The sequence below is a fragment of the Chenopodium album genome, chromosome 26 (genome assembly GCF_948465745.1).
Source record: "Chenopodium album chromosome 26, dcCheAlbu1.1, whole genome shotgun sequence".
Classification (NCBI taxonomy): Eukaryota; Viridiplantae; Streptophyta; class Magnoliopsida; order Caryophyllales; family Amaranthaceae; genus Chenopodium; species Chenopodium album.
In genome coordinates, this window is record NC_137859.1 from 3828671 (window position 1) to 3900759 (window position 72089).

General features: G+C 35.6%; 4 protein-coding genes across 4 annotated transcripts; 3 read left to right on the forward strand and 1 right to left on the reverse strand.

Annotated features, from left to right (window-relative positions):
* The first annotated feature begins 5925 nt into the window (after positions 1-5925).
* Positions 5926-7927, forward strand: LOC145617786 (uncharacterized). The gene has a single exon (XM_081672537.1). It carries the CDS (start codon positions 6031-6033, stop codon positions 7678-7680), a length of 1650 nt encoding a protein of 549 aa, XP_081528663.1. The 5' UTR covers positions 5926-6030; the 3' UTR covers positions 7681-7927.
* A 5316-nt stretch (positions 7928-13243) lies between these two features.
* Positions 13244-24702, forward strand: LOC145616637 (clathrin heavy chain 1-like). The gene is made up of 30 exons (XM_081671393.1): positions 13244-13574; positions 14162-14366; positions 14783-14871; positions 14984-15062; positions 15152-15279; positions 15773-15871; positions 15973-16081; positions 16460-16539; positions 16625-16852; positions 16937-17002; positions 17741-17857; positions 18123-18320; positions 18443-18559; positions 19039-19098; positions 19185-19271; positions 19466-19549; positions 19678-19812; positions 19896-19958; positions 20032-20136; positions 20217-20329; positions 20416-20668; positions 20769-20905; positions 20988-21266; positions 21386-22388; positions 22488-22973; positions 23060-23230; positions 23317-23502; positions 23620-23742; positions 23839-23949; positions 24082-24702. The coding sequence occupies exons 1-30, from the start codon at positions 13527-13529 to the stop codon at positions 24241-24243; spliced, it is 5121 nt and encodes a 1706-aa protein (XP_081527519.1). The 5' UTR covers positions 13244-13526; the 3' UTR covers positions 24244-24702.
* Positions 24703-34267: 9565 nt separating this feature from the next.
* Positions 34268-37478, reverse strand: LOC145618389 (uncharacterized). Its single transcript, XM_081673162.1, has 6 exons — positions 37228-37478; positions 36928-37124; positions 36154-36234; positions 35423-35659; positions 34907-34984; positions 34268-34811 (listed from the first exon to the last, which is right to left on the reverse strand). The coding sequence occupies exons 1-6, from the start codon at positions 37340-37342 to the stop codon at positions 34590-34592; spliced, it is 930 nt and encodes a 309-aa protein (XP_081529288.1). The 5' UTR covers positions 37343-37478; the 3' UTR covers positions 34268-34589.
* Positions 37479-38442: 964 nt separating this feature from the next.
* On the forward strand, positions 38443-43195 carry LOC145618107 (uncharacterized). Its single transcript, XM_081672898.1, has 3 exons — positions 38443-38788; positions 41845-42172; positions 42841-43195. The coding sequence occupies exons 1-3, from the start codon at positions 38635-38637 to the stop codon at positions 43049-43051; spliced, it is 693 nt and encodes a 230-aa protein (XP_081529024.1). The 5' UTR covers positions 38443-38634; the 3' UTR covers positions 43052-43195.
* Positions 43196-72089: the final 28894 nt, after the last annotated feature.

The window sequence follows — 72089 nt, forward strand, 5'->3', positions numbered from 1 at the left end:
CTTTTTGGTTGGCGTACGAGCTCACCCTTTTGGTATTATTCAAGATAAAATAAACGTATGTACCATATAAATTCTTTCATGATAAATTGGAGGAAAAACAAAAACAAAAAAGAGGAAATTTCTTGTATGCTAAGGTTTATTATTTAGTTTTTGTTAGGTACGGAAAATTAGATACGGTATATAGTGTATGTCAATATTAATGGTCCATTTTTTGTATAAGAAAGTAACAATAGGAGAATATCTTTGCTTCCTTTTTCCTTATTGTAGTGATTTCAAAAACAAAATAATTGTCCTAATTGTACATAATAGTTTGTTTAGCTAACAAGTGTCACAACGTCTTGAGTGACAACTAGGACAACACGCGGATACTTGTTCAAGTATAAGTTTGATGATTTTGACTACGAGTTTTGTATGAGCACTCATTAGAAGAAATTCATAAGAAACTAACACATATATAGTAATTGTTGCCGACTGTCATACCACTAGCTTTATTTCTTTCGATATATTCATGTGGTGTTAATAGCTAAGAGCACCATCAACTATGACTTCCTATTTTTGTCAACTACAAGTTGGTTCTTTCAAAACTCTTCAATGTTGACAAAAGTATGAAGTCTATTTGTTGCTTCAATTTCCTTAAGTCACATACGTGTCCAATGTCTTGCCTTGGGGAAATATTGATTTGTCCGTGTGGGAAATAGGAACCCTAGAATAGATCACGACCTTTTAATTAAGGATGTGCAAAATTAGTCCAAGTTGGAATTAAAATGAGATTCAGACTAAAATTAGATTGAGGGAATTATTTAGATCTAATCTCCAATCTTTGAAAAACATTTGATTCCGAGTTTCCAATCTAGTTTGAAATGAGTTTTTTAATTTTCGTTTTAGGCCATCACTTACTTACACCAGAATTATGTACTTTTGACCTTTTGTTTATTACATTTGTTTTTACTTATTGAAATTGAATTCTTTCTCCTAAGCTAATTGAAACATGTTTATAACTAATCTTTTTGTTTTTTCACAAAGCGAATTGATCAAACAGTGCCTAATCCTTCGATGACATACCAAATATTGCATCATTATTCATACAAATTATGACGCAATTAAGTATGCTATCATGAAAGGTATGGTAGTCCTTTAAACAGTTCGGTATTTGCAAAATCATAAGTTGAACAAACATCAGTATAATAAATTCAATTATCCTGAAAAAAAAGCTAAGCCTCAAAAACAATACAAATTTGGTAAGCTTCACCATAGTGTGATCCTTCACATGCCTTATCCACATAAGTAGTGGGCAATTAGGCAAAGGTCCTGCCAATTGCCACCACCAAGTGTCACGGTTCCCTAGGCTTACACTAAAAAACAAATCATATAAATTAGTGTTCTCGTAAATAAAAAAAAAAAATTGATTTTTATTTGCAAACTTCTAATGATTAATTATACTTGGTCCATTTAAATTTAAATAATTGACACATTTTGAACAGGTATATAACAATATTTTACTTAATTATAAATATATCAATAAAATAATTAATGTATGTTCATATTTACTGAACTGAACTAAACTGATTGGAGCTGAACTAATTATAGCTGAAATGAATATTTTATGAGAGAAGGAAATTAAAAACTGAATTGAACTTAAATTAAGCTGAAGTGAACAAACCCTTAGTTAAGGAACACGGTTATAATTAAAAGAAAAATAGATCAATGATATAAAAATTCCATGGAATTTTAGGACATGTCATGAACCCGCATGTTTACGACAAGGTAAGCCACATCCACGCAACCAAACACCCAAGCACATAACATTTGATTTTGACATTAATTATTACTTTGTATTTGTATTGCTTCTGGTTGGTGTTAATCTTAATACTTAATTAGTTAATTAGGTTTAGTGGCCAAGTACTTTGAACAGTGACTTAATTTTTTTTGTTTACTACCTGAGCTTAATTTGTCGTGCATGCATACATACATTCATGCTTTATTCGTATGGACTATATAATTTATCCTTCAAGTTTAATTGTTTAATTAATAATCTAATATAAATGTTATGTTATGGTACAAGATATAAGATTTTTTTATATATACCTCCAAATAATTGGTACAACCGTACTAGGGAGGGGAGAAGTGTTTGAGCAATAATTATAGTAAGGTGATCAAGATGTCCTATTTTATGAAAGTAGAAAAGGAAAACTTTCTTTCTAATATAAGCAATATCGAAACCAATAATGTTGCTCAAAACTTTTCACCATCGGCTACTTTTAATTTGTATTCTCTAAATTCTCAATAGTCGTATTCACTCGGTCTAAGTGATCGTACCGTAACTTATTAGAATTTACGTAAATATTCTTAGTTCAATGTATATGGTACTCCGTATGGTATAGATAAGTTTGAGTTATGGAGTAATTTAAACGAAGTACAAGTTGAGATAAGAAAAAAAAAATAAAAAAATCATATAAACAACATATTCTGTTTTAGATGTTTTAACTTCTTTTTTTCTAGTATGTCACACATCGGTTCATCAGAATTTAGCTGCGATTACATCTGAATTCGATCCAGATCACACACCTATCTTACAATAGGTGAGTCTTATAACAAGAGGTTTCTACATCCGGTTAAGCTCGAGCTCGAAACATCCTTAAGTGACATCAAGTTGCTTAACACCACCTGAGATTTGATGTTTTTAAGTCGAGTATGTTTTACTCCGTATTGGTTAACGAGAATATAAATTGACAGATATCAGATAAGTATATTAAACAAATGTATTAAGCCAGAGTGTAAAAATGTCAGTATGACAAATGTTATTCTGAAATTTAAAATTTAGGCAGGGTGGAAGGGATTATGTGGTAGTATAAGGAAGTGACAAATGGCAAAAGGATAAAAAAGAGTAAAAAAGAAATAAGGTAATGAAGTGGTGCACGTCAACGGCAGCGTAGAAGTACTCACTACTCACTTCCCAACCAATCACATTTTTCAGATACTTTCTCTCTCCTCTTCTTAGCCTCGTATTCTGTGCTACTCCTCTTCATCCAATCATATTCTTCCACCTCATCTATTTTTCTACCCTTAAAATTAAAAAAATAAAATGACCTTTGCTTGAGTATAATTTGCCCCTATGTTGTGGTTTATGTCAACCCATTTTTGTGGACCCCATAATTTAGTTTTATGAGCAGCTGGTTTTTTTTTTTTTTAAATTTTTTTTCCCAGATCAGATTAAACTTGTTAGATCTACTTGCCGTTTATTTTTAATTTTCCAGCCAAAAAGATAAATTAAAGTAGAATTGACAAGTGGCTTACTTGCTTATTTACTGCGTAATGGATGAACTCATCCTAAACTTTAAGGTTCCAATTTCTACTTACTTGAACGGTTGAACCCCTTCCCAATTTTCAATAAAATCCCGTGTCATTCAACTCGGGGCATGTTTATTTCAGCTTAATTTCAGTTCAATTCAGCTACAATCAGTTCTGTTCAGCTCTTAATTTCCTTCTCTCATAAAATATTTATTTAAATTCAGTTCAGTTCAGCTCCAATCAGTTTAGTTCAGCTTAGTTTAGAAGTGGTCAAATACTGATCCGATCTTATTAATTTCAGACTAATAAAAAAGTAAAGATTCGATTTTTGACTTACATGAGTGCAATAATTTCATGACTAATATCTGAACTAGATCCGATCAAACCCGACTTAGTGACTCTAATTGATGCTTATGTTGTACTCGTCTCAATATCGTTTGTTACTATTAAAGAGTTGTATAAAATGAGTAAGTGATGTTGTCTCTTGTAATGGAACGATATTAAAACAAAAATGGGACAATGTTTTAGAGACGGGGGATAATGGTTGACAACTTTAAAAGAGTTAATAGTAAACCGGCCTGTTACTACATGCCATCTTTTTGTGTTTAATTCTTGGGGAATTGGACTACTGTTGTTGAGCGCTGTAGATTTGTATGTGGCGTAATGGGTGACAAATTCAAGTAATCTAAGTACTCATATAGTCATATGTGATAAACTTCAATTATGCATGGTTATCACCATTCTGTTCCTAGTTTTGATTCCTTGACGCATTTGTAATGCATGCATCTTCAGGTTATAGTGTTTGTTATGATCTTGTCTTGCTACCTAGTACTACTACTACGTATAGATTATTGGTTGGCCAATAAAGCTTATGACTTTTTCTTGTAAAAATTATGTTAATGGTCATGGACGAATCTGGTCTATAATTGAATCGGTTACATAGGTCAGATCGTGACTTAAATTTTTTACTCTATTTATGTCAAAGGTAGACCGTGGTTAGGGATCAAAGATCAAAGTTCAGACTACACGAACAAAATAGGCATCCTTTAATTTCTATTTTGAGCTACCTGGTCAAGTTTAAATGCTTTATCGAATTGGCTTATGGTAAGTGATTGGCTAATAGGCTATACATTAAATAAAAATGCTGAGAGGAATTCTATTCGCTCCATTGGGTTAATTATGAAATATTTATTTACTAATTGAAAAGCCTATGGTTTCAAACTTAAGATCAAGATCCATTTTGATAAAAAAAAAAATTCTTTATTGACTTATCTAGAGATAGATTAAAAATGCAAACAAATCTTATGGACAATAGTTTAGCAAAATATTCTAACCAAAAGGACAAAAATAGAGGAGTAGTGACATGTAGTGTATAACATATCATACACCATAATTTCACGTTTCAAAACTACTAATAGAAATCCAAACCTTATAATTGCGATTTATAATTCAATGTTTTAGAAGATATGCGATCTCTTTCGTGCTTGTAGTAAATCTTTTATATTACAACCCTCAAGATCATATTCTTGTTGCTTCTCAACAAGCAATAACATGATCTAATATTATATTCGAAAATATGATTACATGCATTCAATATTTAATAGTACTCGTAGACTTAGTATTAGTATTCAAATTATAATAATCAGATATTGTTAAATTAAAACTTTAGTTTAAATTTTAATTGTACGGTATTGATGAGAAACAGGGGATGAACAGAGCAAAGATTTATAATTATGTCACTCAAAATATTCATAAAATCCCAAAAAAATTGTTTGCAAACAAAAAAAAATATCTTCTAGTAAATCCGAAGTGATTTTGCTAGCCTAGTTGTTTGTTCGAGAACCTATCTAACTTTCCTAGAACCATCCCCTTTCAACCCACGTGTCCAAATATATTCAAGAAATGTTAACTAAAGCTTACCAACCAACCAATTTTGACTTCCTCTAATTCTCCTTATACTTCCGGTAAAAACCCTCATTTACATACTCTAGAAACAAATCTAATAATGTTCATACAATTCTACTAGTTAATTATAGAGTAGTCCGTAATATCTAATGCAATCGTTACATATCTGATGTAGATATCATATGAGATATTAGAGATTAGGAAAAGATACTCCATAAATCCCATAAGATAATATGAGCACTTTATATAAGATATCCTTAATTTATACGGGTTCTTTTTTTTTTTTTATTTTTTTTATTTTTTTGAAAATTAACTAAGTGATTTTTATTGGTGACACTTTGCTTGTCCGAAAAATTTAGTTGAGTATATCTTCGGTGAATTAGGAAATTTATTTCATCTAAAGTTAAGTAAAATATCTAATCGAGCTGAAAATAGGGTTACATCGCTAATGTGGTGTAGTCGTAGTCCAAGTGTACAACAGTTATTTGACAAGTAGGCAGATGCAACTAAATGAAACAAGAATAGAAATACTGAGTCGGTAAATAATAAGGGGTTTACGAGTATGATTTTCCTTCTACGTCAACGAAAGTTCTTAACCAACTTTGGTGAGAAATTTCCTTACGTCATATCTCAATAAACTTTCCTTTTTTTTTTTTATTTCCTTAATTTTCACACCTCTATATATACCACACGCCTTTCTCTCTCTTTTTGGTCCATGTCAATAATCCACAACTTTCAAGAAACAAAAAAAAAACCCTTGAAAAAAACAGAGCAAATTAAATCAATTCAAAATTACATAAAATTAAAAAATCAAGAAAGCTTGAGATCGAAGCTAATATGGAAGTCGAAAACACGAAGTGGGTTCGAGGCAAGATGATTGGAAAAGGGAGCTACGGTTTAGTTAGCGTCGGTATAAGGGAATCCGACGGCAGTCGTTTCGCGGTGAAATCAGCTTCAAAACAATCTCTTCAAAGCTTGGAATGTTTAGAGAACGAGATTAAAATCCTCCGTTCTCTTTCCCCATCTTCACCGTTTATTATCGAGTATTACGGCGATGACGAAACGACGTCGCACAGGAATCTACACTTGGAGTATCTCCCCGGAGGTGACGTGGCGAGGCTCGGCGGTGTTGACGTGGAGTTAATCCGATCGTACACGTGGTGCTTGGTGAAGGCGTTGAAGGAGGTTCATTCAAAAGGTGTTGTTCATTGTGACATCAAGGGTAGTAACGTTCTTGTGGGGTCCACTCATGGTGTCGTGAAACTCGCTGATTTTGGGTCGTCAAAGTTTGTCAATGATCAAGAATCTCAAGATCAAAGGGGTAAGATTGTGCCACGTGGGAGTCCGCTCTGGATGGCACCCGAAGCCGTCCGCGGAGAAGCGCAGGGGTTCGAGTCTGACATATGGTCTGTAGGATGTACTGTGATTGAGATGTTCACCGGAGTGCCAGCGTGGCAAGATAATGGCGCCCGTACTTTGTTTAAAATCGGGTATTCGAATGAATTACCCGAATACCCGAGTAATGTCTCCGAACTCGGAAGGGATTTCTTGGATAAGTGCTTGAATCGCAACCCGGTACAACGCTGGAGCTGTGATGAGCTACTTCAACACCCGTTTTTAGTCCCTGTAACTGTTTCCAAGGTTACAGAGTCTACTCCTAGAAGTATCCTTGATTGGAACAATCTTGATTTCTCTTCTGATGATGAAGAATCAACACCTTCGTCATCAACACCTTCGTCGTCGTCGTCGTTGTCGTTGTCTTCGTGGTGTGATGGATTACTCGAAGGGGTGTCATCGGCGAGGGATAGGGTGGGTAAATTAGTGAGCACGGTGAGGGTAAATTGGGAAAGTGACGGTTGGGAGGAGGTAAGATGTTTAAGGAACAAGAAAGAGGAGGAGGTTGTTTCGGAAGGGACAAGTTCGGAATATTCTGATTTTGGAGGGGCAAATTGGACAATTCCCACGTGGATAAATTTAAGTTCAAGTAGTTCTGATAATGATGAGAGAAGTAGTAGTGTTAGCGGTGCGGACGGCGGCTGTGGACGGTGCGGTCACGGTGATTCATGTGGTGGTGGGGATACAATTGAGAATAATAATCATAATAATATTGATGAAAGAGTAGAAATATTGTTATTTTTAAAATCAGTATTATTTTTATTAGTTGTATTGTACTCTTTTACAAGAAATAATAAAAGTATGAGTAAATATGATTACTTGTTTGTTATTTTAATTTTCTTGTCAAGTTGGAATAATGGAGCAAGTAGTAGTAATATTTTTCGTTATAATTTTAATGTTGTTTACTTTGAATGCTTAAATGAGTTTACTAATCATCCCCTCAAAAAAAAAAAAAAAAAAAGGAAAAAAAAAAAGAGTTTACTAATCAGAAAGTCAATACCAAGTCAAAGTCTATCATATTGGTGTGCTGCATATTGCCTCATTTGGATAATTCCTACCTTCTATTTACAACGTGTTGATTTTCTTTGTTAAAGAGAAAAAAAAGACTTATGTGTTTAAATAGTCAATTTCGTATAATTGGGTATTCAACGAACACTTGTTGTATGGGAATGTGAACGACATGTTAAAGTAGTGTAGTCTTATTTCGATACTCATCTTAAAGGGTTACGTTGTTTGGATATTCTATATACATTGACTAGCTGATGATTACATATTTTACTAACGACCTGAAAAAAAATATGTAAAACAAAGAATTATCAATTTTGAGGTGAATTAAGGATGAGGTAAGTGTCATGATTTAATTAGTTGTATTATGTGTAAATTTGAAATCAAGTGATGATTAGAGAAGCTCAAACCCAATAACTTCTAATGACACGACACATTTGTTGAGTTAGCTTTGAGTTAGTTCATTGCATTAAAAAAGTAAAGTGTAAGTTTTAAGTTGGCAGTAATCAAAATAAAAAAGATAACAGTTATTTGATTAAGATGGCATCAATTAGGTGTGCATGTATAAGATGTGGGTTGCTACTAATATGGACATTAGGTATGCTACAACTCTAAAAGAAGCCATGTAGTTTGATTTCTAATTATTTATCTTTTAATAAAATGGAATTAAGAAAGTGAATGGTACAACGAACCTACCTAAGCCAAGTCAAACAACAATGAACTTGACCAAGTTGGATATTTATCTAGTTGCCCAAATTGCATATAATCAAATACTTGGTACTAGGTTAATTAGGAATATATTTATAAGTGACAAAGAAAGCAACGAGTAGCCACTTATGACCATTAATTAAGATAAGCTCAAGAGAAAGTCGAAAAAAACAATTCTCTAGAAATATGGCCAAGGGTGTATGTACATATAATATCATCTTCGTCCCTATTTAACTTTTGATTTTTCTGATTTTTTACACTAATCATGTATATTATATGTTCATAAGTAATTCTTTTATTTTTTTACTAGTTTACTATGTAACAAGATGAAACGAATTTTAGCTAAGTCATAGTTTTAGGTCAAAAAACCAGATAAGTTAATTATTCTGAAATGGATGGAGTATTCAGGTAGGGATAAAATATACTATACTATAATTTTTTATTTATATTTTAAGGAATAAGTTTTTAATCTTGCTTGAAATAAATTGTATGGTAGACAAATATTAAAATAAATAATATAAAAAAAAAATGGATAATGTAAAAATAAAAAAAGAAAACTTTAGGAGCGAAGTAAAGGCGTTCGGCTATTGGGAGCAACGAGAAGGTCCGAGGCAACGACGCCAAGTGCACAGGGCAAAGAGCACAAGTAGGCATGAAAAAGACGGGTTCAAAAAACAACCACACAATAAGAAATTGCTATGACTTGGATTTTATCTCTTATTTACACTTTGAATTCTATTCAATTCGATTTTATCTCATTTTAATGGCTAAATCACGTGTAGTGTAGTCAAGTGTAGATAATAGTTACGATATACTCGGTTGTCTTACAGGGATATATGGTTCATCAACAGCTAGCCACTTTAATATGGGAGTTTTTTGCTTCTTTGATTTCACATGCTTTTGGTTCCCTTCTAATTCCTTATCTCACATGCTTTGCTTTCTTTTCATCTTTTGTCAAACCCAATTCCATTTTTTTTGTTACCTTTAAAGAATTATGATTTATGAATGATGAGATTTTTTTATATAGGTTTTGTTCTTTCCAACTGAATTTAACTTTATTGAAACCACTAAACAGATTGTTATTGTAATAACCTCGTATGATCATGGCCTCATGGGTGGGGTTGAGTAACACTGTTTAGAGTATAAGAGGTTCGTAAGCTATTATTTGGATTGCGAAACCGATTTAATGTTAAAACTTAGTAAAAGTGGGCCGAAATGAGCCCGAGGCTAATTTATTATATATAGCTAGATTATTGATATTTGGGTCGAGTTGATCGAGCAAAAGTATTGTCTATAAACCATGGGTTAAACTATGATTTCAAAGAGGTCTAATATGATTTACAGAGGAGGATATTATCATTTTAGATCAGATGGTAATAAAGAAAAAAGTTGATCACACATAATGTTTTACGAATGAACTTATTAGAGAATAGGTACACTCGTAGAGACAACGAATTCGGACAATCTTTGCCATGCCTTAAAGTGGGTATGTTTTTCCAATTGGGGTCTCAACAATTCCATCACAACCCTAATTGATGAACAACATAGTTTGAAGAAACAAAGGGTTATTGCTTGATTTGGATGGTTGCTTCTTTGTTGGGGTATAGTCAAGAAACAAAGGAACACTTGGTTGGTCGCATCTTCGGCTGGTTTCCTAAGCATACACATATTCTTATCCTATATCTAAGTCTATACTAATTCTTTGCATACCTCCTTAATTACTTATGCAAATTGCAACTTAGGTTATAAATATATTCCATTCATATCAAAAACTTTAGCAAATGGCGTCTTTATATTAATGTGCATTATTTCATTAAGAAGATATTTGTTTTAGGCGGATATAAAGGTTCTTGTAAAAGTAAATTACATCATGGTGGTTGATCTGTTGGATTATAACTTATAATGCTTGTGAAAAGATAAAAGTTAGATTAGAAAAGTGGTTAGTCCTAGTACTCTAGCAGTAGTTTGAATACTTTAATTTATGTAATGAGGATTAATAATATAATTAACTTTTACTTTGTCATGTTGTCTAAAATAATAGATCCCTATATGCATGAGAATATGCCATATTTGATCTATTTGGATTTGAAAGTATCTTGATCAACTTGATTGACTATTATTGTTCACATAAATGATAAACAGCTTGAATCTATATCCTAGTATGCAATCTTGTCTAATACATGGGTAGCATCTTGGGATGATAACAAATACAGTACATGTGATTCATTTTGAAAATAATTACATTTCCCTTTGTGACCTTCTTTGTACCTAATAATTTCAATAAATAAAATACCAGTATATGTTACAACTAACAATTTAACCGAGTTCATATATTGTGTATACATGTGAGTACTTTTTCAAGGTGGATAAATCAATGTCATTATTTCCTTTTCACTGCGTTTTTTATGAATGTATTGAGAAATTATATTAAGACTCTTTTAATTTTCATGTAGGTTATAGTCATTGTATTCAAAATTGATTACAGAGTATATGTTTAAGACTATTGTATTTGACCTACTAGACTACTTGACAATTTGACAACCACTCGAAAGGTTATTTCTTGAATATCTCTATAAGTTTAGGATCGAGAAAAGTTTAACACTACTATAGACCTATAATGATGAATTTACTATGTACGTACGTACGTCTAATATGAGCACAAGCACCTTAATATACTTGACAATTAACTCTCGACATTTCGATAAATAGGAGATTTACCATATATACAAGTAAGTTAATGAAGCGCAACGCCCGCAAATAAAATAGCAAATGTAGGCCATCTAGTGACATTAGCATTTTGAGCCTTGTAATACTGTAATAGCTTGCAACTATTCTCGTTAGGTGTAGCTCCTCGAGAGGAGTACATCATTCTAGTTCTAAGCTCAAATATGTTGGGCACTTGGGCTGCATGGCATTTGACGGATTTGGACACTTGGTGTTTGTGTTGAAACATTTTGGGCTGATTTCCTTGTTAATTTTCTAGGCTTATGTAGCAAAACATGGATAGTACAAGCCACATATGGTTATGGGCATGTTTACGATTGCGTTCGCCTTGTTATGGGCAGCAAGCCTGCAATGATTTTGAGCTGGTAGCTTGACCGAAGGAAGGCAAAATTTGTTAGCTAGACCCATTGACATACTCACATACAACAATAAAATGAACATTGTTGCAACATATTGAACATTGTGGAAAATATATCTTCATGTTCTTATTAATCCATATTATGATTTACGAACTACTATAACAAAGCTTTGGGGAACTCAACTTGTTGTGAAATTGAGGTTAAATTACGATTTCGAGCCTCACCGACTACATTTGCTTGGGAGTAGGGGGATTTCCTTACCTCCCCAATCAACTCTCAAACACTGACTTGTGGAGTTAGGCTGACTTAACCTGTAAGAGGTGCCACTTCAATAGGGTCTTCCATCTTATCTTTAAAGAAAATAGTAAATAAAAATACTATGAACTACTATGTAGTATACTAGTATTGTTCATTAGAATACCGTGTGATCGTATATATCTAGATAATATTTGTAATAATACATTCGCTCTATATTAAGGGCCTGTTCATATTTACTGAATTGAGCTGAACTGAACTGAACTGATTGGAGCTGAACTGAACTGAACTGAATTGAGCTGAAATGAATATTTTATGTGAGAGAGAAATTAAGAGCTGAACTGAACTGAACTGAACTGAACTGATTGGAACTGAACTGAACTGAACTGAAATTAAGTAAATATGAACAGGCCCTAAATGTCCCATTTTTTTTAATTATTTACTTATTTATATTTTTTGCATTATTCACACACATGTCTCTATACATGTCTATAGATAATTAAATACAAAGTATATTATTGGTTAAAGTTTCGCGAATATACCGACATTTAATTTGCAATAGAGTAAGTACACTGTGTTTTTTCAATATAGAATACTTTGATTTATGTTAGCAACTTGGATTTTTTATTTGGTAGCTTCGAAATTGAACCATAAACTTTCTTAAGCTAATCCGTAACTTAGTAACTTATTTTGTGCAATCTAGATACTTTGGAAAATTTGTTAAAAAAAAAATATGTATGTGAGATTTAACCTTGCTTATTTATTGGCCAAAAGTGGAAGGCCTTTCCATTTCTATGGAGTATGAACTTTATTTCATTTCCAACAAATATTGCAAATACACTATTTAAAATTTTGTTAGGCATAAAGATCAAATACTTCCTTGTCTAACAAAAAACTGCAATTGCATAAAAACTACAAAGTAATACTTCGTATAAAGCAAAATACACTTTACAAATATAAAAACCGAGAAACACTGTTTTCAACGATGAAGATTGTAAATAGAGAAGTAAAAAAGGTATTCCAACAACGAAGATTGTAAATAAAGAATTAAAACCATTATATGAAAAGAAAAGGAAAACAAATGGAAAGTTTTTTTCACGAAGAAGATTCTTAATGCATTTGATAACAGAATCATAAATTAAAGTTATCACAACTTCACAAGGAGTAATATCTGTATTATCGCTGACTAAATGACCCATACACCAATCTGTTGCTCTGTTCGCTTATGGTAAATGCTTCAAATGTAAATAATATCCAATTATCCATGCAGGTTACAATATTAGTATTATATACGGAGTACCATTTAAGAGCATATTTTGGTATAAAATATGCGCAAAACTTCAATTTTCATTTACATCTTATTGAGTAGTTAAGTATCAGAGCACAGACATTAATAATTTCAATCAACAAACGATCATGTTGTAAATTTCTAAATTAATACCCGTGCTTCATATCATAATTGACATTGATATTGAGTACTCATACTTTATACGGAGTATATTGTTTTGCATTTTAGTCGCAACAATTTGATTTTCACATAACACCAGTTACACCACTCATTAAAACATCAAGAGATAGATAGTCCCTAGAATTTACTCGCTCACATTCTTAGGCAGTCACAAAAACGAGACTAGTACACACTCGTATTTTTATCAACAGATCTCCTCAATTTTTTCTTCTTTCTTTCACCTCTCTTCTTCACTTTCTCTCTCTAAAACACACACAGATCTTTCTCTCTCCTCTGGTTTCTCATCATCCAAGAACCCTCGCTTTCACAAGGGAGGGTTCGCACTTCCATTCTTCGCAACTCTCAACAATCAAATCAAAATCATATCAAATCAAATCCCTAATTTTCGATTCACTCTGAGATCTACTTAATCTTCAGCCATGGCTGCCGCCGCTAATGCTCCTATTGTCATGAAGGAAGTTCTTACGGTAAACTCTATTCCTTCATCATTTTCAAATTCACCTTTCTTTTTCAGATTTTTTGGTGTTTTTTTTTTGTTGATTGAGGTATTTCAGTTGAAAACCCTAGTGATTTTGGTGTTGTTGGGATGTTTGCTTGTTTTATCGGATCTGCTCAGATCTTTGTCGTGATTGAGCTTTTTAGTTGATTTGGACTTTGATTGATGTGCTTTCTTATAGATTTGATTGGGAATTCTGTATAATTCAGTCGATGTAATTGAGTGAAGTTGAGTTTGGTTGATTCACTGGAAATATGCGATTTTTAGGGTTGCTAATTATGCTTGGTTATTGATTTTGATTTGTAGTTAAGTTGAGTTGGTGGAATTTATTGGAGTTTGCGAATTCGAAGTAGTTTAGTTTGATTGCTACTAAATTATGTAAAATTAGGACGAATTTTACCTTGTCTGAGGTTAGACTGAAGTTGAGCTAGTGCAATTCATTTGAACTTTAGTTACCACTTTTGATTCTTAATTAATTTAGTAAAATTAAGATGTTTTGTTGGATTTTATAAGTCTGGAGTGAAGCTGAGTTTGTTTGTTATTTACTGGGATTTGCAGCTTCCAAGCGTAGGAATTGGTTCACAGTTCATTACTTTCACTCATGTAACGATGGAGTCAGACAAGTACATTTGTGTGAGAGAGACCTCACCTCAGAACAGCGTTGTTATTATTGACATGAACATGCCTAATCAACCTTTGAGGCGTCCCATCACGGCTGATTCTGCTTTGATGAACCCTAACTCGAGAATTCTTGCTCTTAAAGGTAGGATTACATTTCTCATGCTCTCTCTCGAGAGTACTTGCATGGTTAGATGTTATTGACCATTTTCTTTGAATTTGGTGCTGTTATTTTGTCATATTTGCTTATGAAAATTTTCACTTTTTGTGGTAGCTGTTGCTGCTATTTAAGACACATTTTGTATTTGGCTTTGTGTTGTACTGTTAAAGTGTTAGGTTTAATTTTCAGGTTGTAGTTTTTTAACCTGTGCTAAAAGATGTTATTATGATTTTACATCAACCCAAGTTCTAGTCATCTGCTCTAGAATTTTGTTATTTCTTTGGTACAGAGTATGATTGCATAAGCTACTAGTGCTAAGTTTAATAACAGTTCTATTGGCGCATTGGGGGGAGTAGGGCAGGGGTTTGGATGTTGTCTGATTTGTGCTCTTTGATATGAAGCTCAACTTCCGGGGACTACTCAGGATCACCTTCAGATTTTCAATATTGAAGCCAAAGCAAAGATAAAGTCCCACCAAATGCCTGAGATGGTATGCTGCATATTGGACTTTCATTGAGCAGAATTTGGTCATGCTGTTGGTCGCTTGCTTTCCTGATCTGGAAATTTACGTAAGTCTATTGTTTTTTTTGGCCCCCCTGTAGGTTGTCTTCTGGAAATGGATTACCCCTAAAATGTTGGGCCTTGTAACACAGACATCAGTATACCACTGGTCAATTGAAGGCAAGTCTCTTTGCCCACAATAATTTTTTCTTCTTTTGATCGTCTTCCCCTGAATTCAAGTTTTAAGAAACTATGCTTACCGTGTTTAGGTGACACTGAGCCTGTGAAAATGTTTGAGCGGACTGCAAATCTGGCACACAATCAAATAATCAACTACCGTTGTGATCCTTCAGAGAAATGGTTGGTTTTGATCGGAATTGCTCCTGGCGCTCCTGAGGTTTGACTTTACATAATTTATATAGTCTCGGTTACTGGTGGTTATTAAATGGTCACTTTAGGGGTTGGTGGAGCTTGATAAATTCACATTTTACTTTCCTACCGCTTATTCTTTGAATATGTATGATGTGCTGTTTATAAACCTTAATCAGGAAATTTATATATGTTTTTAGATTTTACTAAAGTCAGTGTAATAATTTTGCCAATGTTGTCAAATTTAGTCATTGAGGTTATACAATCCAATTATCATTCCAGGCATATCCGTTTTAAAGATCATTTTGAAAAGACTGAGCTGTTGTGAAAACATTAGTCATATATTATTAATGATCTCCAAGAGTTAGGTCATTGGGATATACCTTTTCTTAATTATTATGAAGTAATTTCAGAGTATGTCATTCAATACTTAACATTTAGGTTTAAAGAAAAATATGGTATGGACTATCTCTCCTCTTCGCCTGATGATATAACTCAGGATTTTTCTTATCACATTGCAGAGACCACAATTGGTCAAGGGAAACATGCAGCTGTTTTCAGTGGATCAACAACGTAGTCAAGCTCTTGAAGCTCATGCAGCTTCATTTGCTCAATTTAAGGTTCACATCCCAAAAATGCTCCTACCCATATTTGTAGTTTGTTACTTATAATGATGTTTTCTCCCTACTTATTAATCACTGGTGATTTTATTTGTGTGTAGGTTCCTGGAAATGAAAATCCTTCGACTCTTATCGCCTTTGCCAGCAAGACCTCCAATGCTGGTCAAGTTACTTCAAAGTTGCACGTCATTGAACTTGGTGCTCAGGCTGGTATGATATTTTGCAGTTTCTTTCATTTTATGACAAAAATTTTCATGCTGACAAGTATTAATTCTTGATCATGAATTTTACTGGATATATATGTTTTTTACCGTTTTATGGTCTGCATACTTTATGCATTGTGGGATTTTTTTCTTTTTATTATAGCAGAAGTTAGAAAAATAATTTTGCATTGTTGTATGGGCATTAGCCAAAAATCCTTGTTTCCTTTGCTGGCAGAATGCTATTTCTCTATTGTATGCTTTGTCGCATTACTCACTTATAATAGTTCTTATAACTGCCAGTCTTTGAAGAGCAATTCATGTACTACTTGTAGATTTGGAATATTCATTTTATTCTTACTGATAAATGTTCCACCAAATTTCTCAGGGAAACCTGGATTTAGTAAGAAACAAGCTGATCTATTCTTCCCACCTGATTTTGCGGACGATTTTCCTGTTGCAATGCAGGTTACTTCAGCGTTTCTCGTAATTTTGCCGCAACTTTGGAAGTCATTAAGTAAATTTATTAAACAATTGTGTTTGGATTTTGCAGATATCCCAGAAGTATGGCCTGATATATGTTATCACAAAGCTTGGGCTTCTGTTTGTATATGATTTGGAAACAGCTAGTGCAGTTTACAGAAACAGAATTAGTCCCGATCCAATATTTTTGACATCTGAAGCTTCATCAGTTGGTGGATTTTATGCTATCAACAGACGGGGACAGGTGTTGTTAGCCACTGTTAACGAAGCTTCAATTGTGACATTTGTTAGTGGCCAGGTTAGAATTTGAAACTGAATACTTTATCCGTGTAATTAGCCAATACATGAATTTGTATATTGACGTTTTCCTGGTGTTTTGCAGCTTAACAATTTGGAGCTTGCAGTTAACCTCGCAAAACGAGGAAACCTTCCTGGTGCAGAAAACTTGGTTAGTGTTATATTTTAATTTTTTCACTACAACAAATGTTTTATTTATTTTTTATTTATTTATTTTAAAATTATAATTTATTTGCTAAGATACAGTTGATCAACTCTGATCACCAATTTGTTTTTATTTCCTTCATTTTTGGCTTTGGAAACATTTTGTTAGTCTGTTCCTTGATACTGTATTCATTTATAATAACCTTTCCTTTTAACTTTTTTTTGAGGTTATTCAGGCGACATTTAAATGATTCTGTTGATAATTCTGTAACGAAATGCAGCATACATAATTGCATTTACTATATTAATATCAGGAAGTAATTAATTGCTGCAACTTTGGCTTATGGGGTGGGATGGGAGAATAGGATGGGTTTTAATTCTTTGTCACTCCGTATTATTTCTATTAAACATTTAGCAAGTTTTTTGCTCGTCTATTATGGGAATTGGATACTTGAGCAATGGCTCTGAATTGTTGAATTATTTCCCCGATTTGAACAGTGACCTTAGATTTTTTTTTTTCCCCTTCTTGTGGACTGTCAAGAAATGACTATAAATCTATAAGATTCTGAAGTCTATATTAGTAATATTACATTGTGTTTTTCTGTTTTTGTTTATGTAATAAACTTCAAAGTTCATATTTATAGGGTAGAGAAATCTTCTCAGGTTGTAAATTATGCTCTTTCCCCCCCTTCCCACCCCCCCTATTTTGAAATAATCTAATCTATGTTTTCCCTTCTTTGTTTAGGTTGTCCAACGATTCCAGGAACTATTTGCCCAAACAAAGTACAAGGAGGCAGCTGAGCTTGCTGCTGAATCTCCACAAGGAATTTTGCGTACTCCTGATACTGTTGCCAAGTTCCAGGTATTCAATATATATTTCTTAGTTGCAGTCATTTGCTTTCCTTCACCATTGGCATTTTTTTTTCCAATTTGTTAGATTATATTATATGTTGGGTGGGGTGGAGCTATAATGCAGTCAATCATTTGTGGTTTCTCGCATTGGAATTTTTCATAGGTGCATGTCACTATTAAATTCCTCTGAGTGAGAGGCCTTATCTTTATGAGTTTGGCTTGATTGCTTGACATTTCATGATTCCTCATCTTCTTGCTATGATTACTTTTTGCAGAGTGTTCCTGTTCAATCTGGGCAAACACCTCCGTTATTGCAGTATTTTGGAACATTGCTAACTAGAGGAAAACTCAATGCCTTTGAATCATTGGAACTATCTAGACTGGTTGTTAATCAGAACAAAAAGAATCTGTTGGAGAATTGGTTGGCAGAGGACAAGCTTGAATGCAGCGAGGAGCTTGGAGATCTTGTGAAGGTTAGTTTGAGACTTTTATACTACTGTGTTAGGTCTTCAAGGTTGTCATCAGATGCCTGTTTGCTCTCTCTGAGGCAGCTTCATATGTCTTTCTGATTTCACATTTTTTTCTTTGTATGCAGACAGTCGATACTGACCTTGCTCTCAAAATATACATTAAAGCTAGGGCAACTCCAAAGGTTGTTGCAGCGTTTGCTGAGAGGAGGGAATTTGATAAGATTTTGATTTATTCCAAGCAGGTTGGTGCATTCTTGACCAATTAATTTTGGAAAAAGAGCAGTAATGATAGTTTCTGAACAACATTCTTGTAGGAGATCTGTTTCAGTTCTTTTATATTCTTTGTTCGGCTATCTCTTATCTTGTCACATTTTTGTAAGGGCTTTTGCCAGATTTAGACGGTTTGTAACCTGGAACTGAGGTTACAGGTTTAACTCACAAAGATGGTTACTTTACCTGCTTGCTATATGTAGAATAGATCTATATAAGTTGTGGACCTTTTGCATTTAGCCATTTACTCTGTATTACTACTATTTATAAGCTGAGTAGTTTTTGTTTTTGCGCTTCAAAATGTAATTTTTTGTGAACAGAACCTCTTATATCTTATTTGGTTCTCAATGTATGCTTTATTTTTTTTTTAATTCTTTTTTTTAAACCATGTACTTGTTAAAATAACTGGTATATTGTGTTTAGTTGCTGAATATCAGTTTCATCGGTGCAGGTTGGGTACACACCTGATTATTTGTTCCTCCTGCAAACTATTTTGCGAACTGACCCACAGGTAATTTCTACTTTCAGTTTGATTGCTGACTGTGTACGGAGTGAAGAAAGTTCAATGTGTGATCTAACATTTGAAATTTATTGCAGGGAGCTGTTAATTTTGCTTTGATGATGTCTCAAATGGAGGGAGGATGCCCTATTGATTACAATACAATCACAGACCTGTTTCTTCAGGTGCTGTATGTGTATTAATTATAGGACACATTAGTGGTTTATTCTGATTATCAGTTGACGATTTACACTTGTTTCAGAATGTGTTTAGACTTTTCTATCCGTGCGATAATTTATTAATTTGATCGTGTTATCTAATTGTCAAATCTATACTGCCAACTGCCAAGAATATGACAAGATTTTCTTTGTGTTATCAGAGAAATTTGATTAGGGAGGCAACAGCATTTTTGTTGGATGTGCTCAAGCCTAATTTACCAGAACATGGTCATCTCCAAACTAAAGTGAGACCTTGTTCTTTAAGCTTATTCTTGATATTTATTTAATTAAATTAATTAATTAATTTATTTTATCTATTTATTTATTTATTTTTTGCATCTATCACTTCCCTTACACAATCTGAATTACACAGGTTTTGGAAATTAATCTTGTGACATTTCCCAATGTTGCGGATGCAATCTTAGCTAATGGCATGTTTAGCCATTATGATCGTCCTCGAATTGCACAACTCTGTGAGAAGGCTGGCTTGTATTTGCAGGCTCTGAAGGTAATATCTGTTCTTATTTATGGGCAGTATTTTTCTGTATCTTTTGAAACTTTCTTGGACTAATTGTCTTCTCAAATATACAGCATTACACTGAATTGCCAGATGTGAAGCGTGTCATAGTCAACACGCATGCTATTGAGCCACAGGTTTGGTAGCCTTGTTTTCGAGTGACTTTCTTGATGGTTGTGACATTGCCTCTAAGTAATGTTTTTGATTCAGGCACTTGTAGAGTTCTTTGGAACCCTTTCTAAGGAGTGGGCCCTTGAATGCATGAAAGATCTTTTGATGGTTAATCTCAGAGGCAATCTGCAGATAATTGTGCAGGTACTGTTCAAGTGTTCATTTATTTCTCTATTTTGTATCCGTGGATTTTTAAAGGGTCTGACGTGTTGTTCACTGTGCAGGTTGCCAAAGAATATTGTGAGCAGTTGGGTATTGATGGCTGCATAAAGCTTTTTGAGCAGTTTAAATCTTATGAAGGACTATATTTCTTCTTGGGCTCATACTTGAGCTCCAGGTAAAGCATAGCTAAATTCTGGATTAATTCAATTTAGTACTATTTAATTAAACGTTATTTTCTAATGTTTTCGTTTGTTATGACAGTGAGGATCCAGAAATTCATTTCAAGTACATTGAAGCTGCTGCTAAAACCGGGCAAATTAAGGAAGTGGAGCGGGTTACTCGTGAATCGAATTTCTATGATCCTGAAAAAACCAAGAATTTCTTGATGGAAGCAAAGCTTCCCGATGCTAGACCTTTGATAAACGTGTGTGACCGGTTTGGATTTGTTCCGGATCTTACCCATTATCTCTACAGGAACAACATGCTTCGCTATATTGAAGGCTATGTTCAGAAGGTACTCTTTTGACTCAAAAGTTAAGGACACCTGCTTGTAATTAATTGCAATCTTTTTAAGCATGCTTGATCTATAATTACTTTTGCATTCTGCTCAATAGGTCAACCCTGCCAATGCTCCACTAGTTGTAGGGCAGCTTCTAGATGATGAATGTCCTGAAGATTTTATTAAAGGCCTCATTCTCTCTGTGCGATCTCTTCTTCCTGTTGAACCTCTCGTGGAGGAATGCGAAAAGAGGTGGGCATACCTTTTCTTATTTCTTAACCGTTTTCTTTGAAAGTATTTGTGTTAGGTCTGCTAATTTTATCTATTGAAACAGAAATCGGTTACGCTTGCTCACACAGTTCTTGGAGCACCTTGTCAGCGAGGGGAGCACTGATGTGCATGTTCACAATGCTCTTGGTAAAATCATCATTGACAGCAATAACAACCCAGAGCATTTTCTCACAACCAATCCCTACTACGATTCCCGTGTTGTGGGTAAATATTGTGAGAAAAGGGATCCTACTCTTGCTGTTGTTGCATATAGGCGGGGACAATGTGACGATGAGCTTATTAGTGTCACAGCTAAGAATTCCTTATTCAAATTGCAGGCTAGGTAAGTCCCAGCGTGAGACCTTGCAAGAATGATTATTCCTATCTCTGTGGAGAAGAATGTTTGTTGCTTCTTTTTTGTTGGTGTTTGTTTATTAATCTGCAAATAAATGTTGTATTCAGATATGTTGTGGAAAGAATGGACGGTGAACTCTGGGACAAGGTCTTAACTCCTGAAAATGAGTACAGAAGGCAATTGATAGATCAAGTTGTTTCAACTGCATTGCCAGAGAGTAAGAGCCCTGAGCAGGTTTCTGCTGCTGTTAAGGCCTTCATGACTGCTGATCTTCCCCATGAGCTGATTGAGCTTCTTGAAAAGATCGTCCTTCAAAACTCTGCATTCAGTGGAAACTTCAATCTGCAAAATCTACTTATCCTAACTGCAATTAAGGCAGATTCTTCTAGAGTTATGGATTACATCAATAGGTTGGACAACTTTGATGGACCTGCGGTTGGTGAAGTGGCGGTGGAAGCCCAGTTGTATGAGGAAGCTTTTGCAATCTTCAAAAAATTCAACCTAAATGTCCAGGCTGTGAATGTGTTGCTTGACAATATTCGCAACATTGACCGAGCTGTAGAGTTTGCATTCCGTGTTGAAGAGGATGCTGTGTGGAGCCAGGTTGCAAAGGCCCAACTCAGAGAAGGTCTAGTCAGCGATGCAATCGAGTCATTTATTCGGGCTGAGGATTCAACCCATTTCTTGGAAGTTATCAAAGCCTCTGAGGATGCAGATGTTTACCATGACTTGGTGAAGTATCTGCTGATGGTTAGGGAGAAGGTTAAGGAGCCCAAGGTTGACAGTGAGCTTATATATGCATACGCAAAGATTGATAGACTCAGTGAAATTGAAGAATTTATTCTAATGCCCAATGTTGCCAATCTGCAACTTGTTGGTGATCGCCTATATGATGAAGCCTTATATGAAGCAGCAAAGATCATATATGCATTCATTTCCAACTGGGCTAAGCTTGCTGTCACTCTTGTGAAATTGAAACAGTTCCAAGGTGCTGTTGACGCAGCTCGCAAGGCTAACAGTGCAAAGACTTGGAAGGAAGTTTGTTTTGCCTGTGTAGATGCTGAGGAATTCCGGTTGGCTCAGATATGTGGTCTTAATGTCATCATACAGGTAATTTAGCTGTTCTTGGTTCAGTGATGTTTTCATTGCCAGACTTTTCTATGTCATCTTTACATTTAATATCATCTCAATTGTGAATCTCTTCTATAGGTGGATGATCTGGAAGAGGTCAGTGAATACTATCAAAACAGGGGATGCTTTAACGAGCTCATTTCACTTATGGAAAGTGGTTTGGGACTGGAACGTGCACACATGGGTATCTTCACCGAGTTGGGAGTTCTTTATGCGAGATACCGCCCAGAGAAGCTCATGGAGCATATCAAATTGTTCTCTACCCGTCTCAACATACCCAAGCTGATTAGGGCTTGTGATGAGCAACAGCATTGGAAGGAACTTACTTATTTGTACATTCAATATGATGAGTATGACAATGCTGCCACTACTGTGATGAATCATTCTCCAGAAGCATGGGATCACATGCAGTTTAAAGACATTATTGTTAAGGTTGCAAATGTGGAGCATTACTATAAGGCAGTACACTTCTACTTGCAAGAGCATCCCGATCTGATTAATGATGTACTAAATGTCCTTGCACTTCGTGTGGACCATACACGTGTTGTGGACATCATGAGAAAGGTGCCTCTTGCTCTTGTCCTGTATTTCGTTCAAAATTCCCATTTGTGCTATATTAACTTAATATCATTTACTACCATATATATCAGGCTGGTCAACTTCCTCTTGTGAAACCATACATGGTTGCTGTCCAAAGCAACAATGTATCTGCTGTGAATGAAGCGTTGAATGAACTCTATCTTGAGGAAGAAGACTATGACAGGCTTCGTGAGTCCATTGACTTACACGATAACTTTGATCAGATTGGTCTTGCCCAGAAGGTAGAATGATTGACTTTTTCTTTACTTCTTATAATATCTTTATGCTGTAGATAATGCTTTAACAACTGGTTTGATCAATGTAACAGGTGGAGAAACACGAGTTGCTAGAAATGAGGCGTATTGCAGCTTATATATACAAGAAGGCTGGCAGATGGAAGCAATCCATCGCATTGTCAAAGAAAGACAATCTTTACAAAGATGCAATGGAAACTGCTTCTCAGTCAGGTGATCGTGAGCTTGCTGAGGAGTTGCTTGTGTACTTTATTGAGCAGGTATTGATCTTTTGCTGCTTTTTCAATGATGAGCCTTCCTGGAAAGAAATCTAAAGCGACTTTTTATTGAATTGTAATTGCTCTTTTGACGTGTTTGTGTTTCTTTTTTCTTTGTAGGGAAAGAAGGAATGTTTTGCATCATGTCTTTTTGTTTGTTACGATTTGATAAGAGCTGACGTAGCATTGGAGCTTGCTTGGCTAAACAACATGATCGACTTTGCCTTCCCATATCTCTTACAGGTTAATAAAAACTCCTGTTTTGTGTCTGCTTTAGTGATTAACGTCGACTTTGATTTCACTCCTTAAGTCTTGTGTCTTCCTATTTCTCTTCCACAGTTTATTCGAGAGTACACTGGCAAAGTGGATGAGTTGATTAAAGCTAAACTTGAAGCTCAAAAAGAGGTTAAAGCAAAAGAAGAAGAAGAGAAAGACATGGTCGCGCAGCAGGTAAGATACTTGAAGTTGCCCTTGATGTTTTAATGTATTCTCGATTTATGTCTGCTTCATTTTTCTCTTTTGTTTGTCTCAATTCCTTATCATTTATGTTTCTCTTTGTCATCCCCTTGAAATCTTTTGCAGAACATGTATGCACAATTACTCCCTCTTGCTCTACCAGCACCACCAATGCCAGGAATGGGAGGAGGTGCAATGGGTGGCGGATATGGTCCTCCACCTCCTATGGGCACCATGGGCATGCCTCCAATGCCTGCTTTTGGCATGCCGCCAATGGGTTCGTACTAAGAATGGTCAATTCAGACAAGTAATATGTGACATTAGGTGCTAGAAATTTTTGTAAAGTTGCTGTTAGAGTGTTGCGGCATTATCAAATTTTCTAGTAGCTGGGTTATTGAGGTAAAGTTTCAGGCGTCTTGCATTTGGATCTCTGCAGTTTGTGAATGCACCAAGTAGCTGTAGGAGTTGTGGATATGCCTTTAATTATTCTTTGTTAGCTGAGTCGAAATTTTCTCACTTTGGGTAGTCCGGGTTGGTCCTTAGGTTACCTCGTTGTAAGTTTATAGTGCTGGCTTGTTGAAATTTTCGAATCTTGTGGATTTTGAAGTGCAAGTGGCGGATTTGCCATTGTGTATAGGCTATAGGTTATGGAATTTAATGTCGAACAATTTATTTTATAACGTTGGACGTATTTGAAACTATTTGTAAGTTGAATACATAAGATAAGCAAATTTTCTGCACCTTGTATTTCCTTTTTTGAGTGATCAGAGGCAACAGTTTATTTCAATAACAAAGTATCAACTAATGGGGTCTAGTGCTCTACTAGCATTATAGCAAGCAAGATTACAATCAAAACAAAAAGCAATCAGACAACTCGTATTAAACAAACTTTTACATCATGTACTTGGATAGTTGGTACCATATACTTTGCTTATTTATCTATTTAGCTGATTACGAACATGACTCCCATCCTTGCCATTACAACCCTTTATTTTGCCTCGTGCTGACTGGTTGCTGTACATGGATTCAAACAACATTTTATGATTTGCGATGCAATATCCATTATTACTTGTATTTTGTCCAAAAATCTCCGAAAATGGTTCGAAATCGTATATTATAGCTGATAATAACATTATAGGACTTGCTAAAGTTGGACATTGAGATCCTTCCCATGACAGTTCTCCGAAAGAATAACATTGCACTCCTCATAATCATGTCTTAAGTCACCTCTGCTCATGCCATCCCTTGACGGCTTGACCCTTACCCTTGTATAAGTTTTTACTTTCGGATTAGTTTTAATAAAATATTATAATTTAGTCATTCTTGTTTAGCTTTTACTTATAAATAATCCTAGATGTAAATGATCAAAGTTATGCATTGTCAAACGTAGTTATATGTCAAATGATTACAAATACTTCTTGTGATTATCCTTCTCCATGACATCATTTGGTAATGAATCAAATCATGATTTCCTTCCTTTTTTTACATCAAAATTACTATACAAGTTTTTACAAGATTTAATATATATAGTAATAATAATAATTAAGAGATTAATTAACCATCATTATTCACATTATTTTCATACCAATCACAAACAAATGGCTAAGTTTTCCCTCTCTCATTTGAGTCATTTCACCCTTCTATTAGCCATCCTCTTAATCACCCCTCTGAATCACCTCAGCTTCATACAACCAGCAGTAGCTTCGCCTTCCACCAACGAAACACAACTCCTCGAAACGATTTGTAGCAAAACATTGGAGCCAGACGAGTGTTTTAACTGCTTAAGTGCAGACACAAGTAGAGATTCCGATGATTTTTCAGAGCTTATACATTCCCTTTTGTACTGCATGTATTCTGAAGCCAATTATGCTCATGTCAACGCTGACCTTTTATCTCAGAATGCAACAGATCCAAGCCTTAAAAATGCACTAACTCATTGTTCATCCCATTTGTTTGATGCTGCAAATCGTGCGGTGGATGCAATGATATCCATGGAGAGTAACAAGAACCTGCAAGCGTGGGATTACTCGAAAACAGCGAGAAGATCAGTGTATGAATGTGTAAAAGTGTTTTTTGCAGAGTCTAGTAACGACCTCACTATTCCATCTTCAGTGCTTGACAATATGATCCATGCTAAACGCCTATATGATTCTATGCATGTTTTGTTTCAGCTTATTGTTCGTTAAATTATCTTTTTGTAAACCTTCTGAATAAAAAGTAGTCAATGATTGTATTGTTTAATTGATACTTACTTTTTAACACAAAGGGGAAATATTAATATATTAGAAAATGGTAAATCTGATGATCGAAATCATCAGATATAATAGCTTAATTGATACTTACATATCCATGTGTTATTACTATTTTTTTCCCCCAAAGAGTCCCATTGTATCTCATGATAGACAAAATAAAAATAAAATAAAAAAAAAAAAAAAAAAAGCAAACCTAGTGGAAAACTTATAATTAAGTCAATAAAAGTTCTTAGTCAACTAGATATTTACGAATAAAATCAATAAGTGTAGGGCTTACTTTTAATTTAAAATTGTTGACTAAGTTACAAGTCGAACACTTAATTTGCAATCTTTGTTAATCACGGTGATTAACTTGGATATTCTCATATTTTCCCATTGTTTTTATATGTATTATTATTGATTATAAATATCCGTAAAAACGATTACCTGAAACAAATTATTAAAATTAACAATAGTTAACAATATTAATAGCAAAACTGATGGTGACATTATATGTCCATTTAAGGACTATTCGCCAATTTAACTCAATCATCCCCGAGGTCAAAGCCTCTAAGATGGCTGAACAACTTCACTCTCAGTAAAGTTTTCAAAGGCTGATCTGATGCTAATTGCTTCAGATAAGTTAAAAAGAATGGAGTATATACCATAAAACAGTGTTCATTTGTCCACAAAAATTTACAGAATTTACCAAAGTCTCCAATAAAAGCCTTCTGAAAACTTGAAACCGAGCTGTATGTTTAGTAACACAGTCTCAAATTGAATTACTCAAGAAATAACGAGGTACTTCATATATAATAGCCGAAAACAGAACAGTCACAATTTACATTACATAACAAGCTGTCTTAATGTAGTAGATGAGCATTAGTTCATAACTTCATGTAAACAATAGAAGATTCATACTTGTGTCCTAAACTATGGCAATCTTCATATCTTGAATCCACCAAAAACTGTCTCTAATACTATTCAGCAAAAGATGGTCATTCTTATACAACTGCTCCCAAAATCTTCATCAGCTAGTATCAGACTTGTCTAGAGCTGTAAGAAATAATACGGGTCAGATGACAATTATATGAAGACTACTTAAATCCAAAATTCTAATACTAGTATAATGTCTATAAACAAAAGAAAAATGTCAAGATTACTCTGAAATGATAGAAAACAGAGGTAAAACGCATCATTGTTCAACCAAAAAAAGAAACAAAGGGAGAACTTGATCTCAAATTGAAGGAATGAAAAACTAGGCTCTGCTTAATTGGCCAGAAATTGAAACATAAGCACAATATGTTTTCTCTCAAGATCTCTCTATCTAATCTCAGTTGAACTCAATATTGCAGAGAAAAATTTTATAATGAAGAGTTTACACCACTCAGTTTAAATTGGTACATGTACCTTCTCATGGATTCTCACAGATTATCTATCAGATAAACATATTAGTATAAAACAAGCGAAAGTATGAAACAAGGGAAAGAAGATAAGCCAACCTTACAACAGTGTAACATGATAAGACGACAACCACAGTGTAACAATAAGAAAAGATCCACCATTTGTAACATACAAAGCTTAAACAAACATTTTTCTGTAGGACGTTACGATCAATTTACACCATGATCATTCTCCCAATACAGGCACTCATAATATATTAGGTGGTGGTGAATATTGATCTGAGGAAGGGTAGACTGAAAAAGAAAGAACACTTGAATAGAAAAGCAAAACTCAGCGTAGATACATTTTTAGGTTAATGTCTGTGTGAATAGTTGAAAACAAAGCCTAACAAGCACATGGTATGAATTGAGTGCATGAGTATGAGCAAGGCATGATAGGAAAGGAGAGAACTTACTGTTGTAGTTCAAGAGCTTCTCAATCAAGTCGACATGGGTCATCAGCATTCTCCTGCAACAATAGCGAACTAATCCCAATGCATCAAGAGCATCCCTGTGAAAAAGCATTATGTATTCATGTCAGCAAAGAACAACATCCTAGGGGTCTTTAATGATGGAGCCATGCAAGTCTTCTTGAAATAAAACAGAGCTCTCATACAAGTTACATTGCCTACATAATACACATTACATTTTTAAGCCTTAGTCTTCCCATGACAACACAAACACACACAAGCAATAAGCCAACCCCAAAATTAAAAACTCGACAAAAAATGTTCCGAAGAAATGAAATGAGATGAGTATATTCATAAACACCCATATAATCCTACCCAATGAGCATCACCACCCCATTCCCCCCATTTCATTCTCTGACAGCTATGACCTCTTTGAAATATATTGTTGCTGCCCAATCTGGTAACATAAGAGCAAAGGAGTAGCAAAAAGAAATATCAAAGTCGAGATTATATGCAATCAAATCCAAGCACAGACAGCCATGTGAAAATGGAGATATCAGATGATCAAATGTATGCAGAAGTACTTCTAACCCTAAATCAAAATATCTGCAGCCAATTATTTGCAAACAGAAGTGATTAAACATTTAAACTAGAATCTTATGCCAACCTAATTTGATTCCAAAACATGCAAAATCTAACAACACTACCCAAACCCAATTCAAACACAAGAACCAAATAGTGTAAAACAGTAGGGATTGAAATTCCAACAGTCATTGAGATACTCCCAAAATTTCCAAAAAAAAAAAAAAAAGCAAGAAAACAAGAACATGAAATACATACAACGTTCAATTAGCAGGAAAAGTAACGAAATTTGCACTCTCTAGTCTCTAATCTTAACAATTCAAAAACTAAAATTACAAGAAACCCATTAAAACATGCACATAATTTCATCAAAGGGGTTGAAATTCAATCCCTAAACTAATTGTAAAGTGGGATTCATAGCAATAAAATTAGGCATAATGTACAAGAAGAAGAAGTTAAAGTGAAATTACCCTTCAGTGTAATCAGCTTGAAGAAGGTCAAGGTAAGTGTCCCATTTATTTCCGATGACCTGAAAATCATTCAAACGCCAAAATTAATTGAAAAAATTAATCAACAAATTGGTCAACAGATTAAACCCTAAACCCTAAAGACGGTTACCTTGCCGCAAGTGAAGCAACGAACTGGAATAATCATGTTTACAACGCCTTTGTTTCTGATTGCCCTCAATTTTACGCACTTATCAAAGGTTTTCAAGAGTGAAAGAGCAAAGAGGGGGGTGTTTGCGACAAACTTGCAAGATTTTTTTGTATATTCCACAAATATAATGGTTGAGTTGATCTAAAATCGAGTCAGGCTATAATACAAAATCTTGCATCCAAACCCGTACTTTTTTCGGGCCATTAGGCCGATTGTTGATCACCTCTATTGATATTTCGTTTTAAATCTCTAACTAGTGTGTGGCCCGAGCGATGCCTCGGGTTGCTAGTTTGTATTTATTTAATTTGCTAATTAAATTCGACTGTTTAGATAGTAAGACTCGTTGATTTTGAGTTTAAGTCTTGCTATAAACATTTTAAAGCTGTCAAACTCAATCATTACATAATGGAAACAAATAGTATAATAAGACACAAATTAACTTATCTAAGTTAACTATAATTTTGTTGGATAAAAAAACACTATTAATAAATGGCTAAGATGGTAAGATTCTTAACTTAAGACATTTTGGTCTTGAGTTCAAGTCTGCTGATATGTCGAACTTAAAAAAGGTGACACGTGGAACATATCCTGTTTTAGGAACGTTTTTTAATATATAAGTATAGAAGTGTAGATATAGATATATAACTAATTGTATATTTGTATTATTTAGTGACTTATAATTTTCTAGCATATTGGATGGTTCAACCCAATCAGACACCCGGAGGGTATTAGAGATCATGGTAAACATCTTGGCAATTTTTACTACGGGCGAAAAGGTCAAAAAAATTACAAAATCGAAAGCTATAATCCACGCTTTTTGAGAAAATTTTGAGGTTTCAGGGCCCGGTGGCGAAAAGTGTAGAGACTCTAGGGGATATATCTCGATGTCATATAATGTCATTTGAAACCATATATGATCATAATATGTTGTCATAAACGTCCGTGGTAGGCTTGAGTTTACGAAATCACTACAAGTTGTGAACGAATAAAATTGACCGTTTAAAGCCATATTGGATGATTCCACCGACCCAATTTGACTCTCGAAGGATATTAGGGACCATGGTAAACATCTCGGCAATTTTTATTTCCGGGCGAAAAAAGGTCAAAAAATTACAAAATTGAAGGCTATGATCCACGTTTTTTGAGGAATTTGAGGTTCGGGGTCCGGTAGCGAATAGCTTTGAAAACCTAAGGGATACATCTCGGGCTCATATAATGCCGTTTGAAACCTTATATGATCATTATATGTTGTCATAAACGTCCGTGGTAGGCTTGAGTTTACAAAATCGGTGCAAGTTGCGAACGGATAAAATGACCGTTTAAGGGCATATTGGTTGGTTCCACCAACCCAATTTGACTATTGGAGGTTATTAGAGACCATTGGTAAACATCTCAGCAATATTTATTTACGAGCGAAAAAAGTTCAAAAAATTACAATATTGAAGGCTATAATCCACGTTTTTGAGGAAAATTTGAGGTTTCGGGGCCCGGTGGCAAAAAGCCTTGAAACCCAAAGGGAATATATATCTCGGGGTCATATAATGTCGTTTGTAACCGTATATGATCATTATATGTTGTCATAAACGTCCGTGGTAGTCTTGAATTTACGAAATCGGTGCAAGTTATGAACGGGTAAAATGATCGTTTAAAGGCATGTTGGATGATTCTACCGACCCAATTTGACTCCAGGAGGATATTAGGGATCATGGTGAACATCTCGGCAATTTTTATTTCCAGGCAAAAAAGGTCAAAAAATTAAAAATTCAAAGACTGTAATCCACGTTTTTTGAAGAATTTGAGGTTTTGGGGTCCGATTGCGAAAAGCTTTGAAAACCTTAGAAATACATCTCGGGGTCATATTATGCCGTTTGAACCACATATGATCATTATATGTTGTCATAAACGTCCGTGGTAGGCTTGAGTTTACGAAGTTAGTGCAAATTGCGAACAGGTAAAATGATCGTTTCAAGACATATTGGATGGTTCTACCGACACAATTGGACTCCCGGAGGATATTGGGCACCATGGTAAACATCTCGGCAATTTTTATTTCCGGGCGAATTAAGGTAAAAAAACTACAAAATCGAAGGCTATAATCCACGCTTTTTGAGAAAATTTTGAGATTTAGGATCCCGAGGCGAAAAGCCTTGATATCCTAAGGGATACATCTCAGGCTCATCTAATACCGTTTGAAACCATATATGATCATTATATGTTGTCATAAATGTCTGTGGTAGGCTTGAGTTTACAAAATCACTACAAGTTGTGAACGGGTAAAATGACCGTTTAAGGGCATATTGGATGGTTCCATCGACCCTATTTGACTCCCAAAGAATATTAGAAACCATGGTAAACATCTCGGTAATTTTTATTTTCGGGCGAAAAAAGGTCAAAAAATTAGAAAACCGAAGGCTATAATCCACGCTTTTTGAGGAATTTTGAGGTTTCAGGAATCGGTGGCAAAAAGCCTTGAAACCCTAAGAGATACATCTCTGGGTCATATAATACCGTTTGAAACCACATATCATCATTATATGTTATCATAAACGGTTGTGGTAGGCTTGAGTTTACGAAATCGATCACTGCAAGTTGTGAACGGTTAAAATGACCGTTTAAAGGCATATTAGATGGTTCCACCGACCCAATTGGACTCTTGGAGGGTATTAGGGACCACGGTAAACATCTTGGTAATTTTTATTTTCGGGTGAAAAAAGGTCAAAAAATTACAAAATTGAAGGTTATAATTAGGGATGGCAACGGGTCGGATCTGGACTGGGTCTGGATGGACCCGGATCCAGATCCGTTTTTGTATCTAGGATCCAGATCCGACCCAGATCCGTCGGGTCTGGAAAATGAAGACCCGGATCCAGATCCGACGGGTCCAACGGATCCGGGTCCGGATTTGGGTCCAAAACGGGTCCAATATATTTTGCCTAATTTTTCGCAAAAATTTAATATTTGGGTCAAAAAATGCATTTAAAACTTCCGTCGGGGGTTATTAAGTTCAACCTAAATTTTAGTTATACAACAAATCTAAAAACACAAAGGTACCAACTTATACATTTATATTTTGAAATAAAAATTATAGATAATGATAAAAGTACGATTTTAGTAATAGCTAATGATTTTGATATGAGGCATCCAAAATTCATATCTTGAAAGGGCTTTATCAATACTAACATTGTCAACATATTTAATAATGAAACAAACAATTATTATTATTATTTTTTTTAAAAAAAAACGGGTAAACGGATCTGGATCCGGGTCTGGGGGCCAGACCCGGATCGGATCCAGATCCGTTTTTTTCAGCCGGACTCGAATCCGACCCGGATCCGTCGGGTCCAAAATTTGAAGACCCAGATCCGTGAAAAACGGATCTGGATCCACGGATCCGAGCCGGGTCCAGATCCACTGCCATCCCTAGTTATAATTCACGCAATTTTAGGAAATTTTGAGGTTTCGGGGCCCGGTGGCAAAAAGCCTTGAGACCCTAAGGGATACATCTCGAGGTTATTTAATTCTGTTTTAAACCACATATGATCATTATATGTTGTCATAAACGTCCGTGGTAGGCTTGAGTTTACGAAATCACTTCAAATTATGAACGGGTAAAATGACCGTTTTAAGGCATATTGAATTGTTTCACTGACCCAATTGGACTCTTGGAGGGTATAAGGGATCGGACCATGGTAAACATCTCGGCAATTTTTATTCCCGGGCGAAAAAAGGTCAAAAAATTATAAAATTGAAGACTATAATCGCTTTTTAAGGTTTTGGGGCCCGGGACCTTTACGTCGCCGGATTACGGTCATATATGGGTCCACACAATATTATATAATCCCGGGATTTATCCCGCAGTGTTCCGTGAAATTCCAACACCAGCTCCTGACACCTCCTAAATCGCTCTGATTTTCGTGTATTATAGTAGAGTTGTTGATTCGGGTATTCAAGTCGGATTTGGGTTGGGTCAAATCATGTCTCGGGTTAAATTAGGATCTGGTCATATGTCGAGTCAATATAGCCTCATATCAGGTTCAAGTTCGGGTTGGATCAATTTCAGTTGAGTTTATTCTGGGTCGTTCACCTTTTCGGATATATCTCGAGCTCAATTCGAGCCAAATTCAGATCGGGTTCAATTTCAGGTTTAAGTTGTGTGTGAGGCAGGTTTGAGTGGGTTAATAGATGGGACATTCGGGTTCAAGTTAGTGTTGAGTTGGGTTTTGGTTCAAGTTCAATTCCAATAAATATCGAGGTGCTCAAGTTGAACCTATATAATTACGCCTTCCATAATTTGATCAGCTTTATCAAGATTCTATTAGACCTATATATGAGTAATATAGAACTAAAGGTATACAAGCTGAATCGGATTGTGGGTTTACAGATTTGTACCAGTATATAAGTTGAACAAAATGCATATAAGTTTTATTAAACTTTCCATGATTCGGGTACAGGTTCTAATTGGGTCGGGTACTACTTCGGGTTCAAATTGTTGTTGGGTCGGATTAATGACAGTTACTCTCAGATCGGGAGCAGATTCGGGTTCAGGTCAAAAATATTGGATCAAATCGGTTGTCGGTCAACATATGGTCAGGTTTAGGCGGGGTTACAGGTCACTAGTTTCACCTCATTGTCCGGGTACAAGTTGGGTTCAGATCATTGCCGGTTCAGGTCGAGTTCTCGGGTCGGATCTGTTTTTAACAACTCTAATTGTAGCCTTGTAGGCAACCTTATGCAACATCAAATGCTACAATTTTAGGCCCCAAAACAAAAAATGGGTCGTGCTCCATACAACTATGCAACATTATTTTACGTGGTTACCGAGTACTCATATTTAAATTAAATAACTATGGAATAATTCTCATTCAATTTGTTAGAATAATTCTATTAACAGTTTGATTTTATATGTTAATAAACACTTACTGTAACACACAAAAATAAAAGGAATTAGATTTTCCAAGTAAATGGATTCTAGTTTTGCAAATTTGAAAGTGATACTAATATCAATGTGATAACTCAAACCATTCCTTTACAAAACGATGAAAACCCTAAGGAAAGATGTTGTAGATAGGTTAGCTAAGTGCACAACCATCATATATAGATGGAAGGTAACTAACCTCAACATTCTTGCCAAGAGGAAGCCACTGATCCCCAAAGTTCGATCTTCAGCTAAGTTTTCCTACCTTCTAAGACAATTTTGATTTAGACATTAGACAATGACACCTCTGAAGTTCCAAACAACTATTTATGACAAAAAAACTATGCATTAAGAACATCAAATCTCCAGAAGCGCATAACAGTTGACATCGGCAATGTTAGCCAATGCGGGAAGATCTCCTCAATTTAGTTGTCCGAGAGGAACCAGATCCTACATTATCTGCTTCCTGAGTCTGAGACTTTCTCCTCTTTCTCTGAGAAGGTCCATTTGAAGGTTGGCTTTCTGTTGGCTCGCTTGGTTCATCCTCATTGTCTACCATTTCTGCTTTGGTAACTGTATATGGCCAAGGATTATGACAACCAGGACAAACCTTTTCAGCCTGAAAATGATAATTATGAGCTGTTTATTTAACAAAAAGTTAATTGCCAAAAAAAAAAATGGGGAGGGGGGGCATCCTGAAAACTGAAGTGTTACCGTTCTTTGAGAAAACTTCTTAACAAGGCAGTACTTATGGATTCGGATGGGACAGCCTTCACTTGGACACAAATCCGCCTATTAGAAAGGAAAAAAAAAAAATAGCACCAACATATATTAGATTAGAGAAGTAGCAAAGACAAAGAATGGCAGCACCTAAAACGATGCAAAGCTCTTCAGTTCTGACATAAGCAATTGATGACTAAGATCAGAGGTGATCAACATAACCAAAACTAAAAGAATGCTGAAATCCCATTTGCATTTACATGGTAACTACATAATTTATCTTAATTTAGAGAAACAGTAACTAGTAGCAGAAGTGAGAGGTTTAATACAGATAATACATTAAAACAGCACACATCATCTCATGAACATATATAATCATTTTATAGAAAGAGATGCTTATTAACTTATTTTAAAAGAGTTTAAAAGTTCGAAAATTCACTTCCCTGTGAAACAAATTAAAGACGTACAATAAAACAAAAACAAAAAACTCAACATAGAGAAATAACCCACCTTCACCCCAGCCTCATTGCAAACTTCACATGAAGGAATCTCATTTAAGCGGAACCAACTTCGGAGATCAAGGAATGATCTAATACCAAGTCCGATATTACCATCTACATTGGAGAGCCATCCATCATGAACAAGCTCTTCAAGAGCCTTTTCTTTTTGGGACATTGAAAAATTCCTCAGAGCAGGAGGCACATCCTGGAATTGTGATTCGGACTGTGGTTGTGAGCCACCAGGGATCTGTCTAGCCACAACAATTGTCAGCCACCAAAATTAAGTTGCCTAAGAGTGGGGCTAGACTAAGAAAGATGCCATGATAAAATCTATCTAGTTGACTAAGAAAAAGGAGAGCTACAGAGTAAAGACAGAAGCAAGAACATCTGACTGGAAATATATGGAACATTAGCGAAAGGTTATTAATTTAACAAGGCTGGAAATATAGCAAATTGACCCCCATCCCTCTCCCCATAGCAAATTAAAGTTAGAAAATTAGGACTACTCTTATTTTTAAGGCCAATGATCACAGGTATATAGCAGATTGTGCAGTTGACACAAACATCTGCGTTTTGCAATCCTTGATTCCAGAAGTCACCCTCCATTAACCCGTCCCCATCTATTTCATGATATTATATATTATGATTATATCATTAAATAACAAAGAAATTCCTACAATAATCGCCTGATAAGTTTTCCAAAATTTGAAAACTGTTATCCACACAGAGAAGTTTACAAACCTGACTGTCCAATCTTATATGGAGGGCATCAATATTAGTGATGCAACCTTGGCCTGCAGCATCTTGTGCAATTGCTTCTATCTGCCATTTGAAAATGAAAGCAAATCTCAGCAATTCAACATAAAGTTTAGGAGTATCTACTCCAGTTTCCACCATACATTTCACAACAAGCAAAAATGCAGGTTTTATCTTGCACTGAACAGCCAATTTCAAAACCAAACCATCCAAATTATGTCTTCCCACACTACACGGAGCAGCCAACCCCAAATAATCAGCAAATTTCCCCCTCAAAACCATGCATTCCACGTTCAATGTACTATGAAAATTCACATTACAACATGAAATTCACAAAAGCATACTACCCCATCCATTTCCAAATATATAACACTCACACTTTTGACATTTTGCTTTGACAACATTTGTGCAACATTACATTCATTTTTAAAAATAATTCACGCATTTGTCCATTCATTGATCTAGTCACTAAACGTCTAAACTACCAAGGTCACTTATAATACAATGCATTATACTTTGTCAATTAAAATTGATACAAGCATACAACTAACGATTCCTTATAAATTAAGCATAACCTTTGACAACAACTAAACCCGCTCCACCCTCCTTCGGTCACTTTGTCACCAACACAAAAAACAAACATGTAATTACAGCAATTTGATTATTCAATCAATCTCCCAATACAAAAACATTGGCAAAGAACAGTAATCATAGAAATTGAAGACAAGCTACTGAAATTCACAAGGAAATGAAGCTTACAATGCCCTTATAAAAGGCAATTTGAGGAACTGAGTACTTAGACCCTAGCTTTGATTGCTCATCTTCAACGTTGTTGACGACGCCATAATAAACAGTACCATCGTACTGATTTCTACACGCTCGCAACTCAAATTGAACAAAGGAAAGCTCTTTATTAATCTTCAGTAAATAATCGTTAAACAATTTGTCATTAGAACCTGAAAAAACGGTTACAATTACAGATGAATTAGGGTTCACAATACTAATTTCATACCACAATAATTTCAGATTAAAAAATATTAAAGGGGGCAAAATTGAAACCTGGGTTTCTTCCAGTAACTCCCTCGAAAATTTTGTTGAATTCTTCGGCCTTAAGAGGGCCGCGAGAGAGTAGAGATTGAATTAGAGTGTGGTGCTTCCAGCTTAATTCCGGCATTTTAGCCCTATTTGTTCTCTCCTAGAACCCTAATTGATGACGAAGAGTGAAATTGGAGAGTAGAATTTTGCAAATTGGGTGAAATCAAATGTAGACGGAGGAACCCTAATTTTAGCGCTCCAATTTGGTGAGTATCTAAAAGACTAAAAGGTTTCTTTTTGGCGCCAAGCTCCCCAAACAAGCAAAATCTTAGTTGATTGTCTTGAACGCCGTGGCAAGTGTAGTACAAATCGCAAAATTGATCCGACTTGAATTTTTTTACCTCGGACTCACTTATAAAATCGATTAAACAAATTATGGTTCAATGTAGGTTTCTTTTTTGGTTGGTGAGGAGAAGAAGAGTCCTATCGAATCGAAATCTTTATTTCGAGGGTGGAAGGTAAGGGAGTCCATTCTCCAAAGTGCCTCTAATGAGGTTTGATCCCATTAGACTAAGTTTTGCTTGGTCGGTAGTTTTAATAGCTTAGTTGTCAAAAATAACTAAGAAGCATTGTGTACACCGGATACTTCTTACATTAAAGCTCTTTTTTATTTTAAATCACCGCAACAAAGTGAATCATTTTTTAATCATCACACATTAGGCCGTGAATATGACTAACCCAACATTGAATACACATTTAATGATACACATGCGGGTGGAGCTCCACCCGATCCATTTTCCATCCCGACATGAGACTACACATTTTCTCTCATAATCATCACATTAACCCACCACTTTTCTCTGTCATTTTTTTTTTCCAACAAAAAATAGTTGAAATTGTTATTGTTTTTGAAGTGAAATTAATTTTGCTAAACTGAATTTTTTTTTATTGAATTGAGATTATTTTTATTAAATTAAATTTATTTAAAGGTATGGTAAATCGGGCCTTTACATCTAGGAGTATTAATTAAGGGAGAAAGGGTTAGTAACTTGGAAGTAGTTGTCAAAAAAAAAACTAGGAAGTAATTTTTCTTTGAAAAAAAAAAATTAATAAAATCGTAGGAAGTAATTTTGTATGGTTAATTTTGTTAATCTACTGTAAATGTCTAGATTTGTTGGGTTTATCTTGTAAAATTCAGTATTTAATTTTGTAGGGTCTATTGCTAAAAAGTTTATTTCATCTACTCGTAAATGCTTCGATTATAAGCCAACAACCCAGAAATCAAAACCCAGGAAATGAAAGTTTAGTACACTCAATCAAAATTCAATGTCGATACAGTGAGCAACACTGAAAGAGAGAAAAAATCTGGGAATTGTTAAAGTTTGATTCTTGTAAAATTAGGGCAAGAAATTTTGTGGGGTGATCTCAAAAATGAAATTTGAAAGCATAGGACCTGAAGATTTATCAACAATCGGAGGGATCGCAACAGTTTCCCTTCTTCATTCCTTCATTCCTACTCATTGGTTGCCCTTTTCCATCGTTGGTCGCGCCCAAAAATGGACTCTTTCTCGCACCCTTTTAGTTAGTAAGTTCCTTTCTTTTTTCATCATCTTTCAATTAATCTGTAATTTTTGGTAATTGGGTTTCTATATTTCTTGCTAAATCAATCATAAATTGTTGTTAAATCTTTTGGGTTTGGTCTAATTTTTGTATTAATTTGCTCAATTTATGCGGATCTGTTACTTGTCATTTATGGTATCTATATAGTTTATTTATGTATAGTCTATGTATTGTTTTTGTTTGTGTAATTCTTTGTAAATTGCTTGTTTTTAATCATGTGATTTAGTTCTTCAAAAATTTGGAATTATAAAGTTTGAAATAGGTGGTTAGCATTAACACATAATGAAGGGTATATTGAGTTCCAAGCTTTAGATAAGTATAGGAGGTGGGAAGAAATATATAGAGATTTCTATTTTCTAGTGGATGATGTTCGGCATTAGATGAAATCAATGGTTGTTTCTTGAGGCTTCTTCGGTAGGTAAAGGTATCCTCGATAGTGTAGTGGACTAGTGGTTCATTGTTATTTTTTGTTATGGAGTGGGTATGGAGCCATGGACTATGAAAGAAGAAGTTGTATTGAGGGGTTTTGATGATCATTATTCCTAATGTGAGTGATCTAAGATGTTCAATGACTTCAATCATTCTCTGAAATCCACATTGAAGTCCAACATTTTGAGATAATAACTTTCTAATAAAGTGATTGATCAGATTTGGTTGTAGACTTTTTCTCCTTAGGCAAGATGATCGTCTTAATTTTTGTTTTTTCAGCTCTATTTACCAGATGGAAAATGTTGTTAATGTTTATGATGGTGCATAGCAAAAGTTATATTTTTTTTTAAATGATTCTAAAATGTGAAAGATTTTGGGTTGAAGGTCCATAGTAATTCTGAGCATTGGAACTGGCAAAAGAAAGCTGTTCAACTATAAAGAAGTTGACCCTCATGTCTCAAAGAAGAGTGACCATGGATTGTTTGTACTTAAGGGAATTTAAAGTGTTAAAGAATTTGTATTGTTGGTTGGTTCAGGTTGAGAATGGATGCTAGTGTTTATATATGGGGTTTAAATATAGATTTGCAGATTTAGTTTTGCTCTTTATCAATAATTTAGATGTTTTTAGGGGGAATGGTGTATATTGTTCTATTCTATTACTATTTGGAGCAAGTGGTTTGCTTGAAATGATATTATATTTAGGGTGAGAAAAGTAATCCAGAGGCAATCCTTACAGTGATTGATAATTTGATAAGTGGTGCTGTGGTGGTCAACACGACTTTTACTAATCCATAGACTGAGAGATGTCACCGAGAAGGAAGAAGTGGAACTACATATTCATATTTGCTAAATCCTTTAGCTGCATGAGATTCTGTATCTTTGGTATGATCTTATATGCTTATTCAGAGTGATGGAGCTTCAAAGAAGGCTGACTAATACTAGACTAACTAGAGTCTTTACTTGGTTATATATGAGTAGGATGATTTTTTACCTACCATCACTCTTTTATGATATACCTTTAAGTAGGACAGCTACATGTTTAATCATAAGGCAACCCTTCTTAATTTGTTTTCACCATTAAAGAAAAAAACATCTCCTTTGTCTTGCTTTTAGCTATAAATCTTTAGTGAATTGCAATCTGGTCCAACACCAGAATATGAGTGAAGGTAAAGTATATATTGCATCCTGATGTCAAAGTATGTATGTTCTTTGTATATCTAATTCATCAATTCACCAATATTTTCTTAATTTCTTTCTCCTTGAGTCATGAAACATTATGACTGCACTATGGTCAAGATGGAATCAGAAACCCACATCAAAAGGTCTATCTAGTACTATGACATGCCAGCCCAGGATTAAAAGACCCCTTTTCAAAGCAGCTAACTATTTTTAACACAACCATTTGATAGCTAAGACAATTACAAATATGTAAACCTTAAATTTAAAATATATATATATATATATATATATATATATATATATATATATATATATATATATATATATATATATATATATATATATATATATATATATATATAAAATTGTGGACCACAACTTTGCTACCTGCATAATTTCATATTTCCAATAATGGCTTACTGAGGTCCTCTAATCTCTTCCAATCATCATTATTCCACATTAGCTGAGACCTTGCACTAGTTGCCTTAAAACTCATGATTGAGTGGATTGACAAAGCATTGCTCTCGTCAACCTAATTCTCTGATTCTCTGTCAACCTTTTAGTATTCTAGTATACTTGACTCTAGTGTGTTCTCTAGATTACTTGAATATTTGGTTACCCCGCTTTTGAGAGTGTTCCTAGTTTGGCTGGTATTTTTGTTTGTCTGCAAGTAGATTAATTTTCTACTCATTGAACCTGTAAAAAATAATTTTATTATTCCTTTTTATTGGTTTAGTGAAGAATGCTTATCAAAATTTTAAAAGATAGTACACCAAGAGGGTGCCACGGCTGCCACCCATGTACAGGAGAAGGGCTTAGCTAAATAAAATTTTATTTCCTCTCAAAGGTGATCCTCAATGCACCTTGGAGTGATGCACACCTGATAAAAAGTGAACAAAAAAATAATGTGGAAAAGAGCTGTGCACCTCACTGAAATTGCCTCAGCGTTGTGCCCGTATACAGAATTACAGACAATACAGTCTAGTCTATACACTGTTTTCTAGCTATCATGTGACAATCTATATACTTTGTAAGTTCATATAAATCATGAAAGATCTACTGCCTCTTAAATCTTGAACTTGAAAGTTTGATGCGAGATAGCTCTACTTTGATGATGAAAGACTCTTTGAGCATCCATAATCATGCTTGCATCTCTCTGCATGCCTGGGTGTCAATTTAGCTTGTCCCATAGACCCGTAAATCCTGTACATTCTGACAATTGCATCTTCTGAAATGCAAAGCTGCAGATTACTTTTACTGTATATTGTGGATGCACCCTTTTTGTGGATTTGTCTGATTTTTTTTATCATGCTACCACGTATCATCTATATTAAGCTGGCTTTAAGTTTTCAGAAGACTTTGCATGCCTTTGATAACTAGACACTCATTGTAATTGACCTTCTCTTCATGCAGCTGTGTTTGGAGCATGTTTGCATGTGATATCTACTGCACTTCTTGGCATAACAGCTGTAACCATGGCCAATACTATTGCGGGGGAAGAAACTGTGCATAAGCTTGCTTCTTTGCTACTTGTAGTACTTGGCGGCAGTTACATCTTGCTGTTTCTTTTAGGAAAGGGCGGCCATAGTCATTCTCATCATCAGCCCATGGAAAAAATGGCTGTCGCTGGACTTGTCCTAGTTCCTGCACTGTCACCTTGTGCAACCACACTTCCAGTGTTTCTAGCTGTTGGAAATTCATCCTCAATGATGGTCCTAGCCATCATAGTACTGTTATTCAGGTACAATGCTTGATTTTCATTAATTTGCAGGCCTCCTTAACCTAACAATCCAAATAATGTGCTGGAAAGAAAGAATGAGTTCTGTTTTTATTTTGGTGTACATTAACATTCTTGGGAATCATATTATGTTAATATCTAATTTTCTATGCATTTGTATACATTAACATTCTCAGGAATCATATTATGTTAATATCTAATTCACTATGCATTTGTATACATTAGCATTCTTGGGAGTCAGATTATATTAATATCTTAAGGGCACCGTAAGACTGTCAAACTGGTCAGTACTGTCAATGAGGTTCATATCAGTTTTAGGTTAAAAATACTACGTACATAATCACAAATGTGAAAGAAAAAAACAATAGTTTTGGTTATCAGTTTACATCACCTTTTGACTGGATGCTAGCTAAAGTGAGATTATGCTGGTGATTTTATTTGGTCTTGGGTCAATAATATGTTGGAACTCCAAAAATTCAGGCCAGTTAAGCTATCCATCCCCTGTCTTTATATCCAATTATCCACAGCCTGAAGTACATTTTGCATTTTAAGATGTCAAGAATTAGTGTCACTTCTCATTAAACACACACACACAAAAAAAAAAAAAAAAAAAAAGAAATTATTTGGACTACAGTTGTGTATGATGTTGTTTATTGGCTGATGTTTTGCAGCACTATCACTGTGATGACCTCTTTGGTAGCTCTCTCCTACTATGGTGCAAGTCAGCTTAAGTTTCACTGGGTGGAGCGGTATGACAAGGTTCTTGTTGGTTCAGTTCTGTGTTTGGTAGGAATTTTAACTCTCATTTTTCACGATCACGACCATCATCATCATCATGGTGGAGCAAGAGAGCATTTGTCCAGAAAAGTTCTTAATCTTTAATGTTACTTTTGCTATAAAATTTTGTGTATTATTTCAGAAGATTAACAAGTATAAATTGTTTGTATAAGAAACATTACTACTTTATTAGGTGTATTTGTCACTTGACATACATCGAGATCAAAGTTTCTTTTTCTAAGAATCTTCCCCTGATTTTTAAAAAAAGCCACTTTATTATTACAATTATCAATAAACAGGATTTTGAACTTTGACTAGGACGAGGAGGCAAAGTTCCTTGAAGAAATGAAGAGAAAAGGATTAAAGCTCTCTCTGGTTGATAGCTTGGTACTTGATGTCCTGCTTCTCATACTGTTACGAATACCAGCCCTTCATACTCCACTAAATACCCTCCAACCTGCATTTACAATTAATTATGTTAATAAATGAATTATTTCACCAATTGTACTAACTTATACTGTAACACTAAATCAAATAGAAGATAATTTGAAAAAAAATGAATATTTAACCTCATTGTTGCCAGATTTCCACGGGCGCCAACCAGTCTTAATGGGGAGGTTGAGGGCGTTTATGGTGTATCTTGTTGACGTCACGGGTACTCCTTCATCTAAATCTCCGCTAAAAATTGTTACAATTTTTTTTGTCCAAACATAATAATTAGCATAGCACAATATTAATCTTAATATGATCAATATTAAGGTAACTAAAGTTTGTGTCAAAAAAAAAGGTAACTAAAGTAGTTGGGGCTTGCCCCTCTTCAGCACCAAAAAAAAAAAAAAAATAGTAACTAAAGTAGTTTATAATTTCTTAAAAATCTAAATTATATTTAGCTAAAGAAAATGACTTTAAATATTATTATAGAAACGTGGTAATTCCATATAAATTTGACTTCCAAAAATAGAATAGACATACATATTCTGATTACTTTATTCTTATTACATTTATTATCTTCATTACTCCCTCCGTTTCATAATGATGTTCCTGTTTCGCAAATCGATGCAAAATTTTACCCATCTTTGACCGCAAATATCTTTAATCTCACACTAGCAAAATTATAAAAGTTAGATATTAATAATCTACTCACCAAGACGAATCAAACTAGATTCCACATGAGTATATTTGCTCTTATAGATTAAGAGAAATTTAGGAGATTCCCTCTTACTTAAAAAAGTCAAAGATTCAAAACAGGAACATCATTGTGGAACGAAGGGAGTATTATGTTCCATATGTTCCCGGTCAAAAAAATAATCTAAACTCTAAATGCATAATAATAACATATGGTCAAGGTTAATAGCCAATCCATTCATGTGATCTTATTGTTGCATACGAGGAATCAATGGGTTTAGTGAAATTCTAAAAACCGAGTGATAGATGTCACGTCAACACAATAAATTAAAGGAAATTCTTGTATCATTTCATGCATTCATGTGATCTTGTAAATGTCACACACAGTATGACAGTACGGACTATATAGTACGAGTAGCAAGCTAGGAATTCGCAAGTGATGTCTTTTCAACACGCACAATAACGCAATTTGAGAGGAATAACTCAATTCATGGAGTATTATTCTTATTGTTGCAATACCATGAATGTCAGTATGTCCTAATTCAAAGCTTGAGTGTCTCAATTAAATTCCTCGTTGGCAAGTAACTAGATTGTAACCAATTTGTTTGTTCAAGTCCGTTCCCTCAAAATCTATAAATTTTGGCAGAACTTAACCCATTTAATCCCGTACCATCTTCATAAAAAAAAGAAAACTTTGTAAATCCAAGAAAAATGTAATTTATTTATTTAAGTAATGATTATCAAAAAATTATTATTATTATTATTAATTATTGAATTCAGTGTAATTAAGACGATAAATTTAAGAACAACAGCAAACAACAGCTTGCTTGGAGGGATCGGTTTGGCAATGTCCGGAGGTACCCCGACGAGACTGGCAATGTGAATTACAAAGATCGGGAGTACATGCACCGATATTGTCACAGTCGGCACCATTAGCAATCATGCCATCTATGTCCGCTGACCCTTGTACTCTTCCTGCCAATGTACCCCCTGTTTTTACATTGCAACACAGTAGAATTTATTTTTATTAGACCCTCTCATAAATAATCTACCCATCAAAATTTAACTTGGATGTAAATTAAATGTATGTATATAATACTTCATATATCTTAATGGGCTAGACTCATTTAACAAACATACGAAATACTCGTAACATTTTTTTTTAAGGTAACAAAAATAACATCAGGAAGACCTCCTCACAAGGAAATGCCTTCCATCATACTGTACAAAATAACATTGCATGAATAATTTTGTTACATTGTATACGAAGAAAATACATAACTACACTATAACCATAGAACAACTTCATATACGACAATGACATGAAACTTGCACCCAATACATAAAAATAAGTAGTTTTAGATATACCATACGAACTAGCAACGAGCAGTAGGACCAACATGATAGGGATAAATTGAGATGACTTCATCTTGAAATTGGAAAAGAACTTGTTTTATGAAAGTAATTTGTGTTAAGACTTAAGAGAATAAATTATACTAAGCCTACTAGCCTAGTACAAAGTATTTGGTTGATGGTTTAATGCTATAAACTTAATTGAGGCCTTTTTATAATAGAAAAAATTGTTTATTTTTGGATTGTATTAATCCCATAAGATTCTCTTATTTAGTTCCATGATTAAGGAGATACATAAATAATCCTTCGTCAATGATCATTACTCACATAATCTTTCGTTAATTAACTTATATGGGGTTTATAAATTTCTTGACATGTTTAGGCCGTAAATTCTTTTTACTATTTCTATAATAAAGTTATTAAGGAGATACGGACAAAGTATATTAATCCCATAATCTCTGATACTATGTTTAATTTCTTTATTTACATAGATCAATCTTATGAATCTAATACTATACGTTTTGCATGATTTTATAAAAAAAAATAATAAGGTAGTGATATTTTTCGTATAATTTAGGGTAATTATATTTCTTTTAACTCCAAAGATATTATTCTTTCCTTATTCTTTTACCATTTGTACCTTCAAATGTTTGATTTTATAACATACGTGGTATATACGGCCATACCGCCATACGGGTACTTAGCCCCATATCTGGGCTAAAAAAAACTGGGCCCAAAGATATAAGGGCCTAAAATCTGTATTTCCAAACTCGAAATATCAGTTTATAGGGCATATTCTTAGATGCACACTCATGCACCTAGAAATAGGTGCAACAACGGCACAATATGAACATTAACTTTTCAGAAAGTGAACATAGGCATAAAAAATATGAACATTAGCTTTTCAGAAAGTGAACATAGGCATAAAAATATGTGATTTTCGATTTCTTATGTAGTGACTTTGTGATTAACTTCGATTGATTAGATTATACTACCTTCGTTAACATTTAGTTGCAACTTTGGGGTATTATTTGAGAGACATAAAATATTCCAAAGTTGCAACTAAATGTTAACGGAGGCAGTATATGATTTTCTTAATTCTAATGAATTGAATTTTATCTGATTTTCTGCATTTTTTTTATTATTATTTTTTTTTATCAATGAACATAATCATGCAAAATATGAACATATGCATAGTTTCTCTTAAACGTGAACATTAGCTTTTCAGAAAGTGAACATAGGCATAAAAAAATATGAACTTATGCATTTCAGAAAGTGAACATAACATTTCAAAATATGAACGTAAGCATTGGTTTTCTTAAAGTGAATATAAGCATTTAAAATGTGAACATATACGTAAAAAATATGAACATAAACATCTAAGAAAGACAACATATGCATAAACAGATTTAATTAATATTTCATGAACAACACATATTTACATAATGAATATTTGAAATTATATATGAACATATAAAATATTATTATGAATATAATAATGCATTTAATTATAAACATACAAATGTGAAGAAATAAAAAATAATATGATTATGTGTTCATTTTTTTACGAGTTCATTTTTTATTATTAAATGTTCATTTTTTTTTCATGTTCATATTTTTTTACTAAATGTTCATTTTGTAGAGCGTAGTGTTGATTTCGGCGGATCGCAGATATGTTAACTGGATTATTAATTTGGGCCGCGTGTTTTAGGTCTTCCCTTGTTGCACCTATCTTAGATGCATGAGGATGCACATAATGGTCATTTTTGAAGGAGTTATGTCTTCGATAAGTGCAATTACTAGATATATCATAGGATCACAGTTATGGAGATAATAAGTTCATACTATAAGGTTGCCAATGTCTGTTGCTAGATATGATAATTGGACTTTGGGCTTGTCAAATGGTCCAAAGCCTTATAGTATGGATCCTACAAGGTCACACACTAGAGTATTGGGTTAAACAAGTTAGAGGCCCATTATTGGGCCTCATGAGTATATGACACATCTTATGTTTGGGCTTGGATTGTAAGTAGAGTTCAATTAGGATTTGGACATGGTTTTATTTCTAGATTTGATCTATAAATATAAACCATACCTAGGGTTGCATGACATAACAATTTACATGCTGTGAATTGTCAGACAAGCAACCAAGAGATCCCAAACCCTAATTCCCTCTCTCTCACATCCGTCCCTCTCCTCCTCCTCCCTAGATCCGTGCGCCCCCTCTTGTGGTGGTGCGTGTGGTGGCGCGTGGGTGGTGTTGTGGTGTGCTCGTGACTCTAATCTCCGTAGAAGGTTGATTGAAGCGTTCGGTCACAACTAACTAGCATTAGTGGAGGTTTAATCCGTGCTCGTGGACTAAGTAGAGGAATCACACGTGGGGTTCTTTGTCTCCCTTGTTCTTGCTCGATCACTAGTGGAATCACGCTTCAAAGGTATAATTCTTACTTCTTTATGTGTTATGCATGAGATCCTTGGCTTGGTGCTATGTGAATATGATTCATGTTAATTCCGCATTTAGTACCTATAATCTCCTACAGTGGTATCAGTTAGCCTCTTGCATTTACATATATTGAGTAATAATTCTTTGATAATCCACATTTTTAATTCAATTAGGAGGGAGAATATTTAATTATGAGTCAATTGTTATTTTAAATGTGATTTAACAATATAGAATCATTAAAGGTGTTTAATTTGCTCCATATTAGCCTTCAATTGATCTGAATTTTGCCCTAAAATAATCGAAAAATTCGAACCCCTAAACCCTAATTTCGAAAATTTCGAAATTTTAAACCCTAATTTATGAAATTTTGTGTTTAAATTTTGATTTATTTCGATGGTAATATGTTTAAGGAATTTAATCTATTTGATTACATGTAGTTAAAATTATGAATTTTTCATGGTCAAATTATTTAATTTAAGTGTTAAATTAAATTGGGGATTAATTTCATCAAGAACCCTAATTTCAAAATTGAATATGATTTAATTTTGAGATTAATTGGACCACATAAAGTTTAATTGATTTTACAAAATATGTTTTGTTTTAATTAATTAAAATTAAAATAAAAAAAAAAGGAACAGCAGCAGCACCGCGGCTGGGTGGCGCTGCCACGGTGGTGCCGCTGCTGGTGGTCCAGGAGGGAGGGGGCGGGGCTGGGTCTGGCAGCAAGGAGCAGCGCAGCAGTGCACCGCCCCGTGCGTGTGCTGCTGCTGCTGTTCCTGCGTCACTGCAGGGGCAGTGCACACCGTAAGGTGTGCGGCCACCGTGGCTGGCTTCGGCTGGCCACACCACGGTGGCTGACACGGTATTTCAAAAAAAAAAAAAAATTTTTTTTATTTAAAATCAGATTTTAAATTTTAAAAGATAATTAACAAAATTAAAGTTGTTATTTTTGTTAAGTTTGGATAATTATGGAGCAAAAGATTCTATAAGGATAATAATTGATTAAATAATGTGATTATCTCATAATTATTTATGGATAATAATTGATTTAAAATATGTGATTGGCAAGTAATTAGGATAGAATTCCTAAATTAGTTAGGATAATCATGGAAAATAAATATGATTTATATTCCATAATTTCAAATAAGATTTGATTCTATCTCATACCTAAATTAAAATATATGATATTTTATAATTGGTCATGATTAATATATGATATTATCTAATTACAGTAATTAATTAAAATATGAGATATTTATAGCCATGTTTCCTTTATTGTGAACATTCGATGTTGTAGTTTAGGAAAGCATGATGAGTGATTTATTATATGGCACTTTATAATATATGATATTGTTTATTGCTATATAAAGACTAGTATGGCCCATAGATTCTAAAATACGATCTGCGCATCGTGATGTATTTTTGTAATCTAAATACGGTCTGCGTACCGTTGAGTATTTTTGTAATTTATTTTATTTCATTTAAGTAGTAGATAGAATAGAATAAATTCACAGGTTGCAGTTGATCCAAAAACCAATGAAGTGAAGGCCCAATGGAGCAAGGTGGATGAGATCCATGAAGGTTCAAGTAGGAGCATTTTACTTTATCAGTTTTCTTAGGATTAAGGGCCATACTATGTCATGTTTTATTGCATTAGTAGATTATGAATGTTTAGGTTTATTTATGTTGCTTGATGATGCGCTAGAGTTCACTATACAATCACAACATAATAAATCTAGACCCCAGTAATATTGATGCAGCTTTCCCAATTAAAAACCCGACGAAAACCTTGATCGTTTGTGATGGGTCGGCCTCAGCAGAGCGTCATAATATATCTTGGGGAAGTGGGGGTAGATCACGTTCTACACTTTTAATTGGTTATATTCAACAAGGTTACCTAAAGATCAGTTTAGAACCTTGAAGCTAAGAGTAATAATTAAACATGTGATGGTTAATTATTCAACCAGGAATTACAAGAGTTGTAATCAGTAAAGAGTTTACTCACCTTGAAAATGTAATGGTTGATGGCAGGGCCTCAGTCCGGTTAATTATTGCACAATTAAAGGATCTTGGAATCATTTTATTCAATAGGGATCATTTAAATATTGAATAAATGCTTTAAAGTTACCAATAAATAAACTTGTGGTACTTTAAATTTATTAAACATAATTATTGAATTTTGCCTCGTTTGTTTTTTGTTGGCAGATGAATAACTTATATGACAACACAGATTTACCAATGAAACTCAATTTAAGGCTTAATCTCAGAAACTACAGGCAATGGGAGGGCGAATTGAGAAATGTTCTCACAAGCTTCAAGCTTGATGCTCGCCTATATGTTCCCGTTGAGAACAAGTGTGCTCCTGGTCAGGACCCTGAAATGCATGCAAAATTAGTTTTGGATGCAATAAAGGTCAAGAACCTAATACTGGAATCTATTCCAAACTGTTGGTATAATAGGTTCAGACGGTATGAGGTGACCAACTTATATCAATGTCTTCGTGCTATCTGCAGAGGTGGCATGGGTGCATTGGGTAGCGGAGGTTCAAACGATCCACATGTAAGAGAGATCGTTAACTCGATCCCTCAGATTCACTATTTGAAAATTTATATTCTTTGATTGTAGGGTGTAATTGATTTTGATGGACTATTTTTTGGCAAATATTATTTGGTTACAGCAAATTGGGTTTTTTTTAACTATATTGGTATTTGTGTTGTTTTGTGAAGGGAGGGGGTAAAAAAATAATTTAACAGGACACTGTTACCCTGTTATCGCTGCCAGTCTGCCACCACCTCCCCCTGCTCTTATATAATAGTGATCAGTTAAAAATACAATATAACTGGCGCTGGCAATTGGGTCGTGTGGAGTCGTGTTCGTGTCGTATTTTTTTCGTGTTGAGTTTCTTGTACCTAACCTGACTTGTTTTTTCAGGTCGTGTTCGTGTCGACCGATTTAAGTTTTCATGTCGAAAAATTCGAACCTAACCCGCTTTTTTTTCAGGTCGTATTCGTGTCGTGTCAGCTTTTGCCTGCGCTAGTAAATATTTTGACCCATAAAATATTTTTATTTTTTTAATTTTTAAGTTTTGTGTCATTTCGTGTTGGTTTCGTGTTCTGAATTTCAACCTAAACCTAACTCATTTATTTTCAGGACGTTTTCGAGTCGACCCATTTAAGTTTTCGTGTCGTGTCAGCTTTTGCCTGCACTAAATATAACTCCTCAAAAGTGTACACAATGACAAAAATGCCCCTAATATGGCACTTGAAATTACCAAAATATCCCTGTTCTTGGAAGGGTATCACACCGCGAGTTCTGGATTTATCACTGCCGAAATAGTAGTGTTGGACTCTTCTTACATTGTTGGGCTTCTTAGACCTCAATAATGAAGGGCCCACCACCCGCATTAGTCATTATCACTGTACTGTGTATGTGAATGCATTTACTTTAATTTAATTTAACGGAGGCCCAGTGCGACAATCACGAAGCACGACAATTTGGGTCTCACATGCAAATTTAAAGATGCTAAAAGTAAAAAAGATAAATAAAAAAAAAAAAGGTAAATATTGTATGTATACAATATAGGTTTGGCCTGGTAGCAACTTAATTCTCACGCAGCTCTCTTGGCCTTATAACCCATGGAAAAGGTAAACCCCTCCCTATGTCTCTCTCTCAACTCTCATCTGATCTATCTTCATCATTCATCACCAACATCTATCTCATCTTCATATTTACTTACTATTCTCTTTTACATGATGATATCGCAGCTGGTGTTGCTTGTCTTTGGCTTCTCCATATCATTTCAATTTTATCAGATGTCTCCCAAGAGACTGCTCGTCTTTGGCTTGATCTGCTGCAAAATGCCTTATATATGGCTTCCCTGGTAATGAATCTTTCACTTATATATCTATATATCTATACATGTATGTATATATATATGATGATATTATCTACTCAAGTACTCATTATTATTATTAGACATCTTATCTTTCCTAATTCGTGATGTTATATACTGTACTTGATAATATAGATATAGCAATCACCAATAATATCGATAATATATACTGTACTTCATGTTAATTAGCTCTGTCTTTATTGACTTCATCTATCCTTTAGCAGCGGATCGGTACCTTTTTTTTTTTTTTTTAAAGGAAGAAAACTAGGTAATGTCTAAAAACACCACCTAAAACATCCAAATAGAGATGTCGTCCGCATACAACAAAGAAACTTAAAAGAAGAGAAAAGGAGCATGAATGAAAGCGAGTAGACAATCAGCCGCGGCCATGTACCATCTCCCTAGGCTCGACCGAAGATATCTTCTCGTAACCCTTCACGAGGCAAGACAAACACTACTAAAAACAATAAGCTCCCAAGTCTTCTTAGACTCACTCGATGACGCACCAGAGTCCAATCTCAGCCCAATGATTAAGAATACCAAACACCACCAGCAAAGCAGCCTATTGCAACCGGAACGCTGGGGCTAGCTAGGGGTGAGCGGACCCGATATATTTTGAGGCAACCGGAACCGGACCCAGAACCACCCGGGTCCCAAAAGCTGGGACCTAAGTTGCACACGGATACGGATACGGATACGGGGACATATACGGGTACGGGGACCGGAAACAGTAATTCCAAAAAATTACAGGGTACGGGTACGGCTTTGGGGATGGTGATTTTTTTTAATTATAAATTTATTTTTTAAAAAAATAAACAAGGAAATATAAGCTGCCAATTCCAAAAAATAAAAATAAATCATGCATATTTTAAAAATAATCACAAAATTCTTTTTTTTTTTTTTTGACGAGAAAATAATCACAAAATTCAAAAACAAAAAGGGAATGGTCTTCGTTTAAAAAAAAAACAAAAAAAAAAAAGTGAATGCTCTTGAAAAAAAAAAATACTCAGTATAGTGTATACCCCACCTACTCAATACCACATTATCACATTATCACCTACTTAGAGAGTGAAGGATAGCTAAAGTGCTCAAAGCTTCCCTCCCGGTTCCAGAAGATCCTGGGATCGATTCTCACCTCCGCCCTTGTGGCTCTCTTAACACAAAAAAAAAAAAAAAAAACAATATCACCTACTTAATACAAACAAAAAAAGGAAACTTAAAAGCACATAGTCAACTATTCAAATCACGAAGATTAGAAAAAATATAGAAGAAAAAAGAGAAGAAGAAAGTGAGAAAGAGAAAAGAGAAGCACGAACGCCACGAAGTACGAAAAAGGGAAGAACTTTGGCGTCATGCCGCCGCCTAGCCACGCCTATCGCCATCGAGTAGCCTTGCCTACCGCCGCCGCAGTGCTTCGTAACCTCCGAGAAAGAAGTAAGCCAAACCCTAATTTTCGATTTGGGGATCAATTGACTGTATCTTGCTCTATTTTTTTTACTTAAAAAGGCCAAAATTGCCTTTGGGGACGCGCGTGAAGTTCAACAGCCGTCCCTGGGAACGTCCCCAGTAGTCAATGGCGTCCCAAGCCGTCCTCGAGGGAGACACCGATCATATGGCGTCCCCGTGCAACATAGGTTGGAACCGAAACCGGACCCAGGTGAACCGGTTATGAGATTTTGGGACCCAGTACCGGAACCGCCGGGACCAGTTCCAGGACCAAGTACCCGGTTCATACTATTTAAATTTTGCAATATAATATACTATAATAGTACTACACTATTAAAACTTATATATCTCTCATTTTGCTTGAGTGAAAGCCCATAAAAATGCCTTAATTATCAATTTACAAGCAAAGTAATTTTTATACTTTTAATTACATATAAATCTTGAATTTTTTGTTTATTAGAAAAAAAAAAACTTGATTTTTTTGAGTTTGTAAAAGATATTTCGTAATTTTTAATAGTCTCTTCAACTTTGAACAAGCTAACAATTAAACAACATAAAAGTTCACACAAACATAAGTGAATATATTAGTTGCGCTTTATTATGGGCTGGATCAAGATTACTTAGTATAACAGTCCCAATTTCGGGTACCCGGTACTAAACATGGGCACGGGCCGTGCCCGTGCCGCCGCGGGCCGTGCCTGGCCGTGCCGGGGTGGCGGCCGTGCCGTGCCGTGCCGTGCCGGCTCCGCGGCGGGCCGTGCCGTGCCGTGCCTGAAATTGGCACACCCCAGCCCACGGCACGGCACGGCCCACGTGCCTAGCGGGCCGTGCCGTGCCGGGCCGCGGGCCAAACCGTGCCGACCTTAATTTATTTTTTATTTTTTTTTTTTAAAAAAAAAAAATAAATGTTAAAAAAAAACGAATTAAAAACAAAAATGCATATAATAAAAAAAAAAAATACTAGTGCGATAATCCGAAAACACAAAAAATTGAAGAATAACTTATTTTATTATATGACGGTAGCCGGTACGACCGTACGAATGTACGATAATTCAATAATACAAAATTACAAAATAAGTAATGATAATTAAAAATCGTACAACAGTGTATGAATATTGAATAACTTCATTTATTATACGGAATACGAAGTTCGATAATACAAAAAGAATACAATAGTGTATAATGTAAATATGTAATCATGTAATTATTATTGGTCGTCTTCGTCTTCGCCTTCGTCTTCGCCTTCGTCTTCATCTTCGTCTTCGTCTCCTAGAGGTTCAAGTTCATCCGCCAATTGAGTGGATTGAGAACTAAAAGAAGTCGACGTTCCTTCATCGTCGTCGTTTTGTGCATAAGTACGATCTTGAGAACGAGTTTCGGCATCCAACCAATCCTTGAAGCAAACACACATTTCAAGTGTTTCGGGTTTTAGTCTTGTTCTTCTATCGTCTAGAACTCTTCCCGACGCACTAAAAGCTCTTTCGGAAGCAACGGAGGAGACTTGGATAGCAAAAATATCACGAGCCATTGCCGACAAAATTGGATGTTTCACGGCTTGTGATTTCCACCAATCGAGGATGTCGAGGCCAAACTTCTCTTCATCGTCCATGCCTTTCATGAAGTCGTAACTTAAGTACATTTGCAACTCCGAAACATCGCTTTGAGTTCTCCTAGATGATGATGATTCTGTACCTGAATACTTAGACATCAAGTTAGCAGCTTGTGCAAATAAACCTTTGGCCCGTTTACTTACATTTTTGGATGTTTGAGAAGGGGCAAATCGAGACACGGTTCCATATTTACTTTCATAAACATTATATAAATTAAAAAACTCATCCGTCACCTTATTCTTAAAAGTTTCAACATCATCTTCAAAATTCATGTTACTATAATAAATATCAATTAATAAAAAGGTGCCATCATATTTTTGTCTAGGATCTAAAATGGAAGCAAAAATATAAATCTTAGGAATATCGGTGTAATATTTACGCCATTTATCCTCCATGGATGGAAGATATCCACGATAAACATGTTCTGATCGGTGTTCCGCAAAAAGTTGTGCAAGTAAACATGCATTGCTAAGAAAAGAATGAGCACAAGGATTATATACAGAAGAAAAACAATGTGTCATACCATATAGTAATTGTAAAAACTGCATATATTTTTCACAATTAGCCCAATCATCTTCAAGTAAAGCATTTTGTGGATATTTCATATTATAAAAAAGTGTTAAATGAACCTTGTACTCGATTGCCCGACTCAACATTTCATAGGTGGAGTTCCACCTAGTTGGACAATCCGGTGCTATTTTTATGGTTTTAATCCGTTGTTGCCTGCAAAAACCTTTCCATTCTTGATATCTCATGTTAGAGCTATTAATAGTGCAAATAGCACTCCGTATTTTGTGATAAAATGGACCAATTGCTTGTGTTCCATCCTTCACACACAAGTTAAGAACATGACAAATGCATCTAACATGAAGTGCTTCTCCATCTAATACTAAATCGGTTAATTGGGGTTTAACCAAATTCGCACTATATGTCATAGAAGTTGCGTTATCGAAAGTCATAGACATGATTTTATCCCTAAGACTATATGCATCAATAGCTTCCATTAAATGATGTGAAATGTTAAGACCGGTATGAGGGTATTCAAGCATTTTGAAATGAATGATGCGTTTTTGTAACATCCACTCATTATCTAACCAATGACAAGTAACACATAAATAGTGAAGTCCGTACCCACCATCCCATGCATCGGCGGTTAAAGAAACTCTACAAGGAAGATTAGCTAATTCATTTACTAATTTCAATTTGTACTCTAGATAAGTCTTCATGGCAGCAGATCGAACGGTTTTTCGGGACATTTTTTTGTGTTTTGGTTGTAGTGCTCGGTTAATATAGTTGTTGAAGGCATCATTTTCGGCGAAAAGAAAAGGTTGTTCTGCATGTACAAGCATTCTCCCAAGTTCATCCCTATCTCTCTCGTAATTGTAAATGAAACCTTGTGGATGGAATTGAGAAATTTTAGGTTGGGTTGGATCACTAGATGGTCCACCACATTTTTTTGTATGCCTAGTAAGGTGTCCCGTCCCTCCCTTGGTATCGGCCGAGAAAATTTTACCACAAGTCCGACACTTGCATTTTTTTCCATCTTTACTTAATTGATAATGTACCCAACATCCACTCTTTCTTTTGGTTTGAGCAAAATCCTCTTCGGTACACCACTCTAATATGTTAGGATTATGGGTGGATGGTTCACTCGACCCGCAAGCTTGTGTTTGGCTACCTTGGGAAGGAGGAGGAGGAGGAAAAGGAAATTCATATTGTTGAAATTGGGTTTGTTGAAATTGGGTCCAAGGAGCCATATCATCCATTTGTTCTTGCCCTCCCGTGTTTTGGGGATGAAAGAAAGGGGTGGAAGTGTTTGGAAAGGGCATGTTAGGAGAGGGAAAGGGCATGTTAGGGGGGGGCATAGACATTGAAGTGTTTGGGTTTGGTGATTCCCTACGTGTTGACTTGGCTTTTCTAGAGGAGGAGGAAACGTTCGGGTTTGATGCCATGATTAATTAATAATAATAACACAACTAACAATAACAAAGTAACAATTAACAACAATGAGATCAATGAGAATTAATTAGTAAGTAGTTTTTATATAAATTAAATTTTCAAAAATAATTATAATAATAGTAGATTACTTGGATCAATGAGATCCCAGGTAGGAGAGGTTAGGAGCGACGTTGTCCAGAGCCCAAATCCCGCCTTAGACAGATTTCAACAATCCAAATAACCCACAATTAAAATAGAAAGTAGTTTTTATATAATTAAGTAGTTCCAATAATAATAATAATAATAATAATAATAATAATAATAATAATAATAATAATAATAATAGTAATAATGATAATAAATTAATAATAGTAACAATAACAATAACAATAACAATAACAAATTAAAATAAAGTTGAGTTAGATCTTACAATGACGCTTCAATGCTTTCCCAAATTTATAATTTCCCGAATTTTTAATTTCCCGAATGTAAATATAACAATTTTTTTTTTTTTTTTTTTTTTGGTAGTAGACTAGTACAAGTAATAATAGTAAAAATGTAAAATTTATAAGAGAGTAGGAATTTTTTTTTTCTTTTCACAAAAGAGAGGAAGATTGTATGTTTTTTAGGAATTTGAGAATTGAGAATTTGGGAGTAAGAAAATTAGAGAATAAGAGAGAAGAGATGAGTTGATGAATTGTGAAAATTTTGGAGGAAAATATGAGGTATTTATAGGGGATTTGGGTGGGAAATGGGGTGGAAAATATGGCCGTTTATAGCTGTTGGAAAACGGCCATAAACGGCCATATTCCAACGGCACGGGCCGTGCCGTGCCGTGCCGTGCCTGGCCGTGCCGGGCCGTGCCTGGCCGTGCCGGGCCGTGCCACGTGCCGGGCCGGCGGGTCGTGCCGGCGTGCCGGCCCACGTGCCGGCCACCGTGCCGCCCGCCGTGCCACGGGCCGTGCCCGTGCCGGTCCCAAAAAATTTGTTCACGGCACGGCCCACGGCACGCCGGCGTGCCGCCGTGCCGTGCCGTGCCGGCCACCGTGCCCGTGCCGGGCCGTGCCGGAGTCGTGCCGGGCCCGTGCCGCCCGCGTGCCGGCACGGCCCGTGCCCATCTTTACCCGGTACTAGACCCGGAACCAATCTGGGCACCCAGAACCGGTACAGGTTCCACCGGATACCCACTGGGTACCGGGTCCCAAATTTTACTAACTAGTACCGGAACCACTTATGACCGGGTCCCCTTATTTGGACCCAGAACCGGACCCAGTTACACCGGTTTCGAGTCCGGAACAGACGAGTCCATATCGGTTCCGGGTCTGGTACTGGGTACCCGATTTTTTCTCACCCCTAAGGCTAGCTATTCGCATTTAATTTTAAAAAATATATATATGCTAATAATAATTAATTATAAGAAAAATAAAAGATACTCCGGAGTTACCAACCTCTAGAATCGAATAGATCTAATCTAGAGTAAGAGTGATCATTCCACGAACTATGCCCGAACTCTGCTTAGTTCGGCTCGTGTTCATTTAAAATCAATCGAACTAGAACCGTAACGAGTCGAGCCGAGCTTTGACCAATCGTTGACCAAACTCTTATCGAATTGTTCATGGACATTTTTTTAAAGATCTTTGTTTTTTGAGTAAATATTTTAACAATAACATTTTTAATTTAATATCATGTACGAAAATAGTCATTTTTCAACACTTTTTAGGCCATTTCTCAACACATAGCCATAGTGTCTAATTTCGACACATTATGAGGCACTATTTTTTGTTGAAAGTCTCAACACTTTTTTATAAAGTGTTAAGACTTTTAGCACATTTTTGGACACAAAAATGTTGGGATTTTCAACACATTTTTGGACACAAAAAAGTGTTGAGACTTTCAACACATTTTTTGACACGAAAAAGTATTGAGATTTTCAACACATTTTAGGACACCAAAAAACGTTTAGACTTTCAACACCTTGTTAGACTCTCAACAATTTTTTTTTTTGTTATATGTTGATAATGACAACTTTCTATGTTTAGCCCATCGTCACCTTTTCATTGTCAATTTTTTTATAGCTTACTACATACAACTATAATAACCAACATGGGAAAATGATAATCAAAACAAGATAATAAACAATGTAATTATACTCTGTATATACTAAATTATAGTATTATAAATAAAATATATTCATCAATACCTCAACTTATATATCTAACAAGTGTTGTACGATATTAATCAACAACTAGAATAAAATTGTTCCACAAGGTAACTTTTCAAAAGAAGTTGAAGTACGAAAAAAAACCAAAACTAAATACTAGTAATTAATATTTAAGGTCTCTTGAAGCCAAGCTTGCTTGATTTTAGTACTCCAAGCTCATTCAGACGATTTTTGTGGAGCATCTCCAGTCCCAACATTTTCCCCATCATCAGAAGCATCGATCTTTGTGTACCTTGTAAAAAATAATATAAGTAAGGTCAAAATATGAAAATTTGAGAATATAAATCACATTTTATAATCAACTCAAATTTATATAAAGTGGAGGAACAACTCAAAAACCACACACACCAACAACAGTAACCACAACAAAATATAATAAGGCAAAGGTATATACACAAATACAAAGTGCATAACCACTAGCTAAGATCTTACTAAACAACAATAAAATCTTACCGGGCAACGGAAATTCCAGTTAAAGGTGCTAATGACGAAGAATTTGAGCAACGAGTCATCTACGAGTGGGTGCCTAAGTTTTGTGTCAAATGCTATCAAGTTGGCCACGACAAAAGCCTCGTGTTAAAGTTGAAGGATAAGTGAATGCGAGTGAGGTTCGCCAAAGGGGTGCAACCAAAGACACAACACAACAGTGCAAAATTGACCTAAGGTAACACAAAAAAGTGTAAAAGTGAGACATATGCCAGAGCTACCTTTGCTCTTAGGTAACACTTTCTAGGGCTTAATGTAGCACTTTTGTTTAAAAGTAATACTAAAGCCCTAGAAAGTGTTACCTAAGAGCAAAGGTATCACGCATTCACTCATACTACTCAACTCACGTGCATACCAGCCATACTCAACTCACGCCTTGTTTGGGAATTGGCTGTTGGCTGTGGCTGTTGGCTGTTTTTTCTGGCTGGTTTGACTGGCTGTTTCATTTGGCTGGATTTATTGGTTGTTTGACTGTAAAACATGTTTGGTAATTTGGCTGTTGGTTGTTGGCTGTTACATTGTAAATTAGTAAATTTATTAAGCAAAAGCCAAAAGCCAATTGAAAAAGCTAGTGGTAGTGGCTTTTGGCTTTTGGCTGAAAAGCCAGCTAAAAAGCCAGTGAAAAAGCCAAAAACCAAACACTTATATTGGCGGATAAGTTGAATTGCTGGAACAAAGAGGAGTTTTACAATATTTTTAATAAGAAATCTGAACTTTGGGCTCGTCTAGAGGGCATTCAATCAGAGCTAGCTAAAGGGCGTCAAAGGCACTTAGTGAAACTAGAAGCTAGGCTGCGAAGAGAGCTTGAGGATGTGTTGAATGCTGAGGAAATGCTGTGGTTCCAGAAATCTCGTGTCGATGCTATTTGTGATGGTGATCGTAATACTAGATATTTCCATCTTGCTACTGTAATTAGGCGCCGTCGAAATCGAATTGAAACTCTTCAAGATGACCTTGGTCGGTGGATTACAGAAGATTCAGAGGTGAGAGACTTGGTTGTACAATACTGGAAAAATCTTTTCACGGAGGAGAATGTGACTAATGAAAGATTCCAATTGCTTTGGGATTATTTTCCAGAAATTAATCGAAGAGACTATGAAACTCTGACGAGACCTTTTAGTCCGTGTGAAGTGGTGGCTGCTCTTAAGTCTATGAAGCCTTATAAAGCGCCGGGTCCAGACGGTTTTCAACCAATTTTCTACAAAACTTTTTGGGATTTGGTGGAACCAAATGTGGTGAATTTGGTTAAAGAAATTCTAGCTGGTGGTGAGTTCCCAGATGGCTTCAATGACGCGTTCTTGGTGCTCATTCCTAAAGTCGATGTCCCGCAGCGCACTAAGCAATTTCGTCCTATTGGGTTGTGCAACATTGTGTATAAGCTTGTGACAAAAGTCATCGTAAATAGGTTGAAACCTGTGTTACCTAACCTCATCTCTCCGACTCAATGTTCCTTGGTTCCTAAGAGGCAGATTACGGACAATGTTATAATTGTTCAAGAGATGCTCCATACCATGAGGAACAAGCAAGGAAAAGGAGGCTATATGGCCATCAAAATTGATTTTGAGAAGGCGTATGATCGTTTGAGATGGTCGTTTATTCGTGAGTCTTTAATGGAAATCCATCTCCCTCAGCATATAGTGGAAGTTGTCATGAAGTGTATTTCGTCGACGAAGTTACAAATTTTGTGGAATGGGGAACCCACGGAGGCTTTCTTTCCTTCTAGGGGTATTAGACAAGGTGACCCCCTTTCTCCATACTTATATGTTATTTGTATGGAAAGGCTAGCACACCTTATTGATCGAGAAGTTAAATTGGGGGCGTGGATTCCAGTCAGGGCTAGTCGAAATGGTCCTCCCATCTCTAATTTGGCCTTTGCGGACGACTTGATCCTTTTTGCTCATGCTTCGGTGGAACAGGCAGAAATCATGTTGCATTGCCTAAACCAATTTTGTCGAGCATCGGGAAGCAAAGTTAGTATTGAGAAGTCGAGAATTTATTTTTCTCAAAATACTAACTTCGAAGTTCGAGAAGCTATTTGCTCCACTTTGGGGATGGAAGAAACTATGGACTTTGGGAAGTACCTAGGAGTGCCTACTATTAATGGTAGGACCTCTAAGAGGGAATATCAATACTTAGTGGAGCGAATTAATGGCAAATTAGCAGGGTGGAAGACCAAAACTTTGTCCATGGCAGGTAGAATGACTTTAATCCAATCAACCTTGAATGCCATTCCTTTTTATACCATGCAATCGACCAAATTACCTAGGTCGACTTGTGATGAGGTTGATAGAAAGATTAGGCAATTCCTTTGGAAGGAGGATGATGGGACTCGTAAAATCCATAATGTGGCATGGGAGAGGATCACGAAACCTAAGTCAGCAGGGGGCTTAGGACTACGCTCCATGAGACAGTCGAATAAAGCGTTTCTTGCTAAGTTGGGGTGGAGGCTGTTAGCAGAGCCCAATGCTCTTTGGTCGAGAGTAGTTCGGGCTAAATACTGTGATAACCGCTGCGATATTGACATGTTCAAAGATAAAGCTAATGCTTCAAACGCATGGCGTGGTATTATGAGTAGCATTGATGTTGTTCGTAAGGGGTTGAATATGGCTGTGGGAGGAGGTCACCGTACTTTTTTCTGGCACCATCGATGGGTGTGTAAGGACCCTCTATTGAGCTATACTACTATTGAACCCCCGATTGATATTCAAGATATGACTGTTCGTGAGTTATGGGATCAGCATACGGGTTGGAGGTTTGATGTCTTTGCGGACTACCTCCCTTCTGATATCTTGAAGGAAATAGCTGCATATGAGCTGATTGAAGATGCTGAGGGTGAAGATGAGGTCTACTGGAATGGCTCTTCGTCAGGGGGTTTTACTCTAAGTTCTGCGATGAATATTGTTCGAGACTTAGAAGGTATCGAGGACAATCTGAAGGAGGAATGGGATGTGATCTGGAAAGCCCCTGTCACTCAAAGGATTAGACTTTTCTTGTGGCTAGCAATCCAAGACCGACTAATGACTAATTCCATGAGATTTGTTCGTACATTGACAGATGATCCTAGATGTCAAGTATGTCGAAATGGAGAGGAAAATACATACCATGTGCTTCGATTTTGCAGTGCTGCTAGTACTCTGTGGGATAAAATTGGGATGAGGATAGAAAATTTAAATGATGAATTGAGCCTAGAAGAATGGATTTTGCTGAATCTAGATGAACATAAGGTTGGAATGGGAAGTGAATGGCCTAGAGTCTTTAGTATGGCGTGTTGGTGGCTTTGGAAGTGGCGCAATGCCAAGACATTCCAGCCAAACCCGAGCATTCCCTTAGATCAGGTGGGCTTTATTTTCCTAAGGGTCGGAGAGATCAAGAGGGCAATGGATAGGACTCGACAGCAAGATGGATTTACAAGCAAACCGAGAGTAGAGCAGTTGGTAAAATGGCACTTTCCTAAGGAAGGGTGGGTACGTCTCAATACGGATGGTGCCTCGAAAAGCAATCCGGGTGCTGCTGGGGCTGGAGGCATAATTCGGGGTCACAGGGGAGAAGTCCATGAAGTCTTTGCTCTTAATTGTGGTAGGTGCTCGTGTACTAGAGCTGAACTTGCTGCTGTGTTAAAAGGGTTGAGTGTGGCTTGGGATGGAGGCCATAGAAAAGTGCAGCTCACAGTTGATTCTGAAGTTGTTATGCGAATGTTGGTGGATGAGATCCCCACCAACTCTCCTTTTATTCACATCATTCGGAGGTGTAAAGCTCTTGTTTTCGAAAGGGAATGGGAGGTGACCATCTCACATTGCTATAGGGAGGCTAATCGAGCGGCGGATTGGTTAGCTAACTATGGAGTGACATCGAATGAGAAATTTGTCCTTTTTGAAGCGGTCCCGAAGGATCTTCTTGCCGTTTTATTGGAGGACTTGAGTGGGATGACACATACTAGGATGGTGCCGGCTGCTAGGATCTCCTAGTTTATTTTGCTTTCCTTTTCGTTTTTATTTCTGTCGTTTATTTGTCTTTTGAGTTTGTGTCTTCTTCTTGGGGCTTACCCCTCTCTTTCACCAAAAAAAAAAAAAAAAAAAATAAAAAAAAAATATTGGCTGTTTGACCAAAACAAAAAGCCAAAAGCCAAAAGCCAGGAAAAAAGCCATTTCCCAAACATGGCCTTCCTCCAATTGTGAAGGGGACCAAAATAATCAATTCATTTGACCAAAATTATTCTCTCAACTCTCCATTCTCTTTTCTCTCTCTTCAATTGTGAAACCCTAAAATTTCAAATCTTCATCTTGCTTGCCTGTCGCCCACCGCCTGCTGCGCCGCTCGTCCGCCGTCCTCCATCACACATTCGCGCCGCCCCTGCTTGCTGGAGTTGTTGCTTCCGCGGTTGACAGTTCCACCGCCCAGGCGCCCCTGTTTCACAGTGCTTCTCTGCTTGCTGCTCAATGTCTGTAGGTAAGGATCTATTGGTTTATTTTATTTTATTTTGGTATATAATATTATTTACAATCTAATTATCTAAATTTTAAATATACAAATTAATTATTTGAAGTTGTGACTTGTGATTTGTGAATTGTGAACTTGTGATTTTTGTGAATCTTGTGAATCTTGTGAAGTTGTGAATGTCAGAATTTTGTTGTGAACTTGTGATAAATTGATAATGTTGTGATAAATTGATAATGATTTATTGTTCTTATTTTTGTGTTAATTGTTTATGGTTGTTATTTGTAAAATTTGTGAGTTGTGATATAAATCTGATAATGTTTTATGGTTCATTTGTTCTTCATTTGTTGCCGATTTTTATTATACTTTAGTTTTATTTTTGTTCTTAGTTCTTAGTTTATTTAATTGTAACCGACCCGATGAACCGAAATTTTTGTTCAGTTGTATGGTGCATACCCATTTTTTAAAACCTGTGTGAGACTCGGGACGGTTCTCACTTCTAGCTTGGGGGGATGCGCCTCTAAGGCTAGCTTGGGTTGTTTGTTCTTGAAATGACAATGAGCCACTAAAGTAAGAAAAATGATCAGTGTTCTAATTTTAAATGTTGTGTTAAACATTGGACTAAATTGTATGATGATTCTACAATTTTGTGCTGCTCACATTAGACTCAATGTGTATGCTCACTATGCTGTTCTTTGATACCCTAGGAATGGCTTCCTTTACCAGACTTGTCCGCACGTCTGCACCACCTTTGTGTAGAGGTTATTTTGTTATACACGGGAATAGAGTTCAGAATGTTACAAAAGAACTTGGTATGGTGGTTGCTCAAACTGATGCTTCTGGTGGGCACAGGGGTGGGGCTGTGGGTTGGATTCTTCGGGATCACAACAATAATTGTCTTACTCGTAAGGTTTTCTGGGTTCCAAATATTACAGAATCTACTTGCCTTGAATTGTCTGGCATTAAGCATGTTCTTTATTCTTTTTCTGGAAATAAGGTTCATTTTGAAATTGTAAATGATTGCAAGGCTGCATTTACGGCCATACATCGTGTGAGAAAATTTTTGGACCAGGGATTTTCTCCTTCTACTATCTTACAAAATGCCAAAGAGTTGGATGTGAAGAGATCCAACTCTGATTGGATTAGAGAGAAACATGCCCAATTAGCCTTGGACATTTTATCCGTTCTGAAAGAGAGATACGATGGTGACTATCCCGTTGTTTTGAAGTTAGTTCGTGATAGAGACACCTATCTATCCCATCATTTATCAAACTTTGTGAGAATTTATTTTGAGGAAGTGGAAGATGTGTATGATGGGGGGAGATTTGGTGGTTTTGAAATCTGGGAAGATTTGAAGACTTTTGCCATCCGTAGCGATGTTGCAGTTGAGGTTGGTTTCCTCTAAATATTATTGAAAAAATTAGGTTTGTTACTATCCTTGCTTACTTTGCGTTTGTTTCTTGTGTAGGAAAAAGCTGCTTCAGCTCAGCCCTCTGAAGAAGAACTTAATCCCTTTTCTATCTTTCCATCCCCGGAAGAAAATCTCAAGGTACAACTTAATAAAGTGCTGTTTTGTATCACTATGTAATACTTCCTCCGTTCTTTTTTACTTGCGTACTTTTCCTATTTAGGAAGTTGCAAAATACTTGCATCCCTCTTTAATTTCTCTCTCTTCCTTAATTCTTGTGCTACACCCCTTGAACTTAAAAGAGAATAGAGGAAGTAGCAATAAGATGAACTATGTTCTAGACTTCTAGTGTATGCGTAAGTTATGATAAACTATATTTGCTGTTAGTTTTCACTTTTCACATGTATAAATTATAATCATCTAAGAGATTATGGCTTACAAATCTTGTTTTTACTATTGCTTAAATAGCGCTCATGGCCTCATGCAGAAGAATATATACGTGGGTATCACTGTAGTGTTTAGATGTTTAAATTTTTAATATTGTTTTATTAGGACAGAAATTGCGCAAAGTCTGTACGGGGGTTACTTGCTTTTGTACTGGATAAGGTAGGTCAATGTGTGGGAAGTGCTTGTGTTCATTTGGCTCTGGTGTAAATCGAGTACGAACTTTTCCCCCTGTTACCTTTAAGTGATGGGCAAGAATATCCCTTGTATTGCAAGCTCTTAAAACAGGACGATCACTAAAGAAAACTTCAGTATGCTCCTAAAACTAAAACACACAGGTGACCCAATCAAATTGTTGCATATACCAGCGAACATGTTAAGGCTTAAGATCAAAAGCCTGGACACTAAGCAAATCAACATAAAGATGGCAATATGCTCACAGTACAAGGTAGAAATTGAAGCTAACAGCATACAATGGCACACGGGAAGAGGAGGGGTGGGGGTATCATCATTTCTAGATGCTTTTTGAGGTTACATACTCGATGGTCATGAACACAAGCACTTCCCACACATTGACCTACCTTATCCAGTACAAAAGCAAGTAACCCCCGTACAGACTTTGCGCAATTTCTGTCCTAATAAAACAATATTAAAAATTTAAACATCTAAACACTACAGTGATACCCACGTATATATTCTTCTGCATGAGGCCATGAGCGCTATTTAAGCAATAGTAAAAACAAGATTTGTAAGCCATAATCTCTTAGATGATTATAATTTATACATGTGAAAAGTGAAAACTAACAGCAAATATAGTTTATCATAACTTACGCATACACTAGAAGTCTAGAACATAGTTCATCTTATTGCTACTTCCTCTATTCTCTTTTAAGTTCAAGGGGTGTAGCACAAGAATTAAGGAAGAGAGAGAAATTAAAGAGGGATGCAAGTATTTTGCAACTTCCTAAATAGGAAAAGTACGCAAGTAAAAAAGAACGGAGGAAGTATTACATAGTGATACAAAACAGCACTTTATTAAGTTGTACCTTGAGATTTTCTTCCGGGGATGGAAAGATAGAAAAGGGATTAAGTTCTTCTTCAGAGGGCTGAGCTGAAGCAGCTTTTTCCTACACAAGAAACAAACGCAAAGTAAGCAAGGATAGTAACAAACCTAATTTTTTCAATAATATTTAGAGGAAACCAACCTCAACTGCAACATCGCTACGGATGGCAAAAGTCTTCAAATCTTCCCAGATTTCAAAACCACCAAATCTCCCCCCATCATACACATCTTCCACTTCCTCAAAATAAATTCTCACAAAGTTTGATAAATGATGGGATAGATAGGTGTCTCTATCACGAACTAACTTCAAAACAACGGGATAGTCACCATCGTATCTCTCTTTCAGAACGGATAAAATGTCCAAGGCTAATTGGGCATGTTTCTCTCTAATCCAATCAGAGTTGGATCTCTTCACATCCAACTCTTTGGCATTTTGTAAGATAGTAGAAGGAGAAAATCCCTGGTCCAAAAATTTTCTCACACGATGTATGGCCGTAAATGCAGCCTTGCAATCATTTACAATTTCAAAATGAACCTTATTTCCAGAAAAAGAATAAAGAACATGCTTAATGCCAGACAATTCAAGGCAAGTAGATTCTGTAATATTTGGAACCCAGAAAACCTTACGAGTAAGACAATTATTGTTGTGATCCCGAAGAATCCAACCCACAGCCCCACCCCTGTGCCCACCAGAAGCATCAGTTTGAGCAACCACCATACCAAGTTCTATATGCAACAATTTGATTGGGTCACCTGTGTGTTTTAGGAGCATACTGAAGTTTTCTTTAGTGATCGTCCTGTTTTAAGAGCTTGCAATACAAGGGATATTCTTGCCCATCACTTAAAGGTAACAGGGGGAAAAGTTCGTACTCGATTTACACCAGAGCCAAATGGTTACCTTCACATTGGACATGCTAAGGTAATGTTGTCATTTTAGTTAGAAGTTTGAAACCTTAAAACCTGTTTTTGAATGTAGTCTAATTGTTCCAATCGCTTGTTGTAGGCAATGTTTGTCGATTTCGGTTTAGCGAAAGAAACTGGTGGACATTGCTATTTGAGGTAGAAACTTTTGTGGTTAAATTGTGATAATATCTGATGTCTCTGAAAATCTTTGTCTAATTCACCATCTACATGCTTAAGTAATTGCTAGTGCATTATTAACTGTCCATCTATATTCTAATTTTCTTCAGCGGGCAAATCTTAGCATGTTCCCCATAGTTTCATGATTTTCTTCTTGTCTCTCGGCTGGCTGGCATTCTTTTTGTTTGATTGGATTCATATATGATTTATTTACCCCATCCTAAGTCCCACATATTTTTAGACTTTTACATTGTCATTGTCTCTACCTCGTATATATTCTTATCAATGTCCATCACTGTAATATAGGGTTCAGATTTTTATAGTTATTGTATATAATTTTTCATAATTGTTAAGTATATATAATTAGATATTTTAATGGTCAAATTTGTGTCTTAACAAGCAAGAAAGTCAAAATGGTGCTATTATAATGAAATGGAGGAATTTATGACTATTTTTTTTTTTAATTTAGTTTAAAAATAGTCATTGTATCTATAAATTTAGATGTTTATGGAGTTGATTTCTAATTTGTGTTGTGAATCTGTCTAGTGATAACTTTGTTTAACTGGTTATGGGCCTAGAGAAAAGCTTGGATTTGGATTATTGAACACTGTCGTTTAACCTTGACATAAACAAGTGTACTTCTAGGTATGATGATACAAATCCTGAGGTTGAAAAGAAAGAGTATATAGACCATATTGAAGAGATAGTCAGATGGATGGGATGGGAACCATTTAAGGTATGTTATTTTCACCGTTCATTTGAGGTGTGTAATTTTGTAACCCAGCTGGACTGATAGTCTTGCTGTATGCTCATATGCTGCAGATAACATACACCAGTGACTATTTCCAAGATCTATATGAACTAGCTGTTGAGCTCATAAGGAGAGGACATGCTTATGTTGACCATCAGGTTTGCAATTTTACTCCTACTTCCCTCAACTTCCTTCATCTACCTTTATGTATATTTGTTGGTTTTTCTTACTTTGGCAACTATGTTCTCAATATGTAAACCACATTCTTTGGATGCAAATGATGACTATGCTTAAATGACAAATTTTTGTTAGTTTCTTTTGGTATTGATTTAAAAAAATTACTAAGTTACTAGTGTGAGTGTTGGATTGTAGACTGCTGATGAAATCAAGGAGTACAGAGAAAAAAGGATGAACAGTCCTTGGAGAGATAGACCAGTGGAGGAATCCTTGAAGCTTTTTGAGGAAATGAGAAGGGGAATGATTGAGGAAGGAAAAGCAACCCTTAGAATGAAGCAAGATATGCAGAGTGACAATGGAAACATGTACGACCTCATTGCATACCGCATCAAGGCAAGTGTTTGTAGTTCTTTTGTACATGCACAAATAACTTCATGTTGTTTATTTAACCCTTCTTTGGATCTGTGCAGTTCACCTCTCATCCTAAAGCTGGAGATAGGTGGTATATTTATCCGAGCTATGATTATGCACACTGCATTGTAGATTCTCTTGAGAACGTAACTCATTCGGTAGGTACTTATGTATTATATATGTTCTTTTTTCACTCTTTTGCCTGCTAGTGATTATGTGCTTAAGAACTGTTACTTTTTTATAGAGGAGAATCTGACTGTAAAATGGAGTTGAAAGCTTTCGGTTTAGTAGTAGAGAAAAAGACCAGAAATAATTGCTTGTAAGGTTGCTAGTATAATGGTGCTAATTATTCTGGTAAAATTGTAGTCCTACTATTCCATTGCTAGTTGCTAAAAGACTAGCAGCCAATAAAGACGATCTCAAGTTACTCTTGTAAAGAAGCTAGGGAATTAATAAAAGCTGTACATCACAAGCGAAATTAGATGCCATATTTTCCCAACGATAATGGCTCGTACTATTCCTTTTTCTTTTTTTTTTTTTTTTTTTTTTATGGATGATAACTCTTTAAATATCTGCCAAGATTGGTGATGGTACTTCTTGCTTGCTTGATGGGTCCACAACTGATAACTAATGGTTAATTGGTGATCAGATTGTACTTGATACAGCCAAAAACAATGGTTTATTTGGCTGAATAAGTTGTTTAGTGGCTTTTGTTCATTAGGTGGGTCCTTTCTTGAAGGAGCTTAATATCAGAAAAGGCAATAGTTACACTGATCACTTGTCAAGGAATGGGTCCGTCCTTTTATTGCAACTTTTATTCATATGCTGTAGCCTCACCAAGGTCTGCTTACTGGTCCTGATCATCCTGAGCCCATCTTGTCATCCTTTCTGTTGGAGCCCTTGAAGGCTGTTTTCTTTTCCACTTTGCTCCAGTATTCAAAGTTTCCTTCTTTTGTCTCATGAACTAAAAGGTTGAGTGCTTCTGACTGATCTAACTTTTGGAGAAATCTTCAGTGAGATCCTGAATTTTGGGACATTGCTCTCGTATGAAGTGAAGAGTTTCAGTGCCCACTATACTTTGGAAGTGCAGTTGTGTATTCTTGTTATTTGACTGCATAGATCTTTTCATTTTGAAAGCAGCACGTGATTAACTTTCTTTTATCAGAATCCAATGTCCCTCGTTGGTCGTTTTTGTCTCTCGTTGTTAAATTGTTAATATATAGTTTGAGTACTTACGTTGAAGCTTTCTTAATTTTAATGTAGCTCTGTACGTTGGAATTTGAGACTCGGCGGGCATCATATTACTGGTTATTGCATGCACTTGGCCTATACATGCCATATGTTTGGGAGTATTCAAGGTTGAATATTACAAACGCAGTGATGTCGAAGAGAAAAGTAAGCTTATCAAATTAATGATTGCTAATGAATGCAAACTGTCACAATTGTCTCTCATATCATTTTAAAGGTCAGTGAGAAAGAGTAGATTATGATTTCTTGACTTAGTTTAATTCGTTGTGTTTTTACAGCTTAATTGTCTTGTTACCGACAAGTATGTTGATGGATGGGATGATCCTCGATTGATGACTCTTGCTGGTTTACGCCGTAGGGGGGTGTCACCAACCGCAATTAATGCTTTTGTTAGGGGGATCGGAATCACTAGAAGGTTACCACCCTCTCTCTCTCTCTCTCTCTCTCTCTCTCTCTCTCTCTCTCTAACTGATTAGTCTCCCTGCCTTTTCTTTTGAGTCGATACCTATAATACTTCCTCCGTTTATTTTTAGATGTCCCAGTTTCTATTTTAGGAAGTTTGGAATTAGTTGTCCCACTTTGATTTTTTTCCCTTTCAAGACATGGGGACCACAATAAATTATCATATATTCCCCACTTACTTTCTACTTTTTTGGGGTGCACAACATCTTTCTCTCTACCTCTCTCATCTACTCACCTAATCACTCACACCAAAATTTTGCCTCAAAAACCACAAAACCCAAAGTGGGACATCTAAAAATAAACGGAGGAAGTATATAGTTTCCCGTATTTATGTCCATATGTATTCTCCATTTTAGCATAATTTTTCTAAACAGGTTTGAGGGAAGAATAGTTTGTCACGTGACTTTGTCTTATAGATTTTTGAAGTAGACTGTCAATTGGATGCATCTCTACTTTTTGAGACATTTATTCAGGATGTAGAGGTATCAACTGTCTGTGTTATGTGACTTCTGATTCTTTTGGCTGCAGTGATAGTTATTTGATCCGTTTAGATCGCTTTGAATATCATATCAGAGAAGAGCTAAATAAAACAGCTGCTCGTGCAATGGTGGTATTGTATCCTTTGAAGGTGTGAATCTTTTGTTTGGTTTGTTCAGTTTATCTCAAGTATCCATTCATTTGTCTTATATGCTTTTGCAATGCAGGTTGTAATCACCAATCTAGAGGCCGGTAAAGTAATTCACCTTGATGCTAAGACGTGGCCAGATGCTCCAACAGATGACACATCAGTCTTGTACAGGGTCAGTTGATTTTTCATCTTAATCCTTTTCTATCATTTTTTTTTTCAAGGAGTATGTGATTTAAGTGAACGTCAAAAGAGTCTTCAACCTATCCCTTCCAAATTTCTTGTTGATTCTTTTAAGATCTATATCTAGTACTGGCCTGCAGGGTTATGCCTATATGATAGTGTATATGTTACTTTGTCACACAGGTGCCATTTTCTAATGTTGTGTACATTGAAAGATCTGATTTTCGAATGAAAGACTCCAAAGATTATTATGGTCTTGCTCCTGGCAAGTCAGTCTTGTTGAGGTAAGTAAAAAATTCATAAATATTTTTCCCTTGTAACTGAACAAACATCTCAAAATGCT

Bases quoted from the DNA above. Each gene is read 5' to 3' on its own strand.
- LOC145618107 (XM_081672898.1), top strand. From the start codon at position 38,635: ATGAAATTTGAAAGCATAGGACCTGAAGATTTATCAACAATCGGAGGG. The intron at 38,789-41,844 runs GTAAGTTCCTTT...CTCTTCATGCAG, and splicing joins TTCTCGCACCCTTTTAGTTA to CTGTGTTTGGAGCATGTTTG. The intron at 42,173-42,840 runs GTACAATGCTTG...GATGTTTTGCAG, and splicing joins ATCATAGTACTGTTATTCAG to CACTATCACTGTGATGACCT.
- LOC145617786 (XM_081672537.1), top strand. From the start codon at position 6,031: ATGGAAGTCGAAAACACGAAGTGGGTTCGAGGCAAGATGATTGGAAAA.
- LOC145616637 (XM_081671393.1), top strand. From the start codon at position 13,527: ATGGCTGCCGCCGCTAATGCTCCTATTGTCATGAAGGAAGTTCTTACG. The intron at 16,082-16,459 runs GTATGATATTTT...CAAATTTCTCAG, and splicing joins TGAACTTGGTGCTCAGGCTG to GGAAACCTGGATTTAGTAAG. The intron at 19,550-19,677 runs GTGAGACCTTGT...TGAATTACACAG, and splicing joins ATGGTCATCTCCAAACTAAA to GTTTTGGAAATTAATCTTGT.
- LOC145618389 (XM_081673162.1), bottom strand. From the start codon at position 37,342: ATGCCGGAATTAAGCTGGAAGCACCACACTCTAATTCAATCTCTACTC. The intron at 36,235-36,927 runs GTAAGCTTCATT...TTCAAATGGCAG, and splicing joins TTGCCTTTTATAAGGGCATT to ATAGAAGCAATTGCACAAGA. The intron at 34,985-35,422 runs GTGGGTTATTTC...CCTTTCTAATAG, and splicing joins GCAATGAGGCTGGGGTGAAG to GCGGATTTGTGTCCAAGTGA.